This window comes from Aegilops tauschii, chromosome 2, assembly GCF_002575655.3.
Source record: "Aegilops tauschii subsp. strangulata cultivar AL8/78 chromosome 2, Aet v6.0, whole genome shotgun sequence".
Classification (NCBI taxonomy): Eukaryota; Viridiplantae; Streptophyta; class Magnoliopsida; order Poales; family Poaceae; genus Aegilops; species Aegilops tauschii.
The window spans coordinates 34,656,220-34,717,235 of NC_053036.3; the positions used below are offsets into that span (position 1 = coordinate 34,656,220).

General features: G+C 46.5%; 3 protein-coding genes, 2 long non-coding RNA genes and 1 pseudogene across 9 annotated transcripts; 5 read left to right on the plus strand and 1 right to left on the minus strand.

Moving 5' to 3' along the window:
- Positions 1–4,964: 4,964 nt before the first annotated feature.
- LOC120974375 (uncharacterized) lies at positions 4,965–7,027 on the plus strand. Its single transcript, XR_006670978.2, has 3 exons — positions 4,965–5,239; positions 6,173–6,245; positions 6,699–7,027. It is a non-coding gene; the product is annotated as an uncharacterized lncRNA (long non-coding RNA).
- A 3,597-nt stretch (positions 7,028–10,624) lies between these two features.
- Positions 10,625–12,169, plus strand: LOC109767922 (uncharacterized). Of its 3 annotated transcripts, none has more exons than XR_006670979.2 (4): positions 10,625–11,092; positions 11,401–11,470; positions 11,646–11,755; positions 11,868–12,169. It is a non-coding gene; the product is annotated as an uncharacterized lncRNA (long non-coding RNA). The 3 variants fall into 3 exon arrangements; XR_005769775.2 differs by having other exon boundaries at positions 10,627–11,092; positions 11,401–11,476; positions 11,660–11,755; XR_002233935.4 differs by having other exon boundaries at positions 10,629–11,092; positions 11,660–11,755.
- A 20,870-nt stretch (positions 12,170–33,039) lies between these two features.
- Positions 33,040–34,906, plus strand: LOC109767920 (peroxiredoxin-2E-1, chloroplastic-like; annotated as a pseudogene).
- Positions 34,907–37,680: 2,774 nt separating this feature from the next.
- Positions 37,681–42,498, minus strand: LOC109767916 (lactoylglutathione lyase). Of its 2 annotated transcripts, none has more exons than XM_020326657.4 (8): positions 42,312–42,498; positions 42,079–42,234; positions 41,375–41,436; positions 40,727–40,787; positions 40,557–40,636; positions 40,392–40,462; positions 40,193–40,282; positions 37,681–38,049 (listed from the first exon to the last, which is right to left on the minus strand). In XM_020326657.4, exons 1-8 carry the CDS (start codon positions 42,411–42,413, stop codon positions 37,949–37,951), a joined length of 723 nt encoding a protein of 240 aa, XP_020182246.1. In that variant the 5' UTR covers positions 42,414–42,498; the 3' UTR covers positions 37,681–37,948. The 2 variants fall into 2 exon arrangements, with proteins under 2 accessions (XP_020182246.1, XP_020182247.1); XM_020326658.4 differs by having other exon boundaries at positions 42,079–42,228; positions 42,312–42,475.
- A 114-nt stretch (positions 42,499–42,612) lies between these two features.
- Positions 42,613–48,477, plus strand: LOC109767915 (uncharacterized). 2 transcript variants are annotated; one of them, XM_020326656.4, is made up of 11 exons: positions 42,613–42,904; positions 43,249–43,441; positions 43,542–43,595; positions 44,260–44,366; positions 45,194–45,311; positions 45,395–45,469; positions 45,650–45,796; positions 46,444–46,498; positions 46,732–46,854; positions 47,052–47,263; positions 47,933–48,477. In XM_020326656.4, the coding sequence occupies exons 1-11, from the start codon at positions 42,801–42,803 to the stop codon at positions 47,954–47,956; spliced, it is 1,212 nt and encodes a 403-aa protein (XP_020182245.1). In that variant the 5' UTR covers positions 42,613–42,800; the 3' UTR covers positions 47,957–48,477. The 2 variants fall into 2 exon arrangements, with proteins under 2 accessions (XP_020182245.1, XP_045088463.1); XM_045232528.2 differs by having other exon boundaries at positions 43,548–43,595.
- Positions 48,478–49,368: 891 nt separating this feature from the next.
- On the plus strand, positions 49,369–55,420 carry LOC109767917 (glycerol-3-phosphate dehydrogenase SDP6, mitochondrial). The gene is made up of 7 exons (XM_020326660.4): positions 49,369–49,845; positions 50,525–50,998; positions 51,572–51,903; positions 52,577–52,737; positions 53,113–53,371; positions 54,639–54,936; positions 55,011–55,420. The coding sequence occupies exons 1-7, from the start codon at positions 49,479–49,481 to the stop codon at positions 55,016–55,018; spliced, it is 1,899 nt and encodes a 632-aa protein (XP_020182249.1). The 5' UTR covers positions 49,369–49,478; the 3' UTR covers positions 55,019–55,420.
- Positions 55,421–61,016: the final 5,596 nt, after the last annotated feature.

Here is a 61,016-nt window from a genome sequence, read left to right on the forward strand (position 1 = left end):
GACTCAACTGGCAGGGTAGTACAAAATGTGTCTTCTGCCAACATGACGAGTCTATTAGGCATTTATTTTCTGAGTGTAAGTTTGCTCAGTCAGTTTGGGCCATAATTCAAATAGCATCAAATCTATACCCCCATGTAGTGCACGTAATACGTCCGGCAACTGGTTGAGGGGAATTCAAAAACAATTTTCTGCACACATTCTTGTGGGGGCGGCCGCCTTATGCTGGGCATTGTGGCTTATCAGGAATGATGTGGTTTTTAATAATAAATGTGTTTCATCTCCCATGCAGATTATTCATATATGTACGCGATGGCTCCGTACTTGGTCTATCCTGCAAAGGCTGGAGGACAGAGACCTTTTTATGATGGCGTCTACGCGGCTGGAGCGTACGGCTAGGGAGGTTTTCTACCCCCATGGATGGCGGCGTGATCTTCGGATAGGATCTGCCACGTCTTAGGCTGGACTTAAGATTCTTTTTAGCTCTGTTTCGTTTTGTTGCTTTATCGGATCTTGGATTAGTTGGCTATGTGCATCTGGTTATGCAGAGGCCGGGCGTTCTTTTGATGTGACAGTATCACCTCGATAACTCAGTTCAATGAAATGCCCTTTATCGAAAAAACATGGTGCTAGCACCGGTTGCTCACAAGTCTGGCATTGGTATCTGTGTTGTTAGCCCTCTCTTGTTGTTCTTTGCAACAAAACCGAATTCTGGCTAAGGTGGGCTCTTCTGGCACAACCATTATGTATTCGAATTGGGCTAATTCGCACACTGGTTATGGTAACAACGAGAATCCTTCTCAACCTGGTGATGGAATTTTGGCCCATAATATTCATTTTTGTTTGGGCCTCATATACAAGCAACCAGTTTTAGAAATGGAGCCAATGATACAACAACCAACATTCCTGACTTGAAGACGCATCAAATAGAACTTTTCCCATGAGATGTTTTTGTGGACCTCCTGGGGATTTAGGATTTACTGTAGTCGTCGGTACTATGTTTCTCATCGGAATCTTTTCATATGTTTCAGTAATGTTATATTGTTATGTACCATTCCGTTGAACAATTTGTGCTCATAATCATGTAAATGCTGATTACCGCTGCTATTTACAACTTATTTGATTTTGATTTTATGTGCATCACATGTATTTCGGTACGTAAAATATTTAGTGTAGGATAGAAAATCCATGCGCAAATATATCTTTCAACTTATATGAACAGTTTGTAAGTATGTTATACACTAGTGCCTTGATACTTGCATCTGGGGCGGAGCCACATGAGGGCAAAACATGGGCGTGGCGCACCCAGCCCAGGAGCAGAAAATGGTTTCTATACAAAAGCCTAGTGCACTAGCAGACCAGAACAGCAAAGACTACATGCCCACAACCGCATGTGTGGCACCTAGCTCGCAGTCTCAAATCCATCATCATCCCATGCACGCTCCCGATTTAGCAGTGGACGCACAGCAAGCCACTGAGCGCCATCGGCCAGCCGGTCGCAGGGAGTAGCAGCGAAAACAATGTGTAGCAGCGGCTAGGGCAACCCATCCCCATTGTTGCGGCCATGACCCAAGGCTCATGCACAGGCAGCTCGCAGCGCTAGCCGGCGATGTACTGACCACTGAAGTACGTCGGTGTTTGACCCTATACCGAAACAATGATGGCGAAGAATAGAATAACAAAGAGTATTCATTGAAGGGTTGTTGCAACTCAGGGTGGGTGAAATGGTCTTGTCCGCCGGTCCGGCTCATGGCCCGCTCGGTCCAGGCCGGCTTGGTCCAGGCCCACTAAAAGAACGCAGGTTCAGTCCCTAAAAACTTGACCGGAAAACCTTCGGTCCGATCCGGTTAAAGGCTGATCCGACCGAGCGGACCGAAGAACAGCCCATTTTTTTTATCTGCTGCTTGTTCGTGACTGGCTGACGGCGTGGTCTGGGCGTGGAGGGGGTGTGGCAGCCCAGACGGGGCGCAAGAAACTGCCGTCGTATGTGTCCTCTGCCGCGGGGCCCTCGTCCGCGCGGCCACTGGACTCTCTGGCCCTGGAAACAATGTCCATTGGACGCGCCCCACTCGGATTCATCATCTCAGCCGAAGAAATCGACGTGGGAGGTCCTACATCGCTGCATTGGCCATCGTCCCTTTCATCTTCATACACCGGCCGTCGTGCCAAATTCGTTGCCGATGAGTTCCCTCTGGTGATCTTTCTTGTTCCTCTAGCTCCCTTTGGTTCTTCTGAATCTTCCTAACATCTAGCTGATGAGTTGCATTTCCTGTAGCGTTGCATCCCCGATGAGCAGCCGCTACTGGAGCTCCAGTGCGCGCTCTGCCCTTGTCTCTTGGCCGGTCCTCTCGGTCCAGCCCAGGCTACGCCATTGTCAGTCTGGTCCCTGAAAAACATGACCGCCATGCTCCTCGGTCCGGTCCAAACGACGGCTTGGACCATGTCCACCCTGAGTTGCAACCCCCCCACACACAAATAGCTCGATCCTTACCAACATACTAAAATGTTCTTTTCATAACCATCTTGAAAAAAGTGGTCATTACGGACCAGTTTTTGGCATAATCCGTAGGGGACGGGGCATTACGGACCATTAGGAAGATTTTCATTGGCTTTTCCCCAAAGATTTACACCAACGGCCAGTTTTGAGTGTTTTATCCACATAAAAACCACATGTTCCGGTTAAGGACGAAAGAATTGCCACTTAGAGCAGTGCCCTTGAGTTGTTATTGCTCACCTCCATGTACGTTTGTTGAACACGAGAGAACGGGAGGAACGGTTGAACAATTGAAGCGCATGATGTTGTTCTTGTAATAAGTGCCTAGCATAATTTCTATCTTCAACCAAGTATCATCAGGACGCTTCTTCCATTTTGCAATTTCTCTCATGTATGCAAATGTGCTTTTCTGCAAATAGTTGAGCATAGAAGTTGTATGACTGTTACGTGCATAGCTATATAGAACGTCTTTTTGCATGACAAAGTTAGTTAGGTTCACCTGAATCGTATGACTACTCTATATAGGTATGAGTTATCCTAGTGGTATAAATACCAGGTGTTTCTCTATGTTTAGCCCACTCTAAATCCCATTAACGCTGAGTACTAAGAAGAGGATATAATAGAGGGATGAGATATTGGAGTATACGAAAGTATAGAAAGGTTGGGGTTCCCGTTTGCCATGCATATTTATATTATAATCCTCATGGAAGCTTTCCACGAAAGCTGCAGGGTCACCATGCACTCATCTGCATCAGTGGCCATTCCCGACTGCTTCTCACGACGGCTAATGTACCGCATGGTGGAAGGAGGCGACATGGCTTTCCACGTCCCTAGAGTGCACTTCCGCTCAAACACCTTCCTGGACTCAACATTCAGTGCGATGGGTTCAGGCACCTATGGGTCACCAGCCGTTCCAGGCAACAGCCCGATCGGCCTTGTCCTACCGTCTATGGCATCTTGTATCAGCAGTGGCGCCATGTCTTGTAGGCCATTAATCTCTAAGCTGAACGCAGGTGCGAGAGTTGGCCTCGAGGAAACGCTTTTAGTACTGAACACCGTGGGAGGAGGGGATCTCGAAGGTGCTTCAAATGAGATGAAGTGTTCAGATGCATGTACGTGGGTTACATACGCATCATTGTATAGATGGGATGTAGCATGGCTTTCCACGTCCCCGAGGTGCGCTTACCTTCCTGGACTCATGTTGAATGGGTGTGGTTTGTGAGCGCAACTCCAACGCATGGCCCCATTTGGTCCGTGTATGTTCGTTTGGACCCAAGCAGACAGACGGCGCAGCCCAACGCGCGACCGCATCCGCATTTTCTGTTCGTTTGGCGTCCGGCCTGTCCCATTTCCAGCGCAAACCTGCGCTCGGTTTGCATCCACATAGACGTCGAACGAATGCCCACGCGCAGCGAGGTGAGGGGTGAAGGGAGGTGGAGGGAGGTGGGAAGGAAGCGACGGCGGAGGGGTTCCCCCCGTGTCGCAGAGAGAGACGGCGTTGTTATGAATAAGAAACTTTATTGTGTTGGTATTCGATTATTTGTCTCATGAATTAGAGTTTGCTACCATTAGGTAACTGTGTATGATATACGCTGTTTCTTAAGAAACTTTTTTGTTCCCGTGGGACACGAGCAACAGTGATTTAATCTCATTAAAAAAACAGTAATGTGATGCCTGTCCTATGGTACCTCGTATAACCTAAGGAGGCGAAGTGCCGTGATTTTGGTGAAACACAAGCACAGGTGCATATGTAGGTACTGTTGGCACCGTCCCGTACGACGACCTATGCTTTCGGCCGTCGATCACACATACGCACAAGCTGGCTTGATGATTGATACTTCCTGGAGATTCACGTACAATGCTAGCTAGCAAGCTAGCTCATGGACCGATTCTCCTGGCACGTAGGAACTAGTACATGCATGCACGTACGTACACACCGCCGACGAAACGCACGCACGCGAGAACACTGGACACCGGATTGATCGCCAACAGGTGCGTGTCGCACCTGTTTGTTTTCCTAATATTGATCTAAGTTACAAAGTACACGGGGTAGATAGGTATTTATATCAGCTAACCTAGCTAACATCAAATCCTAGTCGGTGACTGTTCCTAGTCCAACCCGGACAGGACTACTCCATCGTGGTTAATTCCAACAGGTACACGATCTAGCTAGGTTATTTTTCTTGTCAATTGTTATTTGGGTGAAAAGGGATAAGTACATGATTTAAAAACAGGTGCAAATTAAATCATGATCTGGTACGTGCGGAGCTTTTTAGTACAAATGTGTGGGGTACAGTAAAGTACGTCTTTTACGGTGATTGTGGAGTTACGAATTGTAATTTCGTGTAACTCCCCCACCGATTTTTTTCCACCGTTGATTTTAACCTGTTAATTAAAAAATTGAGTTTAGTCAATAAGGGTATTATGGTCATGTGTGTTTTTTTTAGTACTCCGCTGGTCAAACCCCCGCATCTGGCTAACCCATCTCGCGAGAGGGGGAGCCGGCGCGAGGACCTGGGAGACGGCGGCGCAGGAGTGAGGACCTTGGCCATGACGTCGGCGCAGGACCTGCAGGCGAAGACGCCGACGCGAGGTCCAGGAGGCTTAGCCCAGGCTGGTCTTGGTCGTAGTGGCCGCTCGCCCACGTACGTCCCCGCCGCCGCCGCCGTGAGGTTCTGGAGGGGACGACGCCGGCGCGAGGTCTTGGAGGTCCCGGCTGCGCTTGGTCGTAATGATGGACGAACAGAGGTATATCTTCCCCTGCCCTCATCTCTTCCTCCCGTCCTTCCTCCCCACACCTTGTGCTGGCGGTGGAGGCGTGGAGCAACTGCACATTGCAGCGCCTTGAACTAAAATTCAGTTAGCAGCTAGGGTTCAGATTGCTAGTGGATATGCCAGCAGTGCGTTCGCTAGATTGCGCAACTTCCGCAATCACTAATCGCATGATTAGCGGCTGCCCGCGTCCGGCACTTGAGTTGTCCTCGGTGCCTGCAATGACGTTGTTGCTGCTGACTGTAGCACGCTGCTGCTGCTGCTACGTATTTGACATGTAGGCATCATCAACACAAAACTCTCAAGGGAAGAGGGATATGATATGAATTTTTTCAGCAGAGAACATCATTTGGTTTGTCACACAAACCCACAGGTAGAAATTGTAGCCTTAAAGTTTCCAGAATCAACTGTTAACTGTGTATGCTTATGGTCATACTCCTGTATCATACACGTACACAAGTTCAGGCCATATATGTATAAAGTTCTGTTAACTTTCTAGCCTTTATTCAGTAATGAAATCTTGAATTTTGGATTACTTGTAACAGCATGTTCAAACAACTGAAATCTTGCTGCAGCATACACATACAAGTTCAGGTCATACATGTAAACTATGGCTTGGAACAACTTAACTAGTGCTAATAACAGTTTCATACTTCAGTTGCATGTGTTTGTTTTGAAGTTCAGAACAGACACAGATTCAGAGTTCACAAATGTCTCACAACTTGTAGCATTCCCCAGTGGCAGTTGCTGCTTATAGACTACAGAGAACACTGATAATAAATCCCACTAAGCATATCAAAATTCAGATATATGATAAACTACAGAGATTCTGCAATTTCTGAAGAGTTGTTAAATATTACTTGCTATGATAACGTTCTCAGACTATTCATAATCCTCGATTGTTATTAGAGTTCGTGTATTCCCTACGACAGCAAAAAGGGCGTCAATTAAGGCAGCCACTGATTCGAACAGTGAGCATCAGGTACTCTATTTCAGCAGTCTATTTTATCATATGTAGTTTAAACTCGTTGTGTTTAGTCTAGCAGATCCTTTTTCCATGGAGTCTACCAGATTTAGTATTGACCTTTTGTTCTATCTTTGTATACATGGCAGTAGTCATCAAGGAAATTTTAGACAATTGTACAACCCGGCAGAGGAAAGGATTTCATAATACTGATTTTATCATTTCCTTTGCACCCACTCTTATTCGACCATGCTTTCCTGCGCATCACATAAAATTAAGTGTACTTAGGATTGATTTAGTGCAGTTGCAATAGTTCTGCACCTGGTATATCATGCAGTAGCCAGCTCTATTTTTCTTTCTATTCAATGCAATTGATGATTTAGTTTAGTTCGTCATTAGGGCACTATAATCAATGTTTAGTAGCAACAAATTTAGTGATTGTCCCATGTAAACTTGATTTTGTGGCTGCAGGTTTATTGTCTGTCTTGGGTGGTCATTGTAGCAGTAGTGTTTGTACTGCACAACCTTCAGCCACCGTTGTTTACTTCCAACTCGCCGGCCAGACACCAAGGTCTACCTCCTGTCTCGTTGGATCGCCGGACAGCCGCTGTTGTCTACCTCGCGCCTCGCCAGACAGCACGGTCATCAAACTCTTTCTTACCGGGCAGCCACCGCTGTCTACCTCTGCCTCATAGTTAATTGTGTGCTAGCAATTCCTCCGGAGAACTTGTTAGGTTATTCTAACTCTACCATGTATCCATGATCTTGTTTTCTGAATATGTAATCTTTTTAGTGATTTTCATTTTCATTTTATTTTGCATGGCCCTTCCATGATTTATTTCTGGTATATATTTTCGAAGATTTTTATTTGCTTTTCCCTAATGGCCTTGGTGTGAGAGCAGACTACTAGCGGGTTGGGCGTTACACTGAAGAAGTTTATGCCAAAAAGAACTAAAACTAGACGCAAATTAAAATTCAGGAGCATTTTCGGTCAAAAATTGTTGAAAAAAATAAGTTCCCATAAAAGTTCTCAAAAATTCACACTACCCTCTATTCAATCTGGGAAAGTTTTTAGAAGTTTTGTCGAATAAAAAAGGACAGAAGCAAAATTCGAATTCAGGACCCTTTTGGCTCAAAATTTGCCCAGAAATCAAGATTTCAGATTTGAAGTTTTCTCGAACATGAAAAAAACTAAAAAAAATTCAAATCCAGGAGCATTCTTTGGCTCAAATGCAGAAAAAATCAGAAAAATAAAAGTTCCAAAAATAATTCCACGAGTACCAGTTTAGGAGATGTTAGTTAAACTTCACTATAGATCTTAGCATTGTAACAACATGTTCCATGCAAAAAATAACCAATAATGTTGATCAGGTTCAGGTGCACGTTAGCTCCATGCTGGTTGTGAGTCTGGACGGGTCGTAGTGGTACTTGTGGACCAAGATGACTCGTGGTGATAGTTATGGGTTGGAAACTTGGAATGGCCTGTGGTGGTAGTTGTGTGTGAGGATCCGGATGACCCGTTGTGGTATTTTTGGATCCACACGTCCTAAAGTGGTAGTTGTCGGTCCGTATGCCCCCAGTGGTAGTTCTATGTTGGTAGTATATGTAAGGGTAGACGAGAGTCTGTATGACCCATAGTGGTAGTACTTGTTCTGACGCCCCATGGTGCTAGTTGTGGACCAGATTCCTCATATTAGTAGTTGTGGGTTTGGACGGCCCATAGTGCTAGTAGTAGGATTGGATGACTCATGGTGCTAATTGTGGGTCAGTATGGCCCATTTGTGCTAGTCGTGGTCTAGATGACCCGTAGCGGTAGTTGTTAGTCCGGATGACCCATGGTGCCAGCCGTGGTTCGGACGACTCGTAGTGATAGTTGTGTGTCAGGACTACCTGTAGTTTAGTAGAAGAAACACACGCCCCATAGTGATAGTTGTGTATCAGGACGGTCTTTAATGGTAGTTGCAGGTTCAGATTGCCACACACGACCCGTAGTGATAGTTGTGTATCAGGGCGGTCTTTAATGGTAGTTGCTGGTTCAGATTACCCATAGTGGTAGTTTTTGGGTTCAAATGAACCATGGTGCTAGTAGTGGCATTACACGGCCCATATGATAATTATGGGATTGGACGACGCATAGTGCTAGTTGTGGGATCAGACGAACCTAGTGCTAGTTATGGGACCAGACAACCAATCATGATGCTTATAGATCAAGATCACCAATAGTGCTAAGTTCTGGTTTCGGGTGACCCATAGTGCTAGTTGGGGGCCAAACGACTAATAGTGTTAGTTGTGAGTCCAAATGACCCATAGTGCTAGTTGTGGGTTTGGACGACCCATGATATTATTAGCGTGATCGGACACTATCGATCTTATTTGTTCGGGCACACTACTTTTGATATTAATTGTCCAAAATCACAAGTATTGGTCTTAGACATCGGGCCCACAAGTATTGGTGTTAGTCATTCGGGTTTACTACTGACGGTCCTACTCGTTCGGGCTCTCTACTTCAATCTTAGTCGTTCGAGACGAGAAGTATCGATCTTAGTCATTCAGGTCCACAAGTATCGATCTTAATCGTCCGGGCTCACAAGTACCAATCTTAGTCGTTTTCATCCACAAGCATCGATCTTAGTTGTCCAGACCCACAAGTATCTATCTTACTCGTTCGGGCTGTTACTATCGATATTAGTCATCCCAACCCATAATTATCGGTCGTACCTGTTCGGGCTCACTAGTATCGGAGTAAATTGCAGAAAACCACCAGTTTGAAGGTTAGGTTTGCAAAAAATACTACGTTACAGTTTTGTTGCAGAAAACACCATGTCTTTCGTAATTGTTTTGCAAAAGCCACTGATCGGCGGATATGGCTCCATTAAGTGAGATTATGACAGATGGGGCCCGCCAGTCAGGATAACGTGACACAAATTTCTCACGCCGTTACATTAAATCGTTTTGCTGACATGGAGCCCACTTGTCTGTGTAATACTCCTCTCTCCCCCTTTTTGAAAAAAAAACCTCATCTCTTCACCATTTCATCGAGCACCTTGTGTGCAGCACACAAACCGGCGGAAGAAGTGCCCTGCGGCCGCCGTCGCGTGTCTCAGGCAAGCGCCGGGGTAAGGAGGATGCGGTGCCGGAGGGTCTGCGCGCAACGCAAGACGCCGCAGGAACGACGCATGGTGCGGCGGGTGCTGCTCACGACGCAGCCGGGGCGGGAATCAACTAGGCCGGCGGCGTCCTGCAGGAGGTCGAGCTGCGGCCTCACCTGTCACGGGAGACGCAGGTGTGCTGCTTCCTGCAGACGCTCGCGCGAGCCGCAGCTGCGCCAGCTGTGGGCAGGGACCGAGTCCGAGGTTCAGGTGTGGAACCGGCGAATGCCCCGATCCCGACCGGATCTGGACGAACTGGACGGCGGCGAGGTGATTCCCGGCGTTGAGAAGGTGCGGCGGCGGTTGGTCCGGGGGGTCGAGCTCCGGCTCTGTCATGACCGAGACACATCGGCCATCTCACCGGCGTGTGGTGGAAGGCTGCTACTCGGTCGGGGGCAAGGGCGGGACGGCGGCGTCCGCTGCCTCGTCCTCGGTGCAGCAACGCGGCGGCGGGCCTCTGCTTTGGCCGGGTACGGGAAGGGTGGCAGGCTTCTTTGTCGACTGGGGGCAGCAACGACGACGGCGGCGGCCTCTTCCTCACCGGGATAAGATGAACCAATGTTTTCTTTTTCAATGACAGATGGACCCCATAGGGCCACACATGATGATAACGCTAACAAACATCGTTGTTCCATGTGAGATGTTAAGCGGTCTGACTGGCGGGTCCCATCTGTCATAATCGTCCTTAGCAGAACCAGATCCGCCGATCAGTGATTTTTGCAAATCCATTACACATGACGTGGTGTTTTGTGCAACAAAAGTGTAGCGTAGTGTTTTTCGCAAACCTAGCCTTTAAAATGGTGGTTTCTTGCAATTTACTCCTAGTATCGCTCTTAGTTGTTCAGACCACAAATACTAATGTTTGTTGTTGGTGTCCAAGTACCATTCTTACTCATACGGGTCCACGAATACTGATCTTAGTCATCCAGACCCACTACTATCGATCTTAGTCGTAATGACCACAAGTGCCGATCTCACTTTTACAGATCCATAAGTACATGTCTTGCTCGTTCGGGCCCTCTCCGAAAAAATTATACTTTTTGATTTTGTGAAAATATTTCACGTGTTTACCCCAAAAATACCTTCCCCCCCCCCCCCCCCCCCCCTTCACTTTTTTTTGAGGAACCTTTTCCCCCTTCACTAAAAATAATAGTCCCGCCACTTTTCCAAATTTTCGGCCCTTGGCAGCCTATGGCCCCCCACCAGTCAATCACGAAAAAAAAATCCAGCCCCCACGATCTTATCCCGCACCCAGCAACCGCTCCACCCCCGTATTCTCTTTCTGTTTCTCTTTTTCCCATCCCCTCCACAATTCTCGCCACCACCAGATCGGAGCTCCTCCGATCCACCCGCCCCCTTCTCATCGGCGGGATCCCGGCTGTCGCCTCACGCACGACCCTCTCCTCCACGGCCCAATCCGCTCGAACACCGCCGCCCTCCTCACTGGCGAGATCAGAGCCGCCAGCCTCACCCGCAGGATCGGAGCCGCCGGCCACCGCCCACCTCGCCCGAAGGATCGGATGCCACTACTCTTCTACACCGACCCATCACCGGCCACCGGTGGTCCATCACCTGCTTCGCCTGACTGAAAAATCCCTGCGGTGTTTCGAAGAAGCTGTGGGTGGAAATTCCGGAACCGCTGCGCCGACGGTGGTGTGATGCCGGCGATGGGTCCGCTGGCAATTCAATATGCGAGGATATCGCTGCCAACTCGAGGTGTGTTCACAGGATGATTCATATCATGCTTGAAAATGCGCAATCCTGCCTGCTAAATCTGGATAACCATGAGCTGATTATTCCAAATGAATGCTAATTTTTACCCTACTGGCCTCACGATTGGTTCCAAATTTATTTGTGAGGCTGTATGCCAAGGGTATTAGATCATAGAATTTGCTATTTCTATGATTTGTATCCTGCCTCTCCACTGTATCATGTAGGTAATTTGTGTTATTTTACTCCTTGGTTTTACAGCAAAAAATAGAATATATGTCAATCTTGTAAAGGATGTTTGGGATGCTTTTCAGGGAAATGATTTGGTGAAATATTGATTGCGAGGGTTTGGAACCAAGTAACTACAAAACAATTGGAGCAAAGGTCAAGGTTCTCACCCCCCCCCCCCCCCCCCCCCCAATATCCGTTATGTTACCGTGTACTCCCTCCGTTCCTAAATATAAGTCTTTTTAGAGATTCCAATATAGACCTAAATTATGTGGTTCTCTATATGTATGATCTTGTTCCTTGTGTTCTTCTATCATTTGACAATGAGCAGATATTGATCTACAGAGGCAGTGAATGGAACTCTAGATACTCAGCTTTTGACTCTCACTCGAAAAGTTCAAAAGAATAATCTGGCAGTGTCATCTGCTTTGAGTAGCTCAGGTATCATCTTTAATGTTCAGAATGATCCATACACAAGGCAGCAGTAGGAAACAGATATGCTTACACCAATACCACAATGCAATTTTTTATTTAAAAAACTGTGCAATTTCAGGATGGGTGGTTAGAGGAGATGGAAGGGAAGGCGCAAGAACATGATAAGAAGGATGTTGCACAACAAGAGAAAATAAAGGAGCTCCAGATTGCTGTAGATAAGATTATCAGTTTTTACTGGTGGCTGTTAGAAGCTGTAGACAAGTGATGCATTTTTTATTAGATTCAAGTGAGATTATTCAGATTAGCATGAAAAGTGCAAAGGATCGTGCAAAGCTTTGTTATCATTTGATTATTTCACTATATATTTTGTTCAGTCTCGATGTAAGCATCAGGCCTTAACAGGAAATTTAATTTGATTTACTTGGCCATGAGCAACGAACACAAATATTACAGAAGATCACCAAATGAATGAGAACTTGACAACATAGAACGAATCAAGAGAAGTATACATACAAAAGTGGCTCCTACCTTGAGAGAAGTCATCACAAACAGATCGCGGACAAAAGTTTGTAGATAGAAGCTCATATTTAGTACCCCTCCGTTCACAAATAGAAGCTAGAAACATCTTATAAACGGATGGAGCAGACAGAAATATAAGTTCGAAACATCTTATAAACGGATGGAGCAGACACAAATAAGTTAGAAACATCTTATAAACGAATGGAGCAGACACAAATATAAGTTAGAAACATCTTATAATTGTGAACTGATGGATCAGAGGGAGTAGTACACAAGACTTGACACAATCTGAAATGAAATAAAGATACATTCAAAAAATTAAATATGAAAATCTCCAGTATGCCCCCTGCAAACCCGTGACCTCCATCTTGAGGAGGGGCTTGTGCCATCAACCATACCATTCCAGAAAGTAAAGCTGTGACAACGTGTGGTGCTGTGATCCTCTAGCTAGTTTTACTATAACAGAGTTCTGCTTACTAACTAGATCAGCAATGTACAAACATATGCTAAACTTGCCATTGACAAAATAGGTTGTGCATGCTTCTTCTGTTCCATACTAAAGGTGATTGCCATATTTGTCAAGGATGATTATGGCTGAGGCATGGTAATGCACTTGTAGCAACGCGTTCAAAGCGGGCAAGAAATTCATATAAAGCAGGCATTGTTCCAAATTGAGCCAATTCTAGTTTCCGAAGATATACTATACATAATTACTGTCCATTTTATACGGCGCCATACACTGCCTAAATAATCAGAACTATGTGTGAGGCGTGGGTCATGCACGTCTTGAGCTCCCGATTCACCTTCTCCTCGTCCCACATGAACCCCTGGATGTTCTGCACCCACTCGAAGTAGCTCACCATCACTCCGCCGGAGTTGGCCAGGATGTCCGGTAGGATCAGCACGCCCTTCTTTGCCAGAATCTGCAGTGCGAACATGTACACTTCTCTACTGTCAGTCAATGTGTGAAATGTGTCAACAAATGCAGCTTAGTTTTGTGCCAAAATGTTGGTGTTCTTGCCTCTTCGGCCTCGGGGTCTGTTGGGTGGTTAGCAGCCTCGATGATGTACTTTGCTTTGATGGCATCAACATTGTCCCTAGGAGAAGAAGAAAATCGAAAGGACTATTTATTAACAAAAATGTTTTCAGATACAGAAAAAATGACAGCCAGGAGGATACTCTAACTGAGCTTCAGAGCATTAATCTGATAGAAGATAGGATGAAGTGAGCTGGGACGAGGAAGAAGGAGATTACTTGTTTATGACTCCTCCTAGAGCTGCCGGGATGAGCACGTCGCACTCTTCCGTGAGCAGCGAGGTCGGGTCGACGGCGTCGCCTTTTGTCGGAGCCCTTGATCCCGCGGTTCTCTGCCGAGTGCTTCATCAGCTTGGCTATGTCAATGCCATTGGAGTTCTTGACAGCCCCTGTGACATCTCTGATGAAGACCACCTTGCCACCAGCTTCAGTGATCAATTGGGCAGCCCAAGAGCCAACATTGCCAAATACCTGAAAAAGGCAAGAAGACAATAATTGCTCATATGTGCAAATATAGGTGAAGAAACATAGTTCTGGCCTTGCTCCACAATGTATGGCGCCATTCTACACAACGATGATTACTAGCATTGTGTAGGCATGCTTGTATATATTTGGCAGAATATATTACTTGTGGGTGCTCATTGTTTGCTCCTTTCCCCTTTAATTTCAGCGCGTGAGGTGGGAGATTAGAAAGATACTGACAGATCAGGCACATAACTTTGGAATTGCCATTGATGGTGTCTCCATTGTAAGCCTAAGCTTTGACAAGATGCTTGTCTCTAAATTATAAATGGGGAACACCTTAGCTTTGTGTGAAAATTAAAGAGATTGGCAAAATTTTCTCTGGAATTTTAAATGCGCAAAAGACCAAAGAAAAAGCAAATAATCTTAGTGAGTTCAGATAAAACAGAGAATTACCTTAAGAAGAGTTCAATTGCAATATCTTGAGATTACACTAAAATTTAAAGTTGGATGGTCAGTCTAGTCGCAGAACAACAACCATCTTTTGGCAATTGAAACATCTGCTTACAGATTTTAAGTTTTAGGAAGCAGCCATGGATTTCACCTGGAAAAGAACATCGAAGAGAAAAAACAACGTCCTACAACTGCTGCATCGGACACTAATGTGCAGAATAAAGGGATATGTTGTATGTTCTTCCCTCCGTCTAAACAATTTCTCATATTCCTGTTCTCCAGATCGTTCCTCATATTCCTGTGCAGCTTGATCTCGCCTGAAATGGTAGATTTCAAGTGTTCTATTGCCACCTTGATGACTGCCGAGGCGAGCATGCCCCTGAGTGCCTGTTGACATGGCTAGTGCCTGTCAAGTTGGGTTGTGTGCTGAATAGTAGATTCGTCATTGAAGCTCCGGCCCTTATCAATCTAACAAAGCATTGGAAGCAAAAAAAATCGAATCAGCAACTGCAGAATCAGTCATGACATGTTTTACATAATACAGATATCACAGACTTGCAAAATCTTAGACAAAAGCGAGTTGCCCACCTGCTCCATTAACCATAACGAAGCAACATTCAGAATTTAGTTACGTGGCCACTGTGGAAAGCTCATGTGCTTTGTCAGATACTTTTACAGTTTCCAACTACGAACCAGAACTGAAGAGCAATGGAAGCCGTGAACTTAGTGGGAATAAGGTAGAGTAAGACTGTAAGAGGTATGGACCTGTAGACGGTGCTGCGCCGGGCTCTCCACAGATCCGGCCTGGATTACGCCAGCAGCAGCGTGATCCGGCAAGGTCAAGTGCCTCTTGGACGCCCATCGGTCCACCATCGCGCGCTGCATGACGAGGCGGCGACCTCCTCGATCTTCACGGGGCCACCAGTGCCTTTTGTCTCCGCCTCCTTCATGACGCCACGGCCCAACCGGCGCAGGGTGCTTTTCCTCTTCCTCTGGACGGCTACACCGTTGTGCGCTCAATCTAGCTCTTGACGGCGAGGAACTACGGCTGCATCAGACGTCGGTCCTCGAGCCCATGGAACCCCTCCGCCGCCGCCGCGGGTCATCGGCTCCGCCTCCTCGCCCCATCGGCCATCATCGCCGACCCCCTTTGCCGCTGCCACCGCCGGGGTCATCGGCTCCGCCTCCTCGCCCCAGCGGCCATCCTCGCCGACCCCCTCTGCCGCTGCCAACGCCACCGCCGGGGTCACCGGCAGCTCCGCCCTATCCTACCCTGTTGCTTCGAACAGATACGGCTCGAACAAGTTTTCTACGGGAAGAGTGGAGGAGCGACCCAGATTTTTTTTTTAGAGTCAGGAGCGACCCAGATGTGTCGGGTCACACGAGGGTGCGAACAGGGTTTGGCCTTGACTAAAATTGGACGGAAATACCCTTTTAGAAAATGACTAGCCCCAGCTTAGTTTTGTAATTGTCCCATCACTATTTGTAATTTTAGTCTCGTAACTCCTCGTAACTCTAGTTTCTCCACCGTTTGATCGCAGTGGATGGACGGTGAAACCTGAATAAAACTGTTGCTTATGGATGATTTGGTGCGGCATACAAGAGTATATAAGAGGGTACAAACCGACTTGGGGTAGGGGTACAAAACTGACTTGGACTAGAAGTCGTATACCATAATGACTACTCTAACATCCCCCCGCAGTATCAACGGCAGGCTCGACGACGTTGAGACTGAAACAGATATCTTGAAACGGCTTAGTAGGCAGTGCCTTGGTGAAAATGTCAGCAAACTGAGCCGTAGAGGGAACATGAAGCACCCGAACCTGACCAAGAGCAACCTTTTCACGAACAAAATGAATATCAACCTCAATATGCTTTGTGCGTCGGTGTTGAACTGGATTGCTGGTCATGTAGACTACTGATATGTTGTCACAGTAGACAATAGTGGCCTGCTCAATAGGCATGTGTAGCTCGGAGAGTAACTGCCGAATCCAGATTGTATCTGCAACGGCATGTGCCACAGCGCGATACTCAGCCTCGGCCGACGAACGTGAGACTGTAACCTGTCTTTTCGAAGACCAAGAAATCAAATTGTTACCAAGAAAAACACAAAAACCGGAAGTGGACCTTCGAGTGTCAGGACAACCAGCCCAGTCTGCATCAGAGTATGCGGTAAGCGAGTTTGGAGAAGAATTATTGAGGTGGAGACCATGATTGAGAGTTCCTTTTAAATACCGAAGAATGCGTTTAACATGATTATAGTGAGGAACCCGGGGATCATGCATATAGAGACATGCTTGTTGAACAGCAAAAGAGATTACAGGATGAGTAATGGTGAGATATTGGAGAGCACCTGTTAGGCTACGATAGAGAGTAGGATCGGAAAAGGGTTCACCGGTAGCCGAAAGTTTAAAACTAGTATCGACAGGAGTGCGAGATGATTGACAGTCAAGCATACCAGCACGATTAAGAAGATCAAGAATATACTGGCGTTGGGAAAGAAAAAGGCTGGAGGAATCGCGAACAACAGCAATGCCTAAGAAATGATGAAGGAGTCCTAGGTCAGTCATAGAAAATTCAGATCTAAGAAGAGAGATAATATGATCTAAGAACTTTTGAGAGGAGGCGGTAAGAATGATATCATCTACATAGAGAAGTAAATAGGCAGTGTCAGAAGTTTGATGATACACAAAAAGAGAGGTGTCGGAGAGAGATGGAGTGAAGCCTATTGTTTGAATGAAGGAGGAGAAGCGTTGAAACCAAGCTCGTGGGGCCTGTTTAAGACCGTAGAGAGATTTCTGAAGAAGACATACATGAGTTGGAAAGGATGGATTTTCAAAACCCAGAGGTTGCTGGCAGTAGACAGTTTCTTGAAGGGAACCATGGAGGAAAGCATTTTTAACATCAAGTTGGTGAATGGGCCATGAAGAGGAGACAGCAACACTAAGAACGGTGCGAATGGTGCTAGGTTTAACAACAGGAGAGAAGGTTTCTTCGTAATCAATTCCTTGTTGCTGAGAAAAGCCACGACAAACCCACCTGGCTTTATATCGTGAGAGGCTCCCATCGGAGTGGAACTTTTGGCGAAAAATCCATTTGCCAGAAACAATATTTGTATTGGGAGGACGAGGAACAAGTTGCCAGGTGTTGTTTTGAAGTAAAGCATTATATTCTTCTTGCATGGCAGCGGCCCAATTGGGATCAAGTAGAGCAGTTTTGTAATTCTTTGGAAGAGAAGTAAGAGATATAGAGGTATGAAGGTTTAGGCGGTCTTGGGGTTGATGAAATCCTGATTTGGCCCTAGTACGCATGCGATGATCATTAATCGGGGACCGATGATCATTAATCGGGACTGGTGAGTCCGGCGCAGCGGAAGAGTCGGACGAAGGAGTAGGGCTGGGTGGTGGAGTGGGAGCAGGGCTGGGTGGTGGAGTGGGAGTAGGGGCCGGGGGTGTTGGGGAGGGAGCAGGGGCCGGGGGTGTTGGGGACGTCTCGGGTGGGGTGAGTGTATGGTTGGGATTGGCTATGGTGGGTGTTAATGGTGGTGGTGATAAGTTGTGTTCGGCAGGTAGGGGAGTATATAGTTGGAAAGGACGGGGAGAGGGGGTGTTTGCGGAGCTAGGGGTGTTGGATGGTGTAGTAGTGCGTTGTGAGAAAGGAAAAATGTGCTCAGCAAACGTGACATGACGAGAGACATGAACGTGTCCGGTGTGAAGGTCGAGACAGCGATAGCCTTTGTGCTCGTCAGAGAAGCCGAGAAAAGCACATGGGATAGAGCGTGGTGACAATTTATTTGCAGAAGTGGCGTAGGCATTGGGAAAACAGAGACAGCCGAAAACACGAACCGCGGAGTAGTCGGGGTGGGAAAGAAAGAGGGAATAATAGGGAGTAGTGTTGGGTTTAGTTTTAGAAGGTCGAATATTTAGAAGAAAGGTGGCCATGTGTAGGGCTTCAGCCCAAAACTTGGGAGGCATAGATGATTGAATGAGGAGAGTGCGAACTATATCATTGAGGGTGCGAAGAGAGCGTTCTGCTTTACCATTTTAAGGGGATGTGTAGGGACATGAGAACCTAAGCAGGATGCCATGTTGTAAGAAGAAAGTACGATTTTTAATGTTATCAAACTCGCGACCATTGTCACATTGGATAAAGCGAATTGGGAGGAAGAAGTGAACAGACACATAGCGTTGAAAATTAAGGAAAAGAGAATGGACCTCGGATTTGTTGCGTAGAGGAAAAGTCCAGACAAAGTGGGTGAAATCATCTAGGATAACAAGGTAGTATTTAAAACCCGAAACACTTGCAATGGGAGAGGTCCATAAATCACAATGTATTAATTCAAAGGGATAAGTGCTACAAGAACTAGATGAACTAAAGGGAAGACGCACATGTTTGCCTAATTGACAAGACTCGCAAAACACAGAATTATGAGAGTCCCTATTACATGGTATGGTAAATTCACTAAGAATAGAAGCTAAGACGGCGGGGTTGGGATGACCCAAGCGACGATGCCAGAGATCGACGGAGGCCAGCATGGATGTTGGAGGGGTGGCGGCAGGAACTCCATTAAGAGAATAAAGATCACCGGAGCTATTGAAGTGAGCGATCTCGGCCTTGGTCAGGTAATCCTTCACAGATAAACCAAAGGGTCAAATTCAGCCGAAACTAGATTGTCGCAAGTAAATTGGCGAACAGAGATAAGATTTTTAATGAGGCGGGTGCAACTAGAACATCGCGAAGTAAAAGAGGTTTGGTGGAAGAGGGAAGTTGAGCCTGACCAACACAATATATAGGAATAGATGATCCATCTCCAAGGATAATGGAAGGGAAAGGAGATTTAGTGCAAGAAGATAACCAATTACTAGATGCAGACATATGACTAGAGGCCCCTGAATCAAAGATCCAATCCGTACCTGAGTTTCCTTATGCAGCAAAGTTATTCATGGCCTGGAGAAAGGCAGCTTGATCCCAGCTCGGCGTCGCAGGTGAGGGTGGCGTCGGAAGCAGTGCCGGCGGATACGATGGTGAAGGCAGTAGGGCCGGCTGGGGAGTGTAGTAGGCATTGGCCGGCTGTGGTGGGGGTGGCGTCGGGAGCAGGGCCGGCTGAGGTGTGTAGTAGGCCCCGCCGTCGCTGGTGTAATGACCATAAGGAGCATACGTCAGGGCGGCGTGATAGGCATTGGCCGGCTGTCGGGGGTTGAGAACCCCGGGAACACCAGTAGGCGGCCGAAGGCCGGGTTGCCAGGCACCTGAGTATGCTGGCGGAGCACCGAGGGTGGATGGAGCGGACCAGGGCATGGGCCATGCTTGAACAAGCCCCGTCCAAGGATCATGAGGAGGCCGCCATGCAACCGTAGATGGAGCACTGGTGGGTGGTGCAGGACTCGGTGCTGGTCATGTCGTAGGCGGAACCGAATGAGTCGACGGCGGCCTGTAGATAGGGTTTTTGCCGCGGTAGTTCGGACTAGGACGCCAGCCTGGGGCGGTTGAACAGATGACGATGCGGACGGCCCGGCGGCAGGAGCCGGCCTGGAAGGCGGCGCTGGTGTAGACGACAGAGGAGGACGAGCCGCAGCATGAAAGACCTTGGGGCGAGAGTCCTTGCGAGCTTGTGTTTCCGCCGCGAGTTGTAGCAAGGAACGAACTTCAGCGAAGGTAGGAGGGGGCCGTATCATCGGTATGAACGAGGCTTGCTTGTCAAAGTCTTCGCTGAGGCCGACGACGACGATATTGATTAACTGTGAGTCGCTAACTGTATCGCCGAGTTCGCGGAGCTCATCACCAATGGTCTTAACGCGCTGGCAGAACAGGTTCACCGGGGCGTCTCCTTGCACCATATTGCGAAGCTCGGTGTGGAGAGCGTTTTTCCGAGCGTCGGTGTTGCTTTGGAAGAGCTGACGGAGGGAGTGCCAGATGTTGGCAGCGGTGGCGCCGTCGTGATCAAGCATGTTGAAGATCTCGGTGGTGATGCGAGTGTAGAACCACTGGATGATCGCGAGATCGTCTTTCAACCATTGCGGATCGTCGGGGCGGGGAAGACAGTTGGCGGCGACATGCGAGCGCAGGTTGCAGCGGCCGAGGTGGAGATCGAAGAGATGTCTCCAATGATAGTAGTTGTGGGCGGCGAGATCAAGAACTATGGGGATGTAGGGGCTGACGTCGGAGATTGTGTCAGCAAGAGATATTGGTGCGGCGAGGATGGGTGCAGGGTAGTTTTGTGGAGCTATGGTGAGGGCCGAGAGAGAAGCGGCCGCGGCGTTGGCAGCCTTGGCGATGAGTGCGGCCCGGCGCTCGAAGTAGCCGGGCGGTGGCGGCGGCGGTGGCGTTGGCGGAGCCATACCCTAAACCCTGGGACCGGTATCTGATACCATGAAAGCTGAATAAAACTGTTGCTTATGGATGATTTGGTGCGGCATACAAGAGTATATAAGAGGGTACAAACCGACTTGGGGTAGGGGTACAAAACTGACTTGGACTAGAAGTCGTATACCATAATGACTACTCTAACAAACGGCTCGTAAAATTGCCAATCAGTGTAACAGTTGTAATAGTAAGAGCATATTGGCGTTATATCACTAACCAATGTGTACTAGCGTCTAGTAAAATCACCACAAATATTTTTTTTGACCCGCCATCAGCTACTAATGTGGGATAGCAGTGCCCTTGGGTCGTTGCTCATTTGCCGAACATGAGACTGAGACCATATATGGTTCAGTTAGTATGTTAATTTCTATCTTCAACACAATACAAACATATGCTCTTTGATTTTGGAATTTATCTCATGCATATGTAATATGCTCGTCTGCCAATCAGTTGGGCATAGATGTTATATGACTGTTCTAGCTATATGACTGCCCTTCTGCATGACAAAGTTTGTTAAGTTCAAGGTTATATGACCGACATGCACATATAGCTATAATATTTATCTTAGTACTACAAATACTAAACGCCTCTCATTTAGCCGTTATAGAGACATAAAGTATGAGACATTGGAGTATACCAAAAGATAGAATCTTTGAGGTTTTGGTTGCCTACTGCATATGAAAATCTCCTTTTCACACTATTCATTGTCTCTGCACTTTGTTGCTTGCGTGGAAATTTTATTTGGACAGTGTTCTGACTGGCACTTGATGAAGATCTCGACAGGCTTGGTGTCAATGCCAAGATTGTGCGGCCATCTGGACCAAATGGAAGCATTTCGCCATGTTCCAGCTATCGTTTTATCATGTACAGATCCCCATTGACTATGGCTGAGCGTCGGCGAGCACATTCAGTTGTGCAAACATACAATAAAAAGGAATTAAGTGGTCCATGTCATATGTATAACGTGTTAGAACATGGCGACACGTAAAATTTGGTGGAAAACACAGTACTGCACTGTTAAGACAAAAGATATACCAATATTTGGTACTCCCTCCATTCTCTTAAACAAGGCCACTTTGTTTTTTGTGTCAAACTTTGACTTATAATTTTAGTCAACAAAATATAGGTTATATGTACTAAAAAAGTATCATCCAAAAGTTGGAATGTGCATCGAGTGGCATACCTTTTTGGCATATAACTCACTTTTTGTTGGTGAAATTAATGGTCAAAGTTGGACATAAAAATATGAAGTGGCTTCGTATAAGGGAATGAAGGGAGTAACATAAGTGTACTTTATTTGAGTTTTGAAGAGTACACATATCACCATATATACTTTTGTATGCACACTTACGTCTCCATGCACAAGTCATAGTTAAGGCTGTAGGAATGTTACTACTATTCATGATGGAACAGTAGCTGTTCATGATACTGCATTTACGATTCTCTAAGCGATCAATGTGAACGAAACCTAGGAAAAAGACAAATATGTACCACACCAGGACTACTAAAATAAAAGCCGCAGATAATTTGGACCAAAATCAAAGGCAACTTTGGGCAGATCAGTTTAGTTTCGGCAACAAAAATAAAAACCAGAGAATTAGTCTTTCTCAGGACATACACAGGAAAAAACAGAGATAAAGCATGACTTACAAACTGAAAGTGTTCATGTTCAGCAAAGAATGCATTCTCTAACACATAACAGACGATTTCCGCACACGATAACGATACATAACAGAAACTCAAAAACTCCTCCCATCTGAGTCATCCAATTCATCAAAACACTTCACATGCAATGATTCGTCAGACCTCAATTTCTAAAATGTCTAGTACATAGTAGAATTATGGGTATATCGTAGTGTCACCCGAATTAAAATGTGGTTCAATGTGTCACCGTGTCACTAATACATGTTTCAAACTAGAATAAATTAACTCTTATATATATACAATACAAGAGAAGTATGTTGATTTGCATCTTCAATATGCCATAAGCTCTTTTCTGTAGTTTTATAATTTTTGTTGTGCCAGTCTCTCATGCATGGTATAAGCATGCACCACCGCCAATTGTGCATGATAAAGTTAGTTAGTTCAGAAAATTTATATGACTGGATAGTTATCCTAGCAGTATAAATACCAAGCTCCACTCAAGATTTGACCCATTCTCAACATGGCACTGTCTTTGAGAGTTATGAAGTGGATGCACTTTTTCTCCACATACTATATATGTCGAGTATAAGATATTGGAGTATAACAAAATACTGCTTATGCTGCACTATTACGTGCTAGGCTAGTCCAGCGACATGGACATGTCAGGCTAGACACAACATACCAAAATCATGCTTGAGCACCAGCAAATAACATGCTACACTTTCAGATCTGATTGCTAGTGGCTTCTTCAGCATCTGAAATGCTGGTTGTCCTCTAAAGAACAAAAGGCGAGCACTTCAACTAATGTGCAGAAGTCTTCGCTTGAGAGAATCTATACTGGTGCACAGAGGAAAGGTGTACAATTCTGATGTCTAGCAATGCCATCATAATATTCCTAAGAACAAAATCACTTGTGTTTTTCTACAATGTTGTCAAAAATAAATATTTGCATAGGCAGACTGTATGGAGAAATTCCCTATCATTTCAATAAGGAGGAAATATATTTGAACTTATTTGGACGAGCTCATTCAAACTGTAGCGCCATACACTGCAAAATTTCCTTGGACTAATTTTTTGCTTTTTCTTGGACACACAAAACAATGTGACTAAGAAGGTATTTGTCTCATTTGTGGTACATGTTGAAATTAGAATTTTTTGTTATATTACTTCATGAGTAGTAAATGGTGCAATGTGTTTTTATTTTCTTCTAAAAGCAACATATACATTTCTGCCAAAAACATGTAGTAACTGACTACTTCTAATTACTACTCCCTCCCTCAGTAAAGAAATATAAGAGTGTTATATTTCTTTAGGAGGATGTAGTAATGATGCACGTGCAACACGCTTTCAGTTCGATAGTATCCTGAGGAGCTTTATCCCAGCATCTCCCACTCCCGCAACTCTCCATTGTCGATGTACAGATGTTGCCTAAAGATTGACCATTTCGGAAACTGAGCGATCTCGTGGGGAAGGGCGTTTTGGCTCTAGGGTCCAAATGCACCCTACATCCTGCTGGAGGTCCAATTGGTCTATGGGATATATGCCAGCATTTATTCAATGTGATATATGGAAGTGTTGGATCTGGAATACAGGGGATGCAGGCTCACATACGTGGCTTACAAAGAGCGGCACTGAGGACGGAAACGATCGAATGGCATCGCTGGTTAGTCATAAAGGTGGGTCGATGCTACATGTGGTAACTGCGTCGACTACACCTTGGTAAAGCATCGACCTGCAGCTCCACCTGGAAGGAAACAAATGACGCATTTGGTTACCTGCATCATTTTTGGGCACTATACATACTTGTCCCAGCTGGCTCTGGTTGAGCTAATGCAAGCAAAAAACAACATATGCATGTAGTTTGGTTGTCTGTATGTAGGGGGCCTGCATTAGGGGAGCAATTTTTTCCTGGCGTTTGATTGTGTGCATTGGCTGGGCTGATGCAAGTGCCCGGTGTTTGGTTGCAGACATGCAACATGATTAAGAGTTAACAGCTACGCATGACATATAGAGTTACGTAGAATTCCTTGGCAGTGTGTTTGCGAAGGCGACGTCAGTGTAGGCTGCGGGCAAGGAGGCCAACCGGGTGACGCCGGCAGCGGCGCCGCGCACAACATGGTGCCATTCAACAAGGTTGATGAAGATTAGTGTGAACCAAATGCGTCAGCGACTACGGTTGGCGGTGCCTGCGGCGCAAGCGAGCGATCCCGTCGGCGGCACGACGAACAAGTTGCTAGCGTCGCCGCCATGGAGAAAGTCCGTGGGGAGAGACGAATAGGAGGATACCGAGGCAGAGGTCAGGGAGAAGAAATGTAGTGCGCGTGCCATGGTGGCCTGAGTGTAGGAGGACGAGGGAGAGGAGGCCGAAAGGAACGATACCGGTGACGACGCCAGTGTAGTCGGGCGAGGGAGAAGAGGCCGAAAGGAACGACACTGGCGACAGCTTAGTGTAGTAGGACGCCGGCCAGAAGGCCGAGAGGAAAGATTAGAAGGGACTAGGCAAAGAAGATTAAGGAGTGTCAATAAAACAGACCACACATATACATATGTATAATCCATAAAGAAGATGTAGATTTACTCGTCTATAATCGTCGGAACTGAAAATGTGCAAAGCGAAAGTCGTGTGAAACCACGAGATGAAGTTACTCGTCAAAGAAAATTTCAAGCTGTCTACCGTAGTATGACGAATTTTACGACGAATTTGATAAAATTCGTCCAAAATAGCACCAAACATGGACATAAAATTAAACATTTATGATCGGAAAAACTACAAAACGATCTCCTGAATGAAACTATAATATCAATGTGCATCTTTTTCGTGTGGAGCTTATCTCGAATCTAAGCATCGTTGTTTAAATTAAAAGACACGAAAGAAAAAAGATTATAGAAAGAGCTTGATAGAGGTAGCAGAAGAAACCAGGTATATATTGTATACTACTCTCGTGCAACCGGACCCACCCATGTGCGTTCGACATGGCTCGACTCAGCTAGAAACGCCCAATTTGGCCATTCCTAACAGGCCTGACTGAGGAGTTTTTTAAGTTTCGTGCGGGCCAAGAATCTGATGCAAACCAGGCAACCGAACAGACCGAAATCTTATCCGTGGACCTGGTTGGAGTTGATGCGGGCAACCAAAGTGAATGCGGCTCACCAACCAATTTGCCGATCCAAATGAAAAGAGAAAAAAACAATTTACCCACCAAAGCCTCACGCGGCGGAAACAATTGAAAAGCTGAAGCGGCCAAAAGGAAAGGTCGGAAGGCAAAGAACTACAATCCATGTATTTAGTGACAGGTAAGGTAACTCTCCAGGATCATATGCTTTCTTTTGAATGACAGATATGTCGATTCTGAAGCTCAGCTGCCTTGCATTCAGGTTGTCAATCTTCCCAGATGAGGCCGAAAGTTTAGCGGCAGAGGGTGGACTGCAGGATGGTGCAGAAAGCACGGAGCAGGTGTGGCAGTGGCTGTGTATGAGAGATTGGAGTACACCAAAAGATAGAAGGTTTGAGTCTTCTCATGTACCATAGGCGTGTCCACTTACCGTTGTGCTTTTGTTTTAGAATCTAATGATGTACACATCCAGATCATTGTCAGCAGTCGGTGCTAGCTATATTGAACAAGATTTGGCAAGCATCTTTTAACCTCACCAAAATTGTTAGGGGGAAACATTTTTTTTTCTCTAGAGATATCAGAAACACAAAGCATTAAGCCAATATAAGGAATAAATGGAAAAACCGACTAGTTAATATCAAGCTTCTTTATAAAGAAAGAACCGTGTTTAACTGTGCGTGCAACAAACTTGTGTATTCTGCGATGTCGAGGGATGGAACATGATGAGGTCCAAGTTCAAATATGACACTGCATTTGTGATTGACTAAGCGATCAACATAAACAAAGCCTAGGAAAAGGGAAAATACATACCACACCAGGACTACGAAGAATAAAGTTGCACATAATCTGGACTAAAATCAAACGGCAACTTGGGCAGATCAGTTTGGTTTCGGCAACAAAACTAAAAACCAGAGAATTGGTCCTTCTCCAGCAGACACACACACACACAGGAAAAAACCGAGATACAACATGAGCACCTCCCGGCAAGCGGCAAGCGAGGGCTGCCGCCCGCCGTTGGTGCAACTGCTGCCGCTGCTGCCGGCCGCGGTGCTCCGCCCGCCTCTGCTGCTGGGGGTGCCGGGGGGTCGGCCGCGCCGTTCCGCTCGCCGCTGGTGCTGGTGGTGCCGGGCGCGGGGGTCCAACTCCCAAGGGCCGCTGGCCGGAGTAGGAGCCGGTCGTGGCGCTCCACCACCCGCGCGACAGGGCCCGGTGGCTGTTGCTTCCGGCTCTCAGGCGCCGGTGCATGTTGCTCGGGCAAGCACGCAGCAGCCGGATGAACCAGTTCAGCAGCCGGTGGCCAAGGCGCCGGCCCTAGGACGAGGTCGCGGTGCTCAAGGGCGTGGTGGATACAGTGGATACAACAGAGATGGTCGGAATTTCAACCGGTACGGGCAGTGGGGAGACGATGGATATGATGCATATGGTGAGGGGCTGCACCGTGGATCTTCATCCGGTGGCGATCGTGGGTATAACTGGTACAACGATGATGGTCCAGGACATTTTCAGGGCCCGCCCTGTAATTTTGTTGAAGGCGTCGCCGGACCGAATGACCGCTTCCGGGGCGGATATCGGCGTGGTGGGAGAGGAAGACGCCCACCTCCACCGCGGCATATTCCACCACCACCACCGCCTGTTGCGGACATGGCTACGGGGGAGGAGCTCGAGCACTCAGCGGATATGGTGGGAGACTCATCCACGTTGCCCGCGGCTGTGGTTGACGCGGTTAGGGCTCTGGCAGCGGTGGCAGTTCCGGCGGCTTCTGGAGCTGCAAAATCTAGGGATGGCACGTCTGACAAAGGGCCGGAGAAAGCGGAGGGAGAAAAACTCTCGAAGTGGGCAATTAAGAAGAAGAAGTTGCCTTGCTATAGATGTGGTGAACCGGGTCACTTTGTGGCAGAGTGTACTAATGAGCTTTGTGAATATTGCCTCAGATCTCAGCATCTGACCGGGGACTGCCCACTTCTATCCGGTCCTAAACCTGGCATTAACATATTTGGTGTGTGTTGCAAGGAGTTGATGTTCTTTGAGACACCGGAGGTGGACCCTCTACCACAGATGGTTGAGAGTTCCTTCCCGGCAGTAGTCCGGGTTACTAATGGACAGTTGACTGAGGCTCAGATTGTGAGACAACTGCGTGACCTAGTGCCAGGTAACTATCAGTGGCATCTGGAACAGTTAGAGGGACAGGCTTATAAGGTGGATTTTCCCACTAAAGAGGATCGGATGCATTTTCTCAAGTGGGGCTTGTGCAGAGTCCCAAGCACCAACATTATTATTGCTTTTGATGAGTGGAAGCAGGAGGAACCAGAGGGTACACCTTTAGAGAAGGTGTGGGTACATTTCTTTGGCGGACCACCAAAACTGATGAAGCACTTTCTGATTGCTTGGAGCTTGGGTGGTTTGATTGGCAAGACAGAAAAGGTGGACATGCCTTTCACTCGTGCACAAGGGGCTACGAGGTTGCTGGTCAGTGTTGTGAGTGTTGAGCACATACCAGATGTGGTTAGATGGACACATGCTGGAGTCACTTATGTTTTAGAGCTTGAGATCGAGGATACTCCGATTTCCCAGGATGGGGATGAGACTCAGGATATGGACACGACTGAGGGGGGCGGAGCGCCTAGGAATCGGGATAAGGGGACCGATGATTCACCACAGGAGTCGGACAAGGGGCCCACTACGCAACCAGATAAGGCAGATAGCTCTGCCAAAGAGGCGCCCCCGTCCACAACTCCGATGAACACGCTTCGCTTTGGTTCGTTTGGATCGAGGTCGGCTCCTAGTCGGTTATGAAGCACCAGAGTCGAGGCGGAAGACCCGGCGGAACTTGAGTTGCCACCGGTGTTGAGTCTGGCCTGCGAGGCGACGACGGCACTCGAGCGACACGTTGACTGCGGCCCAGACATGATTGATTCCACTCCTGGCGGGCAGGTCGTCACTTACGGGGTGGCTGCGAGTGGGGGCGGGGCAGGAGGCCCATAGCACCCGCCTACTTGCGCCCGGCATGTCTTCTTTGGGAGGGGCGCCTGGACAGGAGGTGTGTGGCACTCTTCCCACCCCGGCTGAGGTGACCCCGGACGAGCTGGGGGTGAGGTGCGGGAAGGAGTCCCGTGCCGTAACCCCTCCCCCCTCCCCGCAGGACCGCGCCGTGCAGAACGGCGAGCTGGGGGTGAGGTGCGGGAAGGAGTCCCGTGTCGTAACCCCCCGCAGGACCGTGCCGTACAATGCAGCCAGGGGACGAGATGTTCTGGTGGGGAGAGGGGGAGCGGGACTAGTGAGCAGGCGGCTCCATGGTCTTCTTCCCCCTTGACCTCTACGGCCGAGTTCCGCTCGACCACGCCCAACCCTCCTTCGCCGACGATAGGGGATGGGCGTGGGAGTCAGGAACATACCCCTCGGGAGAGGACGGCGGAGGAGCTTATCGCTTTCGGCGGGATCGCGGATCCGGTGTTGGCTGGCAGGCGTGTCAGCAACCGGATCCAGGGACAACCAGGTGCGGACAACCTGCAGCTAGCGCGTGCCAAGAGGGCCGCCATGCTTCGTCATGTCAAGGCTACTACAGGTGCGTCTTTTGATAAAAGTTGTTCAATTTTGCACTTCTCAGAGAATGAAATAGTAGATAAGGCAAACGACTTAGGATTTTCTTTGGGATCAAATGAAACCGAGGTCGTCAAATCCGTTAACGATCTTTTAGACTTGGAAGCGGAGAGGGCTTCCGAAATCATTCAAAATCTTGCATCTATCAAACCCATGAATGACAATGAAATGAACAATTTAGGAATGGTTGATCTCGCAAATATATGTAATAACCTTTTGCCTAGTGCGGAGGCGGAGGATGAGGAGGATTCGGAGACTACAGACACGGTAGAGCCTCTCCTGATGGAGGGTGCAGTTTCTATCATCGCCAATCCTACTTTCCCGCAGGGTGTTGAGGAGAAGCCCAAACGGCCCTGGAAGCGGAAAATTTATCCTACTTTGACAGTGTTGGGGAACGTAGCAATAATTCAAATTTTTCTACGCATCACCAAGAACAATCTATGGAGTCTTCTAGCAACGAGAGGGAAAAGAGTGCATCTACATACCCTTGTAGATCGCGAGCGGAAGCGTTCAAGTGAACGGGGTTGATGGAGTCGTACTCGTCGTGATCCAAATCACCGATGACCGAGCGCCGAATGGACGGCACCTCCGCGTTCAACACACGTACGGTTGGGAAGACGTCTCCTCCTTCTTGATCCAGCAAGGGGGAAGGAGAGGTTGATGGAGATCCAGCAGCACGACGGCGTGGTGGTGGAAGTAGCGGGATTCCAACAGGGCTTCGCCAAGCGCTGCGGGAGAAGGGAGATGTGTCACGGGAGGGAGAGGGAGGCGCCAGGGCTTGGGGTGCTGCTCCCATGCGCCTCCCCACTATATATAGGGGTGGAGGGGGCTGGTTTCTTGCCCTCCAAGTCCATTGGGGCGTTGGCAAAGGTGGGGGAAAGAAATCCCATCATTTCCCTTCCCCACCGATTGTTATCCCCCCTTTTTAGGGATCTTGATCTTATCCCTTCGGGATATGACCTTATTCCTTCTAAGGTGGGATCTTGGTGCGCCTTGACCAGGGGTGTGGGGCCTTGCCCCCACTACCCACGTTCATGTGCCCCCCCCCCAATGCAGGTGGGCCCCACTTCGGAACCTTCTAGAACCTTCCCGGTACAATACCGAAAAATCCCGAACATTTTCCGGTGGCCAAAATAGGACTTTCCATATATAAATCTTTACCTCCGGACCATTCCGGAACTCCTCGTGACGTCCGGGATCTCATCCGGGACTCCGAACAACTTTCGGTGAACCGCATACTAATATCTCTACAACTCTAGCGTCACCGAACCTTAAGTGTGTAGACCCTACGGGTTCGGGAGACATGTAGACATGACCGAGACATTTCTCCGGTCAATAACCAACAGCGGGATCTGGATACCCATGTTGGCTCCCACATGCTCCACGATGATCTCATCGGATGAACCACGATGTCGAGGATTCAATCAATTCCGTATACAATTCCCTTTGTCAATCAGTATGTTACTTGCCCGAGATTCGATCGTCGGTATCCCAATACCTCGTTCAATCTTGTTACCAGCAAGTCTCTTTACTCGTTCTGTAACGCATGATCCCGTGGCTAACTCCTTAGTCACATTGAGCTCATTATGATGATGCATTACCGAGTGGGCCCAGAGATACCTCTCCGTCATACGGAGTGACAAATCCCAGTCTCGATTCGTGCCAACCCAACAGACACTTTCGGAGATACCTGTAGTGCACCTTTATAGCCACCCAGTTACGTTGTGACGTTTGGTACACCCAAAGCATTCCTACGGTATCCGGGAGTTGCACAATCTCATGGTCTAAGGAAACGATACTTGACATTAGAAAAGCTCTTAGCAAACGAACTACACGATCTTGTGCTATGCTTAGGATTGGGTCTTGTCCGTCACATCATTAGGACATTCTCCTAATGATGTGATCCCGTTATCGATGACATCCAATGTCCATGGTCAGGAAACCATAACCATCTATTGATCAACGAGCTAGTCAACTAGAGGCTTACTAGGGACATGTTGTGGTCTATGTATTCACACATGTATTACGGTTTCCAGTTAATACAATTATAGCATGAACAATAGACAATTATCATGAACAAGGAAATACAATAATAACCATTTTATTATTGCATCTAGGGCATATTTCCAACAGTCTCCCACTTGCACTAGAGTGAATAATCTAGTTCACATCACTATGTGATAGTAATGAATCCAACACCCATGGGGTTTGTTCATATCTCGCTTGTGAGAGAGGTTTTTAGTCAACGGGTCTGAACCTTCCAGATCCGTGTGTGCTTTACAAATCTCTATGTCATCTTGTAGATGCAGCTACCACGCGCTACTTGGAGCTATTCCAAATAATTGCTCTACTATACGAATCTGGTTTACTACTCAGAGTCATCCGGATTAGTGTCAAAGTTTGCATCGACGTAACCCTTTACGACGAACTCTTTTACCACCTCCATAATCGAGAAAATTCCTTAGTCCACTAGTTACTAAGGATAAGTTCGACCGCTGTCATGTGATCCATTCCTGGATCACTCTTGTACCCTTGACTGACTAATGGCAAGGCACACTTCAGGTGCGGTACACAGCATAGCATACTGTAGAGCCTACGTCTAAAGCATAGGGGACGACCTTCGTCCTTTCTCTCTCTTCTGCCGTGGTCAGGTCTTGAGTCTTACTCAATACTCACACCTTGTAACACAGCCAAGAACTCCTTCTTTGCTGATCTATTTTGAACTCATTCAAAATCTTGTCACGGTATGTATTCATTTGAAACTACTATTAAGCGTTTTTGATCTATCCTTATAGATCTTGATGCTCAATGTTCAAGTAGCTTAATCCAGGTTTTCTATTGAAAAACACTTTTCAAATAACCCTGTATGCTTTCCAGAAATTCTACATCATTTTTGATCAACAATATGTTAACAATATATACTCATCAAAAATTCTATAGTGCTCCCACTCACTTCTTTGGAAATACAAGTTTCTCATAAACTTTGTAAAAACCCAAAATCTTTGATCATCTCATCAAAGCGTACATTCCAATTCCGAGATGCTTACTCCAATCATTAGAAGGATTGCTGGAGCTTTGCATACTTGTTAGCATCTTTCAGGATTGACAAAACCTTTTGGTTGTATCACATACAACCTTTCCTCAAGAAAATCGTCGAGGAAACAATGTTTTGACATCCTATCTGCAAGATTTCATAAATAATGCAGTAACTGCTAATATAATTCCAACAGACTCTTAGCATCGCTACGAGTGAGAAAGTCTCATTGCAGTCAACTCCTTGAACTTGCCGGAAAACATCTTAACGACAAGTCGAGCTTTCTTAATGGTGACACTTACCATCATTGTCAGTCTTCCTTTTAAAATCCATCTAAAATGTGGGCGATTTTTAGCTCCTCCTAGAGGGCCAACGGCTGGAGATGCTCTAAAATGTGGTTCAACGTGTCACCGTGTCACTAATACCTTGTTCAAACTAGAATACTCTTATATGTACAATATATAGAATGATGGAAGGTTTATAGTACGTCAATTTGCATCTTCAACACGCCACGGGCTATTTTCTTTAGTTTATAGTTTTGTTGTGCCAATCTCATGCATGCTATACACATGCACCACCACCAATTGGTAGAGCCTAAAAATATATGGCTGCCCTTGTTGTGCACGATAGAGTTAGTTCACAAAAATTATATGACTGATATTTATCCTAGGCTCCACTCAAGCTTTGACTGATTCTCAACTTGCCACTGTCGCTGAGAGTTATGAAGTGGATTCACTTTTTCTCCACATACTATATATGTCGAGTATAAGATATTGGAGTATAACAAAATAATGCTTATGTTGCAAAATTACATGATAGGCTAGTCAAGCGACATGGACATGGCGGGTCAGCCACAACATAACAAAATCATACTTGAGCACGAGCAAATAACATGTTACACTCGCATATGTGATGGCTAGTGGACTATTCAGTATCCGCGTTATCAGTTGTTGTCTGCAGATCAATAGGCGAGCGGTTCAACTAATGTGAAAAAGTCTTCCTGAGAGAGGACCTCAACTGATGCACGGAGGAAAGGCGTACAATTCCGATGTCTACTAATGCCATCATAATCTCCTTAACTCTACACAAAATCAATTGATTTGTACACATTTTTCTCGTACAATGTTGTCAAAAAATATAATATTTGTGTAAGTAGACTGCACGGGGAAATTCCCTATCATTTCAATAAGGGTGAAATATATTTGAACTTATTCCACATGAGCTAATTAGAGCTGTAGCTATACAAGACAAATATTACTGCCTTGCTGTTGGGGAGTTATTTACCCAAAACCACCACATTATGGGCTAGGGTAACAGATCAGTACCACATTTGAGGCAGGGCACAAAAAACCACCAACAATGGGGCTAATCTGTAACGCGGAGCACTGACGCTGCGTTTTAGCCCAGAAAACAGCGAATCCGACAGGTGGGTCCCGCCTGTCGGGCTGACGTGGCGCATGTTGATGGACGCCGTTAGACGGCGAGAGACGGCCGTTGCCACGCGCCTGTGTACTTGTCCGCACCAACCTTCTTCTTCCTCCTCTTCTCCTTCTTGTTGGCATTTCCTCGAACACCTTACCAGCAACAGAGCAGCACACCGGCGTCAGCTCTTTTGACCGCAGCACACCGGCGAGGACAAGTAGAGCTCTGGCCCCAGGCTCGGGTAGTGGCGTGCACCACCACCGACTGGCACCACGCGCACGTGCAAGTGCATGGAGACCACCGGCGGTGACGAGCTCGTGCACCACTGCCATTAATGTTGGCATGGTCGTCCTCGCCTTTTAAGACGACTCCCCGTCGCCTTCCCCTTCCCCGCGCCACCCTCTCAGCCACCGCCGCCGCCGCGGGGGCCAGGCACGCCCTCCTCTCGCGCGGCCCCTCCTCCTCCCTCTCCTTCGCCTCCCGCCGCCTAGCGCCTGCGGGGCCCCTCCGCGACCGCGTCCCCGGCTGCCACAACGACCATCGCGGTCCGCGACCGGCTCCCCGACGCGACGCTCTCCTACTTCGACTCCCCCGACAGCGAGCTGAAGACGGTGATGGTCCGCGACCTCACCGCGGGGAAGAATGTGGTCATGTTCGCGGTCTAGGGCGCGTTCACGCCCACCTGCACCCAGAGGCACCTCCCGGAGTTCGTAGCCAGGGCCGGGGAGCTGCACAGCAAGGGGGTGGACGCCGTGGCCTGCGTCTCCGTCAACGCCGCCTTCTTGATGCGACGAGGTGCTGCTGCTCTCGGACGGCAACGGGGAGCTGACGCGCGCCATGGGTGTGGAGCTGGACCTGTCGGACAAGCCGGTGGGGCTCGGCGTCCGGTCGCGCCGCTCGGCCATGAGGCTAGCAACGGAGGGTACTGTTGGCGTGCTCCAGCGAGCCTAGCTTCGCAGGATTCCCACTACAAGGAGCAGGAGGAGGAAGAAGGTCGCCGGCGCCACGGGCTGCTGCTGCTCACCGACGTCGAGCGTCGGCACGGTGGTGCTGCCCGATGCACATAAGGTGCTTGTTGAAATAGCAAACAGAGAAAGAGGGGGAAGAAGAAGGAGGTTGAACGTGACGTGTGGCCCCGTCTGTCATAACGGTCAACTTTAAACAGATACCTCTCGCCGTCTAACTGCGTCCGTCAACACGTGCCACGTCAGCTCGACAGGCGGGACCCACATGTCGGATTCGCTGTTTTCTGGGCTAAAACGCATCGTCAGTGCTCCGCGTTACAGATTAGCCCAATTGTTGGTGTTTTTTGTGCCCTGCCTCAAATGTGGTACTGATCTGTTACCCTAGCCCATAATGTGGTGGCTTTGGGTAAATAACTCGCTGTTGGGTAACGTGATTGTATTTGGAAACATAAGATAAACTAGGAAGTATTCTGGCTTGTCTTGTACTTGATCATGTACTTCTATATATATGCCTACGAGGCTCAACCAATACAACAAATTATTTCACCAATCCTCTCCTCCCTTCTAACATGGTATCAGCCTAATCACGATCCAAACCTTAGCCACCGCCGCTTCCACACCCGCGCGCCGCCCCTGAGGCGGTCGGCCTCCATGACCGCCGCCGGGGACCGCGCCGCCCGTACCTAGGGTTCGTCCGCCGGCCGTGTTGGCCAGCTACCCTAGAGAGTCTTTTTCCCGAGCCCTTGCTCTGGGTTTTTTTCGCTCTCTTGCCGGTCGTTTTGATCGACGTTTTTCTTTTTGGTTTTCCGATCTAAGCTTGATCAGTTTGCGTCGCCCGCCGCCGCCGTCGACCCCCGTGCGCCTCTACTCCGACCCCGGCGGCCTCGCGCCATCCGACGGCCAATCATAGCCGCTGCTCGCGCGCCGGTCCGCCCATCGAGCATCTCTGTTTCTAAACTTCTCGTTGCACACGGGTTTTAATACGTCAATTAACTGGGTAATTTCATAAGGCTGGTCATAGTGGGGAGTAACTTAGACTAGTGACATACATAGTAGCATCACATTTATTGTATTACGGTATCTACCTATGTTACTATAACCATCTCTCTCTTCTTTAATTGTCTACCACATAAGCATGTTTGCGAGTCCCAGTGCATGATACTACTTATGTTACCCCCACTATGGCTAGCCTAAGAGTAGGAATAAAAATGGAGGATTATAAGAGTGTGCATCTAAGTTCAACTCTTCACTAAACTGAAGTTTTTTTTAGGGGACTCAATGGAAGTTGCCTTTTTCAGAGCTTAAGACATAAGAAAACTTCCATTGGGATTAGCAAGACTGATAAGAATCTCTCTTTGCACTCCCTCCATTCCTTTTTAGTCTGCATATAAGTTTTGTCTAAAGTTAAAGTATTTCTAATTTGATCAAACTAATAGAAAAATATATCAATATTGGGAGTCTCTAGGGCGCATCTAGATGTGCTTTAGTTTGGTTTGGAGGTCGTGCTCCGAGGTGTTGGATCCGGATGTGACGCGGCATGTGTGCTCTGTGTTCGACCTCTTCGCCATTTATGAGTTTGGGTAGGGCAAGTAGTGTGTCGGTGTTGTCATGGTGGATGTCGATGCTAACCTCTTGGTGTGGCATTGTGCCCAAAGGCGATGTATCGGCCATCTTGGCCTTTTCTTTTACGAATATATGATACGCATGCTTATGCGTATTCTAGAAAAAAAACATCTTAGTGGCTCAACCAAACTAGGAAGAAAAAGAGAAAAGAAAATGTTTGCACGAATCTCCGCGTAAAAATCAACGACATAGGACTTAGATCTGCAATACTTTTTTACGAAAAGGCCTCATCGGCTAGCTTTATTAAGCTCAAATAATGCTTACATCGTCTGCTAGCAACAAAAATCAGAGGTGCATCCACCCATACGAAAGGGCCGTTTGCACGCCCCCATTCAGCTAGCTCATGAGCAACTACATTTAATTCTCTATTACAATGTTCAATAGTAACCTTTCCAGACTCTCGTAGTAACTCACAGCAATCATCTAAAACTGGAGCCACCACCATAGAATGTCCCTCATTTAGACGTATAGCATGAACCACAATAGAATTGTCCATCCTCACAAAGACATTGTGACACCCCATGCTTTGAAGTGATTTTAAACCTTCAAGTAATGCCGCCGCTTCCGCGGAGACAACATCTGCCACATGCTCAAGTTGAGAAGTCGACGCAGCAATAAAATTACATCTGTGGTCTCGAACTAGCGCCCCACATGACCCTGAATGCAGATCCTCAAAGAAAGAAGCATCAAGGTTTAGAACCTGTTGTGCTGCCAAAATGATGGGCCATGTGTTCCATCTAGGTTCAGTAGTTTGTTTCCCCGCCGCTCGTGTGAAGTTTAGAGCCAATGCATGGATGGCCAACGCTGAACGCAGCGGCGTCTGTACTTGCTCCCCTCGAACATATTGTCTACGCTGCCACCAAATGAACCAGCTTGCCGTGGCTATCAGCTCTAAAAGCTCAATCGAGTCATGATACTTGTGCTTCGTAGAAGCGTCACACATAAGAAATTCCAGTACACCATAACCCGAGCGATCAACAAGCAATGCATCATGTATGATTTTCTCAACCCCAAGCGCAGCCCAGACTTCCTTTGTTCTCGTGCAGTTAAACAAAGCATGCTTGATATCTTCTGCTCCCGCTTTGCAAAATGGGCATTGAGAAATATTTCCAATGTGACGGTTTGCAAGCACATAAAAACAAGGAATAGCATTATGTAGACATCCCCAAAGAAAGATCTTTATTTTTTTCCGGCAGTTTTAGACTCCAAATCTTTTTCATATCGGATGTGACCAGGAGCCACCATGGCCACTCACGCTAGTATTATCCTTGTATGTATCCTCCCATTCTTTATAGTAGGCCGAACGTACCGAGAAAACCCTGCTTGAATCTGTAAAATACGCCCTTGCGCTGCGCATCAGTGTGCCAAAAGTTGCCCCGGATATAGAACTTAGATGTGCAATACTTTGGGCAACATGCTTTAGCAAAACAGATGTTTATAAAGTTAGTTTTAAACTTTTAATTGATAGCGTTTGCTATGTTTCAGACAAGTCTAATTTTGCGTGGAATGCATGTGCAGAGCACCAGGCAGCCAGTCGACAGCCGGCGACGGGGACGAAGCGCGGAGATGCGGCGATTGCGTGGAATGCATGTGCAGAGCACCAGGCAGCCAGTCGACAGCCGGCGACGGGGACGAAGCGCGGAGATGCGGCGATTGCGCGGAAGCGGCGACATCAGGCAAAGTAATAGTCTGAAACGGGGGTGGAGGTGACTGAAACTTTTAATAAATTCCAGTCGCCTGACCAATAGTCTGCTCTCCTAATTTATTTATGACAATATCCAACCTACAGCTTACATTACTGAATGGTTACAGCGCCAGATCTATCTATGCTCAAACATTGGACACATGACATCTTTGCTCATGACGTCGTAACCACCGGTACAAGAATATAAGCACAAGTTCATATAACTGATGAGTTCATATAATTTCTTCTCAAGGCGCGACGCCGTTATTTGAGTTTTATGCTTCATCATGATGCTGTAGCAGTCACCTCCCCGATTCTCTTCAGGTCAAATATTTCAATCCAGTAACCATCCGGATCCTTGATGAATGCGATGCCTTTCATTTTCCCTGCGGCCAAATATCCTTTATTATCACAGCGCTGCCCTAAGCATTAGTACAAAGATATTAAAGTGCAGAGGAAACAAACATATCTCTGACCATATTGTTCTCCACGACTGTAAGAGCAACAAATAAGATTACAAGAATGCAATCAATATCAGTTACTCCCTCTGTAAACAAATATAAGAGCATTTAGATAACTACTTTAGTGATCTAAACACTTTTATATTTCTTTACGGAGGGAGTACTGATTTTATGCATCAGCTCTACTCTTACGTCCATAAATTGGGTTAAAAGTTTGAACAATTCAAGAGCAAAACTGAACTAGTTGACAAAATTCCGGTGCATGTCTTTCAACTTGAGAAGCGCATCTAGTGACTAGCAGCACCTATTCACCCAACTCCTAACGATGATCTAACATGAGCATGATACAGATGGTTGAAACAGGAGACGAAGATCACAGATCTAAAAAAGATCTGCCCAATTGTTTCGTGCTAAAGCATAGTGCCACATTTCAAGACTCAATGTGCAGTACGGCAGACAAATCACATAAGTCGTCTTCCCGATGTGGGGATGCAAACATTAATTAAGTGTTAATTCAGGCCAGAGGCTAACAATTTATCAAAATTACAAATGACAATTTCACACGATATAAGAGAAATAGTAGGAACATGTAATGAGCTGGTTGTCTTCTGAAATAGGAAGGTGAAGGAAAGCTCAACAGCTCCACAGAAGGTCGAAATCAATCAACGGTTTGGAGATAACTCTAGATTGAAGCAATGTGCAAGGAGCGGGTATCAACAGAAAAATGATATATCACCACCCCCAAACAAATATTTCACCATTTACTTTGCGAAAATTGAAATCACGTATATAGACCATTCACTTGGAGATGATTAACCAAAGTAGCAGGCTGGCCCATATAATTATATTAGAGAGTTCATAGATTCTTTTGAATCAACTAAAGTTTCAACTCAAGTGTAACATCAAACGATATGTATCTTAAAAGCATATAGAATATATGAGCTATAGAGAAAAATAAATAACACGTGATTAAGATGTTGTACATACATATGTGCTGGCCACTGTGCTAGTGTGATTCAAAGCGTCTTTACATGGTTGAGACTAGAATACTCTCATTTACTTTACATGAAGATTGTATAGAATATCGATTTGTAATTTTAAGATGTTGTGGTTTGCTTGTGCCAATTGGTTGAGCATAGAAGTAACATGACTGTCCTAATATGGTTGCACTTCTGCATGACAAAATTAGTTGGGTTCAACAATAATATGAGTACCCCATACCTATGGCTCTAATAGGTATCCTAGAAGTATAAATACTACATGCTCTCCTCCCCATTTAGCCCGTCCGCAACTTGCCACAATGCCATTGTTGTTGAGATTCAATCATGAAGTGGATACATATATTCCTTTCACATATAACTATTGAGTATTGAGATATTGGAGCATACCAAAATATTATTTCTCTTGATAGGCTGGTCATAGATGAACATAGCCTATCAGAGTATATAAACCCAAGCATGGCTTTGTTTAGATGCCGTAAAGTGAGGTTTTGTTCGATTCGTCATCATAATCACGGATGGTCAATGCTTCACTCCACTTAACCAATGACTTGAAGCAGAGTGGGAGGGGCCAACACCCCATTTACCTGACACAAGATGGACAAATTGTGTGGTTCTCCGGGGTGAAATGTCCAAGATGCTATAGTAGTGGATGTACAAGATGTTGTAATAGTGGAGTGATCCAAGGAGGCCTTGAGCCGGAAACGCCAATCAAGATTTCAAAGATGTTGCTGATGCTAAGCGTGTCCTGGATGCTCCTCAAGATTGTAAACTATATGAAACACATGCCTTGAATTTTTCTGTTTAGATTGTTATTTGGGTAATACAGATAATGCTATGTGAAGTGCATCTAGCAAGTAGTAGCAACTATTACTCCACTCCACTCCTAACAAGAATTTAACATGGCATGATACAAATGGATATAAGCCTTTTAACTAAGTTTCTTGCTTTCTCCCTTAACATTTGCCATGATTTATATTGAATTAACAAATTCGGTATCAAGGCCATATGCAACACCAATACGCCACATAATATTGACGATCTAAAAGGAGTAGGCAGCCTAGTTTTACCATCATCTGGTTTCTTCACAAACTCTACCCCAAGACTTTCGAAACGCTCGCATGCCTTGTAGACATCATCCACAGTTACCCCTATATGGCCTGAATAAAAAAAAAAAAGATATGAGCGTTGCAGCATCTAAGAGATTCATGGTGAGATTAAGCAAAAGCAGTGGTAACATTTTTACACAAGAATCTTTGTTGCACATACCAAACCCACGAGGGTCTGAGTTCCCATTATGGTACCCTTTGAATTCAGGATCACTTTCTGTGCCCCAGTTGCTACAGTGAAACCAGGAGTTTATCAATATATTAGTGGGCAATCAGCGCTACTGAGAAACAATCAAGGGCAATATTAAAGAATAACAAAACATACTGAGTGAGCTCGATCGTAGCCTTTTGCCCAAAAGTCCATCCAGTCCGCTGGACAGGATCAGCGGGGGCTGCAGACAAGTCCTATCGACAATGCCAAGGTAAAGAACCAGAGGCGTTAGCTGATTCGTCAAGTCAAGTGATTTATTGTTCCCCTAATCAAGAAACTCTTACCTCGTAACCAAGAAAATACAAACTGAATTTCATCTCAGGAAAATCCAACCTTTTCAGCAACCTGGTTTTGTTAACAAAACGTAAAAGAAACAGCAAGCAGTTATTGTCGCACGACAGTGCAATATGGTTTTTGATGGACACTAATAGTGCAACTACATTTGAGACACTCTGCAAATTCCTATTTATTAGCATATTCATGAACCTCTTAGTCACTAATCGTAGTCTGCTGTTTGTATACTTGAGAATTCATAACTTCAGTGCCTTTTTCTAAAATATAAACATGTGGTAAATTATAACAATTTGAAGCACATCCAGCAAGAGGCCAAAACTAAGGCCTCGAGCTTTCTGTTGTGCAGTAGAACTGAATTATATAGCCTATTCCCTTTTGGTTCAGATCCTTGCTGCTCCAGGTACCAATTACGGAATTACCATATTTCCATGCAATTACATCCAGCATTACTCATGTTAGCTTGCCATAGGAGAAAATTCAAAGCATGGCTTGATATGCAATGATACTAGCTTTTCTTGAAAACCCGGAAATTTAATAGAACATTTACAGATTTCACTAAGGAAATCAATGACCCATGGATGCTCTTCTCACATGCACGACCACATTATCTGAAGGAAGACAAAAGAAAGAAAACTCACGACATGCCCATCACACGCGAGTAGAAGTCAAGGCTCACTTTTGGGTCCTTCACGCGGAACATCTGTGAGCAAAAAAAAAAAAAAAGAAGAGAGAAAATAATTCATTATGGCAACAGCAACCGACTGGGACAACCTGAAATACTGCTAGTAACAAGCTGGTCCACCGACTGTTCGACCAATTGCAGAACAAATGAAGTTTCATGGCCTGGTGCATTAACACTAAGAATTTCCTGAGCCTATTGCAAAGCATTGAAAGCAGCCCTGTCGAAAATGTAACCCCATGAAAGCCTACGATGAATTGACATACACACAGTTTCCAGCATTCCACAGAAACAACTCCATACCATACGTGGTGCAGTAATAAAACATATGCACAGCGGCAATACTGGGCCAAACAGAGTGGGATGCTAAGTTGACACTGCAGCTGCAAAACCAACGATGCTGCTCGAAATTATCACATGGAACTAACAACACCCATCACTTAGTCCTCGGTAAGTGTTGTTTTCTCCCAATTCTATAACCTGCCACAGCAAGCACGTACGGACCACCAACTGTTCGACAGATTGCTTCGGCCAAATCCAGCCACAAAACTCCCTTCCACTCCACAGATCAAACCCACGGAGGCGCAAACTCGAATCCAATACCACGCATGCCCGCTCAATCGGCAGCTAAAACGAAGCAGGAAACGGGAAGGATCGGCTTACTGTCTGCTGCATGAAGTAGCCCTTGGTGGCGGGGTCGACCTCGGCCTGCAGGCCCGGGTTGTTGGCCGGCGCCTCCTTGGCCCCCGACGACGTCGACATGGCGGAGGCGGCGAACGCGGCCGGGTAGGACCGGCGAGCCCGGGCGAACCCCTGCACCTGCAGAACCCCGATCAGAAACCGTGAGCGCGAGTGCGAGAAGCGCGACGATCTAGTATATCAGTTCGCCCGGAGACCTTGGGCTGGGCGAGGCGGGGGGCGCGCGGCGCGGAGGCGGAGGCGAGCCGGCGGAGGGCGCAGGAGGAGAGGAGGGCGGGGCGGAGTGTGGCGGCGGCCATGGCAGAGCGGTACGGCGGGGTTATTTAGGGGAGAAGAGGATAGAGGAAAGGCTGGGCTGGTGAGCTGAGCTGGCGTGCGGTGTGCCGTGCCGGTTTCTGGACCGATCCGTCGGGTTCGGGTGCGCTGGCAGGTGCGACGCGCCACGTCTTCGCGCCTGGCGGGCCACGTGTTGGCGACCGGCGCCGGAGATCCGCTCGCCCGTCTCCCTTCCTCCCCTGCTCCGCTCCCCTCCCACCAGTTGAGTCTCCTCCGCTGCCGGGCATCGGGTCCTTCTCCTGCTTCCCGAGCCGCGTGCGTGGTTCTCGGGGTAAGAATATCCGGCCGGGGAATTGGCGGTTGCTTCCCACGCGCGTCCCCTCCTGATCCCCTTCCCCCCCCCCGTCGCGATGGCGGCCCCGCCTTCCACCTCCCCCTCGCCGTCCGGGGAGGTCCCCGTCGAGAGATCGCCCACTGACTTAAGCGGCGGCGACGGCCAGGGGTCGCCCTCCAGGTATGCGCCTTCTCCCCATCTCTCCCTCTGTTCTCCCCTTTCCGGCTTGTAGAGTCAGCATGCACAATTCGATCATAGTAGAAGCCAAAATTCCGATCGGCGCAACCGCCCACGACTAGCCAGAGTTGACAAATTAAGAGTTACTGCTTCCAATTTGGCCTCAGCGTAGCTGTGCTGACTGCCTGTACGTACTTCGGTAGTCGCCTTCTCGAACATCGTTGCTGTTTTGCAGTGCAAATGGATGATCCAGTTTTCTGTGGGCATCACCTTGGTAAAAGTATTATACCATGTGCATGTTTTGCAGAATATATGATCTGCTGCCTTGCACATGTTTCTGTTTTCAGGGCCGAATTGCTCAGCATGGTGAAGAAGCATTCACATCTGATCGGGTGGACCGTCGTCGAGGCCGAGGACGATCCGTCGGACGTGGAGATGGATGATAAATTCTGGCATGAGATGCTTGATCTTTTCTTCGTGCGTGGTAGGGTGTCGAGGAGCAGGGAGGAGGACGACCTCGTCTTCTTTGTCAACAGCACGGTACCTTCTGTAGGCCTGCTGATTTTCCCCTTATGTTAGGCTGGTACGATGTTGCCCTGTGCAATATGCATATCTCACCGTTTGTTGCTGCTGGCTGTAGATGCAGAAAATGGAAGATCTGCCTCCCTTTTTCGTACGCAGATGGGCTCCTACGGTAAATGAAGCTACACTAAATCCACTTTACTAAAGATTTTTTTGGCCAATTCTTTAGGCTTCCTTGGTAGTGTAGATTCAAGAAAATTTTATAAAATTTATTCATTCTTTCTTCACTTTTTTTTTATTTGTATGTTCTCTACTGTTGAGTTAATTTAGTTGCAACCATAACAAGTATGCTCTGTATTCAGTTCAGCTAACAGTTTTTGTAGTTATTGTTAAAATAAACTGCTTTTTTAAGTAAGGGAAAATGTTCCCATTGTTTTATTTCATTAACCATATATATATATAGAAAATTTATTCTAATTTGTTGTCCTTAATTGCCGAAGGAGCCTTTTTTGGGTACATGCTACGCAATTTTCATATGTATAACTGTAATGAACATACAGTACTGGAAAATTTTATCTGTGAGTTGCATGACGACAATGTTAGATCCCTTACCATTTATAACTTTGTATGCATGAACAGATGAACACTCAATACAGTAATTTTCATATTTGGGAGGTGTAATTTTTAAAACTAGTGACAATGGGAAATCCTTATCGGTGTTCTTTTATGTCTTATCTAGTTAACATAACATAGTGTTAGTTGGAGAACCCATGATGGGAACAATTACTTTCTCTTGAATTACTGGGCTAAATATGCTCCTTTTTTGCAATTGCCAGCTTGAAAAACTCATCAATGCTAATTCAACTGAGGTTGATTGGGAACGTTCCTTCTATTTGAATTTAGTCGCTCACACATCATATACTGTCACAGTGGCATTGTGCAGGTATGTTTCTGTGGCACTTCTGCTAAGATCTTACAAGCTTTGTATGCTCTGAACAATTAGCTATAACTATGCATAAGAACAACTGCAAACCTTTTTGGGTGATCTATTGAGGTGTTATGGCTGGTGTGCGAGACACTGGAGTTGAGACATATATTCAGGAGGTGCCACCGTATAGAAGAGGTGTAATAACGGTGGTGCAGAGTGTGTGTGTGTTCAGCATCGATGTGGCCTTGTGTTGAGCTGTAGGCTATATAAGCCAGTCTGTACCCAGAGAATGGTTAAGCTGAACAAATTGAGAGAAATCTACCAATTAGCCTCCTACTCTCAGTTATTCCTCTTCTTCTCCAAGCCTTCGTGTTTACTATCTTCATCGCGTCTTGGCAGATCGCCAATGGCAACGGGGTGCTAAATGAAGTAAATCCTTATATTAATACAACACTTTTGGTCTGTTAGCTATAGTCAGTTAAAGAACTCCCCAGATTTTTGGTTCATAGTTTCTCACCCTTTATCAAAATCTGAGACGGTTGGCAAATAATGATTGTCATGTCATCTAATTCCGTATTGAAACAGCATTCTCTGTTTCAACTAAATGTTGCGAAACGGGTCTGGGTTGTTGGTACAATCATACTTTTTTCATTAGCTGGCTGAACAATTTGTGACCACAAATTTATCTTTCAGCTTGAGTTTGCCCTGGAATGTTAAGGGACTCACAAATCTTAGAGTGCCAGTAGTATCAATTGTCATGCACAACAAAACCTTTTTTTTCATAACTCCCCTCAGTAATATTTAATGGTTGGTTATGTGCTTCTTCTAATCTACTTCCACAGTATCAGCAATCTTCGCAATCGTGCAGACAAAAGCAAGCGGTTGCCTCCAATTTACAAGGTTTCAAAAACTGTATATGCATCCCCTAGCCGTGTAAATTTCCGCCTTGATCAAAGAAAGGTAAATTTTTTTCTGGCATCATCTTTTCAGAGAGACTGCCTTTCAATATAAATAATCTGTCGTAACTCACATCCCTTTAATAGGCTGTAGAGACAGTACCTGCATATCCGAACATTTATTTCTCAGTTGATGACTTCGATGATCCTTTTGATGCTGTGGTGAGTTCTGATTTACTTCTCCCAAAAATTACATAACATTGTGTTCTGGCAATACTTTGCAAATATTGTAGATGCCTGCGGTTTTATCACTGATGTTCCATGGTTTTCCTTCAGATGGCTTTGACCATATACTTTCTAAGTTAACCATAAAGAGTAAAGTGATCTTGTAAATTTGAGCAGGTTTTGTCAGACCCAGAACACTGCTATTGTGTGATTCTCAATGCGCATGATGGGGCAGCATTTCCTGAAGAAAGCGAATCAAGCAATGTCGGTTCAAATATACAATCTGGGATCAACTCTGGGAGCAGTGGAGAGAACCCACCAAAGGTTCACTCTCTTCCTAAATGAAGGTTTCTTTGTAACCTTTTTTAGATTCATTACATAAGATAATGTTGGTAGAGAAGATGTGTGGACAACCCCCTGAACTATGGAGGTGTGTATTGTTCAGGGGGTCGACCAGACATCTTCTCTAATTGTTCAACTATTTTATGAAATCCATCCCTGAACTGTACAGTTGTCTGTGCTCTGTCGTGTGAAGCAGCTTTCCCAGCCAACCCTTCTCTCTTCTCTCCTCTGTTTTGTTCTAACCTGCACCTTCAGTGGGATCTGGCCCACAGTAAGGCGAAGGGCTGCTTATAAGTACTCCAAACATATAGCTCTCTGCTCCCTATTCTCTTTTGTTTTATTGACCTATGTTTAAATTACTCTCTGCATGCCCGTATTCCTGCTGCTTAAAACCTAGTTATACTTCAGAAGCTATCTGTTCTGGGAGATATTTCTGACTGTATGCAGTATTTGCTAGTAACACCTGTCCCTTTAGGAAGAAATCCATATTACTATGTGATGTAACTCTCCAAAATTCATTTTACACTTAACATCCAAACCATACTAGTGCACTCCTCATCCTTCTCAAAAGGAATCCTGGATTTCACGTTGATTTGGTTATGTGGACCTAACTATGATTTCTATTGCAGAGAACTCTTTTCTCAGGCTATGTCAGCTATCAAAATGTCCGGGAAGCTTATGATGGTTAGTCTTTCATTCATTTACTTTATTTACAGGGAAGCTATTGTGCTTGTGGTCCTATTATCAAGTATTGTTTTCTGCAAGTATTTTGTTCTCAGCAACTAAGCATGATTCAGTCTTCAGTAATACTACTTCTAACTGCTGGACACTATACTCAGCCTAGATAGGAGATGTCCTGTTTGAGATTTTGATAGATTTTATTGTTTTCTAACGTATACTTCTCCTAATGTTATCAGCTGGCAGATCCAAATTCGGGAGCTTCCTCTCACTTGGGCAGGACAATACTAAACTCGATAAACTTTTCATGAGGGGCCCTGAAGGACGTGGGGAAGTTGAAGTTGCTGTTTCTGGGATTGCAGGTTTTCTATGATCTGTCTATTCTCTGCAAGCCGTACCACTTATTGGTGCAATCTAGTTTACAATTCGCTTCGTTTTGACCAATAACAAACTTTATACACAACCCTCAAATATGCCCATGCATTTTCTGTTTTGCTGTAGCTCTACTGCAAGTTGTTGACTTGTCAAACTGAAATGGACTTTTTTTTTTCTTAATTAGATCAGAGCCGTGAGAGACCGAAGAAAGATGCAGGAGATAACTTCCGGGTTCTTGTTCGCAAGGCGGCTTCTGCTGCATCAAAGTTAGCAGAGCAGGCCTTCGAGGCTGCATCTGCCAACAAACGATCGGATGATAAGCTTCTTCCTCTCAAGTGTTGTTTGATGTCAGTATCTCTTCCTTGGGACTTCATTGCTCACGACTTACTGCACAAGGTAAGGGTCTTCACTGTTGCTCCTGGTGATGTCCAAACTATGTTGTTTCAAATTGTTGGAAACTACCCGGCCCCCCTCTCACTTTGGTCATATCACAGTATGCCATAACTGAGTGAGATTTTTGCTCATTTACTTTTCTATATTACTCCCTCTGTTCCTAAATATTTGTCTTTCTAGAGATTTCAACAAGTGACTACATACGGAGCAAAATGAGTGAATCTACACTCTAAAATATGTCTATATACATCCGTATGTGGTAGTCCATTTGAAATCTCTAAAAAGACAAATATTTAGGTATGGAGGGAGTATATTTTACTTGTATCACAGAACCTGGTCATATTTTCGATGTGATTAAGATTGTGCAGATGATTATTTACTGCCTTCAAACATACTCCCTCCGTCCGAAAAAACTTGTCATCAAAATGGGCAAAAAGGGGTGTATTGAACTAAAATACATCTAGATGCATCCCTTTTTATTCATTTTGATGACAAGTATTTCCGGACGGAGGGAGTATATTTTATTGGCGGCTGATTGAAATACAACTAGATTAGGTTCTCCTCATATTTGGTGTAATTTATCAGGTCTATTTTATTTCTTACTTGGTGTTCAGGTCTCTGATTCGTTCAGCTCCGACGATAGTATTGACATATATTCTGCCAATGTACCAGGAAACTCCACCACTGGACTTCTGAGGCTGCAATTCCACCGCGACGTGAAGGGTTTGTTCATGGAATTTCTACACATGTAACCAGGAAACTTCCGCACAATCTCCACCGCTGTCGAGATTGCGCAGAAGTTTGTGGCTGGATGTGTCGTAGAGTTCGGTAAATGGCGTGCGAGGAAAGATGGAGCTACGCAAGAAACTGGGATGTGACGTGCGTTGTGTGCTTTGTTAGATCAAAACTTGGTAGTGTTTGAGCGTGTCTCTCTGCTGCAGACTAGTACGTAGATGACTAGGGCATGTAAATATTCAGTGCTTCTCTTTCTGTGGGAAAATATCCAGTGTTTATTCCGTTGTTGTTTCAATTATTATGTTAGATGCGCCGTCGAGCGAGCAAGTCTGCTGCACGGTCTCTGTGGCCTGTAGGGTGGAGAAGACGTGCCGGCATTTGCTCGGACTTGTGGTGACAGCCTGACAGGAACAGGGAAGCTGACCCTTTGCTCCTTTTTAGCTCAAACTCTTTTTATGCTGAACTTAATTTTTCAGTGAAAACTGGACAAAATTGTGCTAATTTTTTATTATGAGAGCCAATATAGTACGACAAGGTTGTACATAGAGCAGACGATGCACACTGCAGTGTGTTTAATAAAATAGACCGATTTTTCTAAAATGCTTGCGTCTATGATAGTGGTGCCCCTTTTTTCCCGAAATGGCATAGTGGTGCCCTTTACGAACAAGCACGCCGATGCTTTAGCAAAATCCATCTACTCTCTCCGTTTTCCCCATTTTTATTTAGTCCGCGTATTACCTTCGATCAAAGTCATGCTTTGCAAACTTTAACAAAGTTTATAAACAAAGATATTAGCATATACAATAATAAATCAATATCATTAGATTCATGTACTTTCACATCATATACATTTGTTATGGTAAATGTCTATATTGTTTTCTATAAACTTGTTCAAACTTTATGAAGTTTGACTTGAGTCAAATCTAATATGCAGAGTAAATAAAAACGGGGAGAGCATTTTCTTGATTTTCTTTGTGCAAGCCAAAATGCTTGAGCTTTTCACCTAAAAAATTGCAGGTAGCATTTGAATGTGTCTATGAACATATCTATTTTTAAAAAAAAATATATTTTAAAAAGCATTTTTCGCGTGCTCCTGTGAGCCGAATTGAATTTTTGCTTTCTGTTCACTAGTATAAGATGTTCCAACTTTTTTGATTAGGATGTATATGAGCGCATTTTCCTGAATTTGTTCACACGTTTTCAGTATGTCGTAGTCTATATTAGAATATTCAAAACATATTGTATTTGTGACCGGAGGGAGTACATAGAAAAAGAAAATCGCTGAGAATCTGAATCCTCCAAAAATCGTGTAAAAATCCTTCCACCGCGCGCCCGTGCGACCCCTGAAAAGTGGGAAAGGAAACCAAAATCACGGCTCCACCGAATATACTGAGGCCACTTTCTCCCCGGCAGCCGCCCGCCCCGCGTGACGGTGCGACCCCGCGACCCCGAGCCGCGATCCCACGCGCCCGCACGCCGCACCATGGCCGCGTGGCGCCTCCGCGGCGCCGGCACGGCCCTGGCCGCCACCTCCGCGCTGGCCGCGGCCGCGGCCGCCTGGCCGTCGCCGGCGTCCGCCTCGGACCCGTCCCCCGCGGCCCTCGAGTCCGCGCGGCAGCTCGTGTCGCGGGCCGGCTCGGGGGGCGGCCCGCCCCCGCGCGCCGCGCAGCAGGCGGCGCTGGCCGGGTCCACGGCCGCGGAGCCGCTCGACGTGCTGGTGGTCGGCGGCGGTGCCACCGGCTGCGGCGTCGCGCTCGACGCCGCCACCCGCGGCCTCCGCGTCGGCCTCGTCGAGCGCGAGGACTTCTCCTCCGGCACCTCCTCCCGATCCACCAAGCTCATCCACGGCGGTGCGTGCTCTCCCCCCCAACCCTAGGGCCCCTCCGGAGATTCATCCCCCCTTTTGCGCGTAGATCCTCCTCGTTTGCAGTTTTAATTTAGCCCTCCTGCATTCCGTCCTCACGGAGCGTTAACGCTGAATCTTCTCGAGAAGTCCTTGGCCGACTAGATTTGGTGGTCCAGGCCAGTGGTCACTCCCATCTTATTAAGCTAGTGAGACTGATTCAATGGGAACGAGAGTGTGGGTCAGGGCTTGACGATTTTATATACTGGCAGTGACCAGTTTCTTAATTATCCCCTTCCGCCTACTGGGATAATGAAATGCTACATTTGTTGTTACTAGCACCGTAAATTTGGTGGTCACTCGTATGAAATTTCAGCTGTACCAATTCCGTGCTTTGTGCACTGTGATTGATTCTAAAGAAAGTATACTTCTTAAACCAGGCTTTTTTTGAAGTACGTTTTTGTTGTTGTTTAGTATGGCGAAGTTGTCTTTCTTCTCCTTAGACATGCATTCATGTTTATGCAACATTGATAAGTATCTATTTTTAAATCTTTGAATGTGTCCATATTAAATCTGTGAACTCGAGCATAAATGGGTCCATAGGCCATAGCATGATTTAGTGATTAGTACAGGCATGCAATTTTCCATTGTTCATCATTTTTTTTGCATTGAATTCATTTGTACAGGTGTGCGTTACTTGGAGAAGGCAGTGTTCAATCTTGATTATGGGCAGCTTAAACTGGTTTTTCATGCTCTTAAGGAGCGCAAGCAAGTTATTGAGAATGCTCCCCATTTATGTCATGCTTTGCCATGCATGACTCCTTGTTTTAACTGGTTTGAGGTTGTATACTACTGGTTTGGTTTGAAGTTCTATGATATTGTCGCTGGCAAAAGGCTGCTACATTTATCACGGTATTATTCTGTAGAAGAATCAGTTGCACTTTTCCCGACCCTTGCAAGGAATGATGGTGACCGTAGCCTACGAGGAACCGTGGTTTACTATGATGGTCAAATGAACGACTCTCGTTTGAATGTGGGGTTGGCATGCACATCTGCAGTTGTTGGTGCAGCTGTTCTGAATTATGCTGAAGTGGTCTCCCTCATTAAGGATGAATCAGGAGAGAGGGTCATTGGTGCACGCATCCGTGACACGCTATCAGGTAGAATAAAGTATGTCTTTTCTCTTTGCACTATATTAAGGATATAATCACTTTAAAGTATGACTCGGGTTATCTTATTTTATTGTCTGGTGCGTCTTCTCATTAAACATGGATTTACTGGTGGACTTTTTCTAGTTTCAAGTGCATCTAGATATCTTAAGCATGTAGACCATGAGAATGTGAATACATTTTAATTATCAAATGATGTACTCCCTCCATAAGGAAATATAAGAGCGTTTAGATCACTAAAGTAGTGATCTAAACGCTCTTACATTTCTTTACGGAGGGAGTAGTAGTTTCTAGTCTCAACGCTCAAATAGTGGTAGTTGCACTGATAGAACCTTCTTGTGCTCTACCGTAAAACTGTAGTTAACTTGTGGTATACAAGTCAACAAGTAATCTGTTAAGCCTGTATAAGGGAAACAGCATACTGTGCTATTGGATTATATCTTTGTATTTTTTACTTGACAGTACTTTCTGTAATGTGGCATTATCATCTGGGATTTTTGTGCTCATCTAGATAGGTTTGCAGTCATCTTACGTAGTTACTTAACTACTGGCTTTGTTTGTCAGGCAAGGAATTCGATGCATTTGCAAAGGTGGTTGTTAATGCATCAGGAGCATTCTGTGATTCTGTAAGGAAGATGGCTAACAATGACGTAGTACCCATGATCGCTCCGAGCAGTGGGGTGCACATTGTACTTCCTGATTATTATTCACCTGAAGGGATGGGTTTAATTGTCCCCAAGACCAAAGATGGTAGAGTTGTATTCATGCTGCCATGGTTGGGAAGGACGGTTGCTGGGACAACTGATTCTAGTACAGCAATAACAATGCTTCCTGAACCACATGAAGATGAAATACAGTTCATATTGGATGCAATATGTGATTATCTTAATGTTCAGGTTCGTGTACTAGCATAGGTGTAACCTTTATTAAAAGTTGTTTTTCCATCACTCGAAGCTCCACTTTACGCCTGCTGGGTTCTATGCTTGAGTATGCGGGTGACATGCTCATGCTAGACCTTATACATGATAATCAATCTAGAGTCTGCTCCCTTTGTTAGAAACTTAGAATGCACTGGTTAACTCTGGAATGTTATATATTTCTTGAGGAAAAGTTAATTTGTCAATTCACGAGCTATGAAAAACTGCACAGGTCTAGGGTTCTGTGGCGCATTCAAAGTTCTATATCTATCTTCCAGCAATAAAACGATTCATTTAAGCAATGCCTACCCAATTTTCAGTACTGAAATCATGCATTGCTAAAACTCAATAAATTCCAAAGTGTTTGTAATTGGGTTATTTCGCTCTGCACTACTTCGATCATTGATTCATTGCTATGCATTCACGATTTTCTTTTGTATTGTAATACTCCCTCTGTATCGAAATAAGACCTTTTTTGATACACCCTTTGTAACAAAAAGCGTCTTATATTTTGATACAGAGGGAGTACTAGCCATGTGCCTACCATTAGTCCTTTTTGTATATTTGTTTTTGTTGTATTTTCATATTTTTCATTGTGTGGAATTTCCAACCAAGTAAGAGAGAAGGGGATATAATTTCATTGTCATATTAGGTGAGGCGTTCGGATGTTCTTTCTGCATGGAGTGGTATTCGCCCATTGGCCATGGATCCATCAGCAAAGAACACGGAAAGTATTTCTAGAGATCATGTTGTATTTGAAGACTACCCAGGGCTAATAACAATCACAGGTGGAAAATGGACAACGTATAGAAGGTAAAGGATTCCACGGTAGCTAATTTTGCTCTGTGTACACATGATAAATTAAATTAAGCTTGTTTGGCTCACTCAAGTTTTTGCCTGGTTTACTATAATTCATATGTTGATAGTTGTTTATCCCGTGCAATGCATATCATGATGATGATGTATGTAGTACATTGGTTTAATCATTATTGTGAGAAATTAATTGGACCATCATTTATTGCATTAGTAGTTCATGTATTTTTAGTCGGGGCTCGGGACTTAATGCATTGGTTGTCTGCTAATACTAGGATGGGATGGTAGGCTATATGGGTGCACTAGCATGCATGTACAGCATATGTTTTGGTTCCTCTGCTGTATTCTAAATTTCTAATGAGCTTGTTTATTCAGCATGGCTGAAGATGCTGTTAATGCAGCAATACGGTCAGGGAATTTGAAGCCAGCAAATGGCTGTGTGACTGATCATTTGCATATAGTTGGGGCATATGGATGGGATCCTGCTTCTTTTACTGTGCTTGCTCAGAATTATAAGCGAATGAAGAAGACATATGGTGGCAAAGTTATTCCAGGCGCAATGGACAGTGCTGTATCAAAACATCTGTCACATGCATATGGAACTTTGGCTGAAAGAGTGGCTGCAATTGCCCAGGTTTGTGATCCCTCGACTATAGCAACTTACATACGCAATCTATGGTTTAGCAAGAAGGAAAGAGAAGTTCGATTTTGCCTTTTCTAATTCAAGCCTCAAAGATGAGCACCTACTGGGAAGTAATTTTTTTTACTTCAAATTAGATTATTCAGGAACATAAGCTAAATATAATAATGCACAATATGGCTATCTGTTTGGTTTTTTCCTATGTTGACCATTGCATCACGCAGATGCATGAGATATCTGCACACCATTACCACATTAAAAATTTACAAAGTCGAATATTCATTGAAGCATAGTGAGGTCTCAGCTTATGAACTGGTTAACGTCTTGTAGTTGGCATCAATCTGGTAGGATGTCACACTGACATGAGGCCCAGTTCAGTGAGTAATGAATGTTCAAGGAAGAAGATGTGAAGGAGAAATTTCGTCTCAGTTTTTGATTTTTAATCACCAGACATTTAAAGACCCGCTCCCACAACGCCCTAGCTGACACACCATTTTATACACACACACACTTGATGCTCTCCAACTCGTTGGTTCCCTGAGCAGCCATGCAATTCTTTGCATGCAATGAATGTGCTGTATCTTCCTCTGCTTCTTCACTTTTTTCTTCCATGGACAGCAGAAGGATGACAATGAGATGTTAAAATAGTTGATTTGCTTATGTGTTCTTTGGAAAATGCACTTAGTCTTTCCCTTAAATAAATAGTGAATGCATCATAGTTGACGAGGCTTAATTTGAATGTTCAGGATTAATGATGGCAAATAAATTTCTGTTTTGACTCTAAATTTCTGAACTAGTTCAGTATTTCCATTGAAATTGTACTGATAACCTATAATTGTTAATGCTATTTGATTTGTTTGTATCAGTGCATCTCTTACACTTCTAAAGACACTTCCCCTTGTTTTATATGAAATTTTATTTTTTGATTTTGTACATATTACACTTGGTTCTCTTTCATATGAGCTGCCCATGTGCACATTTCTTGTGCTGATTATTGACTATCTGGGATTGCATAGCTAGCCTCAATGGATATCACCTATTCAGCATGAATGAATATATAGTTGCGGTCTTCAACTATGCAATGTAACTTTGCGGAATCAGCAATAGTGCACTCATGCTCTCATACAGCTCAATAGCCCATCATACGAGTGTATACACAATTCATCATAATGCAACTGCAACCCAGGCTTGTTTTATTCTACCATAAATCTGTGGTTACCATACCAAATCCTCATTATCTGTTAATGGCTTCATTTTCTAGAATGAAGGCTTGGGAAAGCGACTTGCTCACGGATACCCATTCTTAGAAGCTGAGGTAGCATATTGTGCTCGCCACGAGTACTGCGAGTCTGCGGTTGACTTTGTTGCAAGGAGATGTCGGCTTGCCTTTCTTGACACAGATGCTGCAGGGAGGGCATTACCCCGGATCATTGAGATCTTAGCTTCGGAGCACAAGTGGGACAAGGCAAGGCGGAAACTTGAACAGCAGAAGGGTATAGAATTCTTGGAAACCTTCAAGTCATCGAAGAATGCACAGTTTAGAGATGGGAAACATAACGGTGAGTTTCTTTTTAACACGTTCCCCTTTCATACATCCGATTGAGCTTGAAATTTGATGTTTGTTTCTTTGTAGGGCAATGACTGAAAACATAACTACTGTGAATAAGCGTGGGGTTGTACAATTGCGCAAACCAGTTATGTGATTGAACTTCAAGAAAGCAGGCTCCAGTACAGAAATTATTCGATGAATGTGTTCTGGTTCCTGATTATCCTTTTGTTTTCCCTGTCTGCCCTGTGGTTACGTGCCAGATTTGTAGTGAAATAAGATCATCACCATGTCATAGTTGGATATATATGGGAAATTAGCTGGGCTAAATAAGGTGGATTGGGGTCTCTGGAAAACCGGCATGGAAACCATGTTTAATCATCTTATTTCTTCGCCTTTTCGGAACTGTTTTCATTTTAATTTTGTTAACCAGATTTTCGGCCATCTTATGCAACTTCTTTCTCTAATCAAGAAATGCCTAACCTTGAAATTCCTTATTGACCTTCGATATGCTGGCAATCTTCAAATTATTTTTATATGTTTTCATTGAACAAAACATGTTAGCGGCTTGAAGTCTTTTTTTCGTCTGAATTTGATGGGTGGATACAAGACCTGATGTTCCTCATTTCAAGATTTCTGATAATTTGAGGACTTACTGATTCTACTTTTCAGTAAAAAAAAATCGTATTTTATCTATTGTGCCACACAAAATAAATACTCTCTGAAAAGAGTTCCCAAGCAGGCCATAATGGAGGATTGCCCTCGGGTACGAAAAGTACCAATAAACCTATTGGGCTGCGGATTTTGGACGTACATTTTGGTCTAGCCTAGGTATTTTTAATCGCCATTACAGTTCTTCCTAAGTGGATGGACCATAGTCTTTGGCGTTCCTGGCATTTTGTTACGAGCTGGTATTGACTTTGTGATTTTGCCTGCTAATTGTTTTAGCGTCCTCTTTCATTTTCTTACTTTTACAATTATAGTTACCGTGATCCAAAAGTACCCGTTCTTTGACATGAAGAACTACTCCCTCCGTCCAAGATGCTTTTTTGATACTAATGTAGTATCAAAAAAACGTCTTACATTATGGGACGGGGGAGTACATTTTATTTCCAGAAGCTCAATATATATTACTCCCTCTATTAGAAATATAAGAAATATAAGATGTTTTAGAGCAACTCCAATGGGGTGACCCATTTTATCCGCCCGCGTCCGTTTGGGTCGGCGCGGATAAAAGTGGCGGCCCAACGCGCCTAACCAAAAGGACGCCCGTCCGTTTTTCGTCCGCGGGCGACCCATTCCTGGCCCAATTTTGAGCCGGATTTGCGTCGGCGCGGACACGAGACGGACGCGCGCGCGCCTACTCCTCCCCCGGGCCCGCCTGTCGGTCAGAGCCACCGCCATTCCCCCGCCCCCCCCCCCCCAAAACACTCCCGCGCGCGCTCCCGCCCCAACCAGCCATGGACGACGCCATCGACCTCGACGCCGCCGGCGGCTTCGCCTCCCTCGCCTCGTCCGGCGCCGCCGCGACCAAGCTGAAGAAGCCTCGTGCCCCACGCAAGACCGCCGCCGCGACCAAGCCGAAGAAACCGCTGACGCCCGAACAACGGGCAAGGGAGTCGGCCAAGAGGAAGGACCGGAGGCACGCCGCAGACGCGAGGGATGAGGCCGCCGCGCAGGCCGCCGCCGTCGCCGCCGCGCAGCAGGAGTTCACCAATGCCCGCGTCGCGGCCGCAACGAGGGAGGTGCTCTACATGCTAGGGGTAAACCCTAGCCAGCACAACCTCGTCCATGCCGCCGTCGCCCCGGCCAGCACCGGCTCGTCGGCGTTTCCTCGGATGGTGCTGCCCGACTCACCCCGCGCGTCGGTTTGCAACCCGATCCCCGGCTTCCACGTCTACCCGCAGGCCTCCCGCCTCTCCGGGGAGTGCTCGCCCGACGTGAGCGTGGTCGCGCCTTCCACGCCCGCGCCCGCGCCCATCGACCTCAACGCCACCCCAGTGGTCGGTGGCTCGTCATCCGGCGGCTCGAGGAAACGCGCGCGGCAGACACCGGCCGGCGGGCTCCCAGACGCCCGTAAGAGCATCTCCAATAGACGGTCTAAATGTAACAATACCTAACTTTTGGACCGTCTGGGGCAAAAAACGCTGCTCCAACAGACGGTCCATATGTAAAAAAAATTGGACCGCGGCCTCCTCGTGATGTAAAATACAACACCTCGCGGTGCAAAATTACATCACGAGATGCATCTGGTCCAAATTCGGCGACTGCCCGCCAACGCCCAACCGCCACTTCATTTCATTTCACAGCCGCGCTTGTCCGCCCGCCCGAACACCAGTCGGCCGGAATCCGCCACCGCCACCGCCCAAATCCCCGCCGCCGTCGCTGCCACCGCCCCAAATCGCCGCGCCGCCCTCCGCCGGCCTCGCCCCCGTCGCCTCCCTCGCCGGAAGCCGTCTCGCAGCCGCCCGGGCGCCGCCGAATCGGGAGGCAATCGCGGTGGGATTCGGCGCCTCCGGCGGTCTGGCTGCCCATGTAGGCCTTCGTCGGGTCCTTAGGCCTCCGCCCGCCTCCGCCGCCCGCCGCTGCTCGCTGGCCCGCCCCGTTGCCACCGCTGACCGGCCCCGCCGCCGCCCCGTTGAAGGGGGAAAATAGGGGGATTGGGAGAGGAGCTCATCACGGGGAGGATGGCGCGCTCGGGGAGGTCGGGGAGAGCTTGATGGCGACGGATTTGACGAAGGCGGCCGACGTCCCGAGGTTGAAGAAGACGATCAAGGCGATTTTACATCTTCATTTTGGACCATCTGTTGGAGTTGCTCTTTTGGACCATCTGTTGGAGTTGAGCTTTTTTCGGAGCTCCAAAACGCACTTTTTGGCGGTCCAAATTTTACATCTCCGGTTTTGGACCGCCAAATTTTGGACCATCTATTGGAGATGCTCTAACCTGTTCGAGGAAATGTCGTCCGCCGTCGACGAGGACTACATGCAGAACCTCATCTTCGAGGGTGGTGCGTCGGGCGCTGGCTACGATCCCGACGAGACACAAAGCCAGGACGGCCGTGGGGCGTTCACGCCGGCCGCTGGCTATGATCCCGATCAGGCGGCCTTCATGCGTGATCAGGTCGGCATCGACCTGGACGGCTTCCCCCTCGACCACGAGTTCCCGGACGACTACGGGCTAGAGGAAGAGGACGAGTGCGACATCGAAGTGGAGCCTTTGTTCGAGGACGAGCTCGCCAACCAAGCCGCCGGTCCTAAGCCGAAGCGCAAGAGCAAGCACACGAAGGCGTACACAGCTGCCGAGGACAAGCTTCTTTGCGAGTGTTGGCGCGACATCGGACAAGACCCCAAGACGGGCGCCGAGCAAAAGCATTCAACCTTTTGGACTCGTGTCCACCGAGAGTTTCATGAGCGCAAGAAGTTTCCACCTTACCAATTTGTGAGCATGCGCGGGTGGGTCTCCATTTTCAAGCGGTGGAGAGTGATCCAACAAGAGTGCAACAAGTTTTGCGCCACCCATGAGAGCGTCAAGGCCCGCCCCGTGAGCGGCATCGGCATGCAAGAGATGGTATGATAGCAAGCAAGCTGCCCTCTTTTGTGTCATCAAGATCATCCTTTGCGTGTTCATTTGCATATCACTTGCCCATATGCTTGCATGCAAACATTTTGTAGGCATTTCAAGCTTTGGAGGCACTCAAGGTTCAACACAATGGCAAGTGCTTCAACCTCTCCCATTGTTATCGGGTCTGAAAGAACATGCGGTGCCCCCATGTTTGGTTTTGGTAATTGATGACAATCTCTATGGACTAATGGTTGCCTTGAGTTATATTTGAAGGATTTGTCCATAGGCATTTCTTGAAGTCCATGTGTTGGTTTCAAGGAGTTTATGTGGTGACCAAGGTGTTATTAAGGAATTATCCAAAGATTGGTCATGTGAGAGTAGAACTTATTGCAAGCATGTCTTGAAGAAGAAGATTGTGTGATCATTCATGTTTACCTTCAAGACATCATCCAAATGAAGAGAGTTGGAAAGAGTCAAGGTTGATCAAGACTAAGTCAAGAGTGAATCAAGTTGATCAACACACAAAGCGCACAAGATGTACCGAGAGGGATCAAGCGGTCCCATGGTGTGGTAAGCATTGTCGATTACGCTTTGTGTACTAACCCATGATCTTCGTGAGAGTTCTTTGTGGGGTTAGGTTGCGGTGTGCAAGTTCAAGTGAAGCATCATGAAGAGATCAAATGCTTGAAGCTTGCCGTCCATTGTGGCGACAATGGACTTGTGAAGATGTTGCGGTGCGCAAGTTCAAGTGAAGCATCATGACGAGATCAAATGCTTGAAGCTTGCCGTCCATTGTGGTGACAATGGACTGGTGAAGATGTGCGGAAGAGTGGCTCACCCATAGTGGAGTATGGGGGAGCAATCAACTAGTCTTCATCGAGCCAACACAACCAAGAAAGGTAGTCCAACTTGAGGGAGTCAAGATCGTCATCATCTAGCTCAAGTGGACCATGTGCAAGGCAAAGGTTTGCTCTTGATAGGTTTTCTATTTTACCGGTCTCATGATGGTAGTTGGGAGACCGGGTTATAGGATCGATTGCCGTACTATCAAGGGGGGCTCTCGATGAGTAGCTTGATCGTATCGTTCATAGAGAGCTCAAACCATTGCATCCTTGCATCATCTTTGTTGGTTCTTGTTTGGTTCTTCTCTTTGTGAGTTTTGGAGCTTATGGTCATCTTGATGACAAGCTCGAGTTCATCGAAAACGGAGTTCACTCGCATCTTCTATGATGTTTTCGATGTTGGAGGTTATGCCGGTTCTTCTCGGTTGGAGGTTTCACTCCTCTATTTTTTGGCATACCTCCCCTGCCTCTTCTTACTATAACCAGTCACTGTTTTGATGCTACTCGTCTTTCTCAATCCAACAAGCTTGAGTTTGCTCAATTCGGAGCTCATATGAAGAAGTTATGGCAGTTCTGGTTTTCTCCCTGCGGTAGTACCGCGGCCAGAGCGGCAGTACCGCTTATCGCCCCAAGCGGTAGTACCGCTGTCCAAAGCGGTAGTACCGCCTATGGCCATAAGCGGTAGTACGGCTACGGTTCCGCGCTGGTACCGCCTCGATTTTGGGTCTTGCATTTTTCGTGTCGAGTTTTGCAGTAGTTGCACGGCAGTAAGGCACGGCAGTTCCGCCTATAAGCGGTAGTACCGCCCCGATGGGCGGTAGTACCGCCTGTAAGCGGTAGTACCGCTCCGGTCGGGTGGTAGTACCGCTACTGCATTTTTTGGTCCCGTGTTCTGCTCCTCCAGCGGTAGTACCGCTGGGGTGCGCGGTAGTACCGCTTATAAGCGGTACTACCGCCCCAAGGTTCATGTTTGGTTGCTCCTTTTCCCTGCTTCTTCCGCCAGAGCGGTAGTACCGCTCGTGGAGCGGTAGTACCGCTCGTGTGCGGGCTGAGCACATAACGGTTGGATTTTTCCCCTTCTATAAAAGGGGGTCTTCTTCCCCAATGAACCTTATCCTTTGAGCTCGTGTTCTTCCTCCATTGTTGACCTTCTTCGAGCTTGCTAACTCTCAATCCCTCCATGGACTCTTGCTAGTTTTTGAGGGAAAAGAGAGAGGAGATCTAGATCCACATTTCCACCAATCACTTTCTCCTCTTTGTGAGGGGAACCCCTTGGATCTAGATCTTGGAGTTCTTGATGTTCTCCTTCTTGTTCTTCCTCTCATTTTCCTCCCTAGCATTAGTTGCTTCGGTGGGATTTGAGAGAGAAGGACTTGGGCACTCCGTGTGCCCTTGCCATTGCATTTGGTGCATCGGTTTGAGTTCTCCACGGTGATACGTGGAAGTTACAAGTTGAGAAGCTTATTACTCTTGGGTGCTTGGTGCCCTTGAGCTTGTTCCTCTTGGGTGCTTGGGCGCCCTAGACGGTTGGTGGTGTTCGGAGCTCAATCATTGTGGTGTAAAGCTCCGGGCAAGCGTCGGGGTCTCCAATTAGGTTGTGGAGATTGCCCCGAGCAATTTGACGGGTACCGGTGACCGCCCCCAAGGGTTGCCAAAGTGTACGGGTTCGGTGACCGCCCCCAAGGGTTG

Coding starts and splice junctions, on each gene's coding strand:
- LOC109767916 (XM_020326657.4), bottom strand. CDS start 42,413: ATGGCCGCCGCCACACTCCGCCCCGCCCTCCTCTCCTCCTGCGCCCTC. Junction 41,437..42,078: donor GCTACTTCATGCAGCAGACA/GTAAGCCGATCC, acceptor TTTTGCTCACAG/ATGTTCCGCGTGAAGGACCC. Junction 40,788..41,374: donor TCGCGTGTGATGGGCATGTC/GTGAGTTTTCTT, acceptor TAACAAAACCAG/GTTGCTGAAAAGGTTGGATT.
- LOC109767915 (XM_020326656.4), top strand. CDS start 42,801: ATGGCGGCCCCGCCTTCCACCTCCCCCTCGCCGTCCGGGGAGGTCCCC. Junction 42,905..43,248: donor GGCCAGGGGTCGCCCTCCAG/GTATGCGCCTTC, acceptor TTCTGTTTTCAG/GGCCGAATTGCTCAGCATGG. Junction 44,367..45,193: donor GTCACAGTGGCATTGTGCAG/GTATGTTTCTGT, acceptor CTACTTCCACAG/TATCAGCAATCTTCGCAATC.
- LOC109767917 (XM_020326660.4), top strand. CDS start 49,479: ATGGCCGCGTGGCGCCTCCGCGGCGCCGGCACGGCCCTGGCCGCCACC. Junction 49,846..50,524: donor CACCAAGCTCATCCACGGCG/GTGCGTGCTCTC, acceptor TCATTTGTACAG/GTGTGCGTTACTTGGAGAAG. Junction 53,372..54,638: donor GAGTGGCTGCAATTGCCCAG/GTTTGTGATCCC, acceptor TTCATTTTCTAG/AATGAAGGCTTGGGAAAGCG.